At 44.2% G+C, this 67608-nt stretch overlaps 6 protein-coding genes and 1 non-coding gene across 9 annotated transcripts; 1 reads left to right on the forward strand and 6 right to left on the reverse strand.

Annotated features, from left to right (window-relative positions):
• Positions 1-10144: 10144 nt before the first annotated feature.
• LOC124473986 (cytochrome c oxidase subunit 7A-related protein, mitochondrial-like) lies at positions 10145-11862 on the reverse strand. The gene is made up of 3 exons (XM_047029800.1): positions 11683-11862; positions 11084-11218; positions 10145-10959 (listed from the first exon to the last, which is right to left on the reverse strand). The coding sequence occupies exons 1-3, from the start codon at positions 11749-11751 to the stop codon at positions 10819-10821; spliced, it is 345 nt and encodes a 114-aa protein (XP_046885756.1). The 5' UTR covers positions 11752-11862; the 3' UTR covers positions 10145-10818.
• A 172-nt stretch (positions 11863-12034) lies between these two features.
• On the reverse strand, positions 12035-19546 carry LOC124473975 (potassium voltage-gated channel subfamily G member 3-like). Of its 2 annotated transcripts, none has more exons than XM_047029780.1 (2): positions 18637-19546; positions 12035-16014 (listed from the first exon to the last, which is right to left on the reverse strand). In XM_047029780.1, the coding sequence occupies exons 1-2, from the start codon at positions 19254-19256 to the stop codon at positions 15369-15371; spliced, it is 1266 nt and encodes a 421-aa protein (XP_046885736.1). In that variant the 5' UTR covers positions 19257-19546; the 3' UTR covers positions 12035-15368. The 2 variants fall into 2 exon arrangements, with proteins under 2 accessions (XP_046885736.1, XP_046885738.1); XM_047029782.1 differs by having other exon boundaries at positions 18607-19546.
• Positions 19547-35133: 15587 nt separating this feature from the next.
• Positions 35134-37778, reverse strand: LOC124473978 (hydroxycarboxylic acid receptor 2-like). The gene is made up of 2 exons (XM_047029789.1): positions 37514-37778; positions 35134-37047 (listed from the first exon to the last, which is right to left on the reverse strand). Exon 2 carries the CDS (start codon positions 36964-36966, stop codon positions 35953-35955), a length of 1014 nt encoding a protein of 337 aa, XP_046885745.1. The 5' UTR covers positions 36967-37047; positions 37514-37778; the 3' UTR covers positions 35134-35952.
• A 3157-nt stretch (positions 37779-40935) lies between these two features.
• LOC124473977 (hydroxycarboxylic acid receptor 2-like) lies at positions 40936-44232 on the reverse strand. The gene is made up of 2 exons (XM_047029788.1): positions 44099-44232; positions 40936-42476 (listed from the first exon to the last, which is right to left on the reverse strand). The coding sequence occupies exon 2, from the start codon at positions 42393-42395 to the stop codon at positions 41376-41378; it is 1020 nt and encodes a 339-aa protein (XP_046885744.1). The 5' UTR covers positions 42396-42476; positions 44099-44232; the 3' UTR covers positions 40936-41375.
• Positions 44233-44384: 152 nt separating this feature from the next.
• On the reverse strand, positions 44385-47231 carry LOC124473979 (hydroxycarboxylic acid receptor 2-like). Its single transcript, XM_047029791.1, has 2 exons — positions 47053-47231; positions 44385-46179 (listed from the first exon to the last, which is right to left on the reverse strand). Exon 2 carries the CDS (start codon positions 46132-46134, stop codon positions 45121-45123), a length of 1014 nt encoding a protein of 337 aa, XP_046885747.1. The 5' UTR covers positions 46135-46179; positions 47053-47231; the 3' UTR covers positions 44385-45120.
• A 405-nt stretch (positions 47232-47636) lies between these two features.
• On the reverse strand, positions 47637-54114 carry haao (3-hydroxyanthranilate 3,4-dioxygenase). Of its 2 annotated transcripts, none has more exons than XM_047029794.1 (10): positions 53860-54114; positions 50987-51065; positions 50228-50311; positions 49929-50035; positions 49576-49665; positions 49427-49470; positions 49095-49240; positions 48840-48908; positions 48493-48575; positions 47637-48250 (listed from the first exon to the last, which is right to left on the reverse strand). In XM_047029794.1, the coding sequence occupies exons 2-10, from the start codon at positions 51041-51043 to the stop codon at positions 48178-48180; spliced, it is 753 nt and encodes a 250-aa protein (XP_046885750.1). In that variant the 5' UTR covers positions 51044-51065; positions 53860-54114; the 3' UTR covers positions 47637-48177. The 2 variants fall into 2 exon arrangements, with proteins under 2 accessions (XP_046885750.1, XP_046885749.1); XM_047029793.1 differs by lacking the exon at positions 53860-54114 and adding an exon at positions 51278-51495.
• On the forward strand, positions 52617-52710 carry trnai-uau. The gene is made up of 2 exons: positions 52617-52654; positions 52675-52710. It is a non-coding gene; the product is annotated as a tRNA-Ile (tRNA).
• Positions 54115-67608: the final 13494 nt, after the last annotated feature.

A 67608-nucleotide genomic window follows, 5' to 3' on the forward strand; every position in this document is an offset into this window, starting at 1 on the left:
TAAATTGATGAACTTTGGTCTGGTTTGGGACTAAACACAATAAGTAAGAAGAAAGGACGACATGAAATGCAGGTATTCCCATTTCTGTACTGTATGTGTTTTTACAAGATGCTGGTTTTAATGTGGTGTTGTTATTATTATTATGGTCTGCTTGTCATGCCCACTGAGCACTCTAAATTGAATTGTCATAGTGAGAGTCAGAGGAAATCTATTTGTGTGTGTATGTGTGTGAGCGGTCTGTGTGTGTGTGTGTGAGGTTGTATTGCGCTAACCAATTGAGTTCCTTATCTGTGGGGGGGAAGTGACCTTTTCCATGGCAACGAGCACACACAGTAACATAACGGATGAAAACAATAATTTGAGAATTTATGTTCATTTCACAGATGTTATTCCCCTCTTACCAGAGCGTGTGTTTCTGCAGTGACACAACAGCTCTCCGGTGCTGAACTAATACTGGTGATGGGAGGAATGGTCATGGCTCATGTTGACCTCATTTAAGGTATACCCCAGGAGAGTCATAACTTCTACAGTAATCTGGAACCTTCTTGTGTCGCAGAAATTGTACAAATCTGTGCAAATCATTGGGGGTGGGAAGGTAATGTCTCACGGTAACGGCCAACACTCAAAACACTACAGATAAGGAAGAGACACAAATATAGATATAGGACTGGGTAGAACAGGAAAGGGACGAGAAAGATAACAAAGACAAACAGAAACTAGAGAGAAGAAAGGAGAAGCCAGTGGGGGGAGGAATGAGGAGATAAACAGAAACTCCGTAACAACGAAAGACCGTTACCATCACCTCAGAGTAGGAACTCTGTTTCTGTTGGGGCTGCCTTTCAGTCCCTATAGGTAGATTAAATCTCTGTCAATATTGTCCTTTATTATCCTCTCAATTATTCATACCTCCCTGCCATGAAAAAGCATGAGGAGATCCCACTACCGCCATCCCAGCTTGCGGATTCATTCATAATTGTGTTGTTTTTGATGTTTTGGACCCAGATAAGGGAATGAAAATAAAGCATCATACCGTATTACCTACTGGCTATGCTGAATGAAGTGATCACAGCATTGACATTGATTGTGCTCTAGTCAGTCTGCATTGCATTGTTTGATTCAAGATCACTTGGTATACATAGAAATGACCTTGGTCTGTTTGTTTCTCTCCCAGCACAGCTTTTTCATACACAGTGACTTAGAGTGGGACTTGATTATAATCAATTTTCTTTGTCTGATGCCCCTCTATCTTTCCTGCCAAGCCATTATATATATATAAAAAAAAAACGCTTTCTGAAATATAAATAAGCCTGTATGAAAAGAAGTGGAAAAATGTGTCCCTGATATTTCTTCTTGCTTTGAAAGAACACTTCTTCGTGAAGTCAATGCTTGCACATGGCCAGGGTGGAAGCATTTGAAGAATGCACGCAGTGAAAGCCACGTTCCCCTCCCTCAGCCTCCCCTCCCTCAGCCTCCCCTCCCTCAGCCTCCCCTCCCTCAGCCTTTGTCGAGATGGAAGCAGCCTTCCATCCATGTGTTCATTGTCAATCCTCCATCATCTTCTAACTATATTGACACTTCGCGGTGAGGGTCAGATTGCAGATTGAATCTTTTCTCCAGAACTGCAACAACCCTCTCTTAGGTGACAGCCCCTCCCATCCACCTTCACTGGCGGCTGAAACAGGGTCACGACCCTCAGGATACGGAGGGGGCCGTCTAAACGGTGCAAAGCAGAAGCTAGGCTAATGATGGCGTTTCACTGTCTCTGATCCATCCAGTAGGAACGCAAGACACACGTTGACGTTCAGAGGAGAGATGGGCGAGAGAGATACACGGGGATGGAGAGAGAGAGAATGACAGGTGTGCTCTGCGCCATCCATCTGTCTTTTTTCCGCACCTCTCAAATCCTCTCATCTCCATTTTCTCACTCTCGGGTTTGTTCACTGTTTGAGCCGTGCATGCCATCATCATCATCATCATCTGCGTCGGTTTGGTGAATAATTTTGACACTAAGAGGGGTGGGATGTGTTGTGTGTGTGTGTGTGTGCCAGAATGCTTGCTTGTCTGATTACAGGCAACGAGCATTTAAAATGTATATCAAATTGATTGTGAACCTTTGGCTAGATATTTGATTGACAGCTCTGTGTCACTTACTGTATTCTGCATGTTGTGAAATGTTAAATACGAGTACTTAGAAATGTCAACGCACCACAGCTGTGTCATCCACCCACCAACTACATCTTGTTGTGATTGCATGTCTGGCTACAGGGCAGTCATGATAAAAGAGCTTGAGTTTGACATTTCCCAGGCAAATGCTGAGTCTGTATAGAGGTTATCACCTGTCCACTGTGCCCCCGTAAATAAGACGTTGCAGCTCTGTTTGAGTGCAGCCAGATAGACAGTGAAAAGATGACATTTAATAGGACAATAGAGAGATGGGTCTGCTGCCCTGATTGGTCCTCTGGGTTTGTAGCCAACTGTTTTAGAGACTGCTGTGCACCCACAGCTCCCACTGATGAGAGTTTCATTGTTTGGGTAAATGTCAGGCGGATATACTGCACCTATCTTTGTGACAGCACCTACTTTGGTAATATGCACTTGTAGGCTCAGATCAGCTGGAGATACACACCTCTCTCACAACCCACAGCCTTGCTCTTTAGCTCTCTCTTTCTTTCTCTCTTTCTCTCTTTCTCTCTTTCTCTCTTTTTCTCTTTCTCTCTTTCTCTCTTTCTTTCCTTCTCTCATTCTTTCCTTTTCTCTTTTTCTCTTTCTCTCTTTCTTTCTTTCTTTCTTTCTTTCTTTCTTTCTTTCTTTCTTTCTTTCTTTCTTTCTTTCTTTCTTTCTTTCTCTCTCTCTCTCTCTCTCTCTCTCTCTCTCTCTCTCTCTCTCTCTCTCTCTCTCTCTCTCTCTCTCTCTCTCTCTCTCTCTCTGTCCCTCTCTCTCTCTGTCTCGCTCGCTCGCTCTCTCTCTCTCACTCTCCCCCTCTTTCCGTATATATCACCTCCTCATTCTATTACTTCCTGTTATTTTCTCTCCCTCTCCTATCTCACCCTACAGCTCACACTTCTTTTTGTTCTCCTGACTGATTTCCTCTTGCCTCTTATTCCCTCTTTCTCTTCAAGTATACAGATTCCAAATCATTGGCTAGAGCTGTGTGCTGTACATGCCACAGTCTTATTTCAACCTCCCTCCCTCCTCTCTTTCGCTCTCTCTCATCATCGTAACCTTGATTATCATAGCATAAGACGCAGCAATATGATTAAAATTACAGTTGCAGCCTTGAAGTTTGAATGAGCTATGATCAGAGTGAGCCATAGCAATTACTGTCCTCTTACTAAACTACAGTTCATATGCACCAATATTAGACTTTAAATTACAGTCTTAGGTTCACAGGCTTGTTAGATATTTTTATTGATTACTTTGTTTGTTGTTATTGTTACAAGCATGCCGTAAAGCTTCACAGAATAGATCAAATGTATCGTTTCCCTATCAGGGTCCAGAGTACATTACTAACATAAAACCTTGTCCCCTCCCTCAACTCCTTCTCCTTGGTAACAACAGCATGTTGTGATGTTGGGAGTTTCTGCCACTGTGAGTGGTAGAACCAGCCCATGCCTGTCCTCTGTGATCTGTGCTGCACTGCTTAACCAGGCCTGTTGGGAAGCGGTGAGACCTGGGGAATGAGCCTGTAGCCCCAGGTGGCATGCGGGTTTGAAGGGCCAGGGAATAGGATTGGCTGGAGCTCAGTAATCCAGTTAGGGAGGTTTTTAGTTCGGTTCCCTGTGGAGACCTCCATCCCCAGTCACTCTGTTACACCTTAATGCTGTGCGACTGTGTTTACAGCTGGCTGGGATTGAATGCGTTCTTAAACACAAACACAACAGAGAACACACACACACACACACATGATTTAAGAAGAGTGGGCACACACGCACACACCTCACTCTCTTTCTCTCTCTCTGCTAGTCTGCCAGTAAGTGGTCAGATAGAGGGCAGGCAGCAGCAGAGAGGGTCACTGGGGTCAGTGGTGGATAACAGTGTGCTGATGAGACTGCACAGGCACTTTTAGATGAACACTTACAGGCCATACAGGGCTCAGATCGCCCTGATGGACTAGAGGCCATAGGATCAGTCATGGTTCGCCAGAGAGATACAAGCCCTGATAGGTCCTCTGAAACTAATACTTGGTGTCCACAGAAAAGACCTGTCAAATCGATACTCAGAAAAGATGTAGAAAACCTGTGTTAGCAGAAGCTCTGACCTGGAAATAGGAAACACTTTTTCACAGTTAATATCCAAAGGGAGGAAGGAAGGCAAAGGATTTGATGACCCAGAAATGTCACATCACAGAGAACTCAATGATTGAATCTGTGTGTGTGTGTGCGCGTGCATGTGCGTGCATGTGTGTGCATGTGCTATGCATGTTTATGTGTGTGTGCGTGCGTCTATCTATGTGCCTGGCACAAAAATGCATCCATGCCACAGGGAATATCTGCGGAGCTCTGCTGGTGCCATGCCACTTGTGGCTTGATTTGGGGATGGCAGGGTACCATCCTATTTTCCGGAAAGTGTGTGCAATGAAATGTCCAGATGGCTTGCCGTCGCCTCCTGACCATGCTGAAGGGTTCCAGCCCACATGGCTGGGAGCACCAGGCTACAGGAGAAGATCTTCCTTTAGACCGGCTGTGCAGCACACAGGGATGGTGTTGTTCACACATTCTATTTCCTGTCCTGTCTTTCAGTCCCACTCTCATTGGCAGCTCCACTGTGTTAGACCGCGAATAAAACTTGTGAGCTGTGTTAACCTGCCTGCCCAGCGATGTTCCAAGTAAAACAAGTATACAAGTATAGAGGGCGGCATTGCATAGACAGTTCTTTGTTTATTCTGTGTGTCATACACACTAATCCTCAGGGCTCTTGGGAGCTTAGAACATTTCCAACCTGTAATAATCTTTTGATTAAACGTAATTAATGAGGATTGTGTTACTAATCCTGTTTTCATATGGTTTGAGGATTGGGTAAGCTCAGTGCAGCATTTGTGAGGAACAGAGCACAATATGGATAATGAGAGGAGAGGGGAAGAGTAACCTTTATTATGACTAAACTTGATAGAAGAGTGGAGATGGTGAGCAATATAAGGGAAAAGGGGAGATTTTCCCTGGACAATTAAAGCCATTCTATTCAAACGTGAGTCTAGAGACCTGGGCCAACTAAGAGAGGACTCAATAAAAGGAGCGTGCTGCTTGTGCTTGAATGAGCGGGAGGGTCTCTGTGTTATTTTTAATTTCCAAGCCTTTTCCCTTCTCTCTGGCAATAATGGGCTTGAATACATGAATATATTAACACTGAGAGGACACTGAGCCAAGAACACTTCTTCTCTCCATCCACAGCTCTGAGGGAATAGCAAATGCTAGCCTTAGCCATGGCTCCAGGCTAAAGCGTAAACATTATGAAAGCTGTCATTTAAGTTTGGCAAAGAAACAACAGCGCCTAACAGATTGATAGCCGTACTGAAGTGACTCACTGCAGTTGAACGTCTCCATAGAAAAACGGGTGACATTTCAACAGCATTCTGATTGACAGGATATTGTACCCTTTTTGAAAGCCTTCGATGAGATCAAGAAGGCTTTGATCCGAAACAAAAAATAATCAATGCCTAACCAAATGATGCTGATGAACCTTCGTTTCGGATCTACTTCTATTTGCTTAACCCAGGCTTTCACATGCCAAAATGAAGAGCATCGAAGCTCAGAAGCCTGGCCTGTGACTGACAGCGTTTGACTGAGCGATGTGACGCTTATGTGACAAGCTCACTGCTCAGGGTTCCCCTTGGCTGCCTCTCACCAAGAACACTGACAAATGTACAGCAAGGAGGAGGGCCAGACATCAGACATAAATACAGACACACTAACTGATGGAAACTTTGCCTAGCTAGCAGCACCGCTCCTTCCAGTGGGGATTACCAGTCACTTCACCAGGGGCCTCCTTTAGTTAGGTGTCCCTCTACTGCTCACTGGCTCTCTGCCTCACTGCTTCCTATAGCCAGAATACAAGCCTCAGTGGAGAGGGTGTTTATTATTTAGTTGAGAGCACAGAATCCAGGGAGGACACTGAGGATTCCCATCCTGCCTCTAAAAGCTGTCAGAGCTAATTGACTGTACAGTACTTGCATGCAATTACAATTAATTAATTATGTATGGCTTAAAGGCTTAAAAGGAGTGTGTGGCAACAAAAGAAAACAGTAATAAAACAGCCACACGTCTTGTGTCAGACATCTCCCCAAATAGACAGCATACTGTTGCATAAGCTCATGTTTCTGTGCTCCTGAAAGAAGCAAGCTCCCCTGTCCTGAATCCACCACTGTCGCGTTCAGCAGACAGCAGCTTTTTTTCCACCCAGTATGAAGAGAGCAAGAGAGGACAGGCCAGAGATCAACTCAGGTGAAATGGGAAGGAAGGGCCTTGACAGGTGGCTGGAGAGTAAATGTATGAGCTTGGTTACCAAAGGCTACACTAGGTTACTAAGTGTTGCACAAACAAAGAGAACAGAGGGCCAGATAAGCTAATGCCTGATAACTATCCGACCAATGAAGCAATCCTTATACATAGCCAAGACACCTGTTTGCAGGAGAAAGTAATAATCGAGACATTCAGTGAGTTTACTTTAGTTACCAGACAGAGTCTGAATTATTGAAGTAAACAGTGTTCCTGAAAAGGGTGTGACAAATACGAGGCAGCTGGTGTGTGTCAGAAATTAAATGGAGCATCGACTAACATGGCGAATACTTTGAGTGGGAAGGAGAGGGACAAAACAGGGAGGCTGCCAGGGCCACCGTTCTCTTAGTGCTCCAAGGACAGGAGTTGTCAATGTGATCACCACCTCCTTGCTGTACTGGGGAGTAGGTATTACATTCACACTATCACACTTGCCCCTGACGCTGGAACTGGCTTAACTCTTGCCCAGTAACAAGGCATGCCATGGGAACACTGTCTGTGTGTGGGTGCAAGTGTGTGTGTGATAGAAAGAGCGAGGGAGAGAGAGAAAGTGACAGATAACTGACAAAAATTTAAAAAGACACTACTTCTGAGCAATGTGCTTTTAAAGGCATGATTACCAATTCAAGTCAGCTCCTTTGAGTCTGTGAGTAATTGTCTAACAGTCTCCAGTATTGACATTCACATGAAGGACACCACCTTATTTCCTTCCTTTGACCACCCACACCATCAGTGCAATCCTTAACTATTCATATTGCTTAGTGGGTAAATAGGATTCAGGCACTAGCAGGTCCCACTGGGTATCCTTCAAAGCCACCAACGAATGAGTGGGTTTCCAGTCATTAATGCAGTCTGTAGTCTGGTCCACCTTTCCCTCTCTTCTCTCCTTCTCCTCTCTTACTTCCCCCTCTTCTGCCACCTCCACAACTCTCCAGGTGGTTTTTGGACGTATTAGTGTTTGATGGCCAGGTCGGCCATAACATCTGTTGTAAATTCTAGGCAAATGAACGTGCTTGTCTGCAAAGAAGAAGAATTCAGGAATTAATGAGATTGGGAAGTCATTGGTCCTCATCAGGTGCTGGATGTTACTCCCCACTCTCACCCTTGTCAGATGAACACACACACAGACACACAAACAAACCAAACAAAATCTTCAGGTAGACGACCTAGATACACAAAAACGGTGGCCTCCAAATTATAAGCCACCTCTGCTACCTTCTCTCAAAAGCCAGGCAAGCTTTTTAGCACCCCGTCTGAAAAAAATCAGGCAGCTTGAATGACTAACTGACTGACCACCCCAGTATAGAACAGGATCTCAGTGGTACTGATAAAAACACCTCTTTGCTGCAGTCCACCTGTTACCAGCTCACATGGCATCTGGACATGCTGCAGTGACTCAGCTGGATGGCAAGCCTGCACCACCCAATCATTTGCTTTGATAAACCTGTCAGGTGGAAGGGGGCTCCATATTCACACGGTGTGTTAGCTACAGGACAGGGGCTTTGCAGGCTCATTGAGCATTATTGATTGAAGAAGGGGTGGAGGAAGTCAGTGAGCAGGTGGCAAATGCCTGTGTTGTTACCTTCCTGCAATGGGATTGTGTTAAGTGAATTGTCACAGAGTTGATCTTTCTCCCCGTTGGGAATGACATGCACTGACACCTTTTCATTGTGTATTTTTGTGTGGACGTTTCACTGCACCTGCCTACAGCAGGCCATTGTAGCTACGTGCTCTGTTCTACACATCTTTCCCCTCCTAGGAGCGTGGGAGGTTTGAGAAGTGCATCTCATCTGCCAATGGAGAGTTTAAGTGCGCCAGTACAGAGACAAAGGGTGTCGTTTTTTCAGGAGGGGTGGTAATAAACGTCATAGACGATGATTCATTCTTCAGTCCCCCCACCCCCAGCCTTTCTTCTTGCCATTGTCACCAAACCGGTATGTCACCGTCATCCAGAATGTGGGGATGTAGGTTGTTCCTAAACTCCACTGGTGGTTTTGCCCTGTGCATTATTATACATGCACAGTTATACATTCATTCATCCCGATCTTTCATAAGATAGTCTGTGTAACGTGTCAATTTCAGCTCCCATTTTTTGTTACCAATTTTCAAAAGAATAATTTTTTGTCCCGAACCTCACTGCCACTTCCTGTGGCCAAGACACACACTTTGTTTACTTCATGCTTCAGTGATGAATCAATAAGTGAACCTTTTTGCCCAAACACCTGGAATTTGTCCTTTTGACGGACACCTATCCTTGCCTTTCAAAGAGATGACCAATAACAAATTCATATACTTTTTTCTTCTTCTGCAGCATTTATGTGGAAAGATTCTGCGGCAAGGTGAAAGAAGGTCCTTTGTTAACAATTTCACCCAAGGTGTGATTCACGTCCGAAAGGCCAGCTGTTGCCATGTGAACCACTGCAGCGTATAGCATGAACATAATTGTGTGTGTGCACCTGTCTGTGTGCCGACGTGTGTGTGCATGTGTATGTGTTGTCAGTGCATGTCATATGTGTACTTTGAACTTGATACCCTTTATGTCTGTGAATGCATCCTCTGCTGTGCAGCGGTTTACAAAATTATACTTCGTAATGAGAATTTCTCAATATGTAATTACTGGTTATGAGTTGATGGTTTCATACAGATAAGATGTGCCTGAGCATAGACAGCAGGAACAAGACTGCGAGAAAAGACTTAAGCCACTCTGTCATCCACAGGGGCCCTTCGCCATGGACACTCTCTCCCCTTCATCTCTGCCTCGGAGATAAACAGCCAGACAGATTGGGCGATCACAACGGCTTTAGTTGTTTGATGACCCAGCAGGCTTCTATCCCTCATGCAGACTGAGGCGGTGATGCTACCTCCTCGTCTCTCAACGAAACATGAGATTCACGACCGCCATTTCTTCAACTGCAAAATCACACAGAGACAGAGGGATTGGATTTGGATTGGTGTCCACTCTATTACCAGCAGGTTACTAAGAGCTGAGACAAGTGAGGGATGACTGTGTGGTGAGAGGCTGGGTTAACACATCTTTCAATGTAGTACACTGTCACTGAGAGTAACACCCTTGGTCAAAACACCACACACTGAGCTGAGATCTTTCAACTGGCTTCCAGTTGCCACCAGGATCAGGCACACATCCCTCACATTTGCATCTGCTATGGGCAACAGGACAGCCCCCGCATACCTTCGGGGAATCACCCAGCCATATGTACCAGCTCAGGAGCTTTGCTCTGCGACATCAAGTCGTCTGGTAGCCCCTGTGCAAAGAAAGGTCGGTGCACCCCCATCATGCTGTGATTCTCCTTCCATGCTCCAGTGGTGGAATGACCTGTTCTTAAGTAAGCACTGTTCACTGAGGAAGCATTGATCACTGTGCCTTGCAGCTGAGATGTGGTTACTTTGCAATGTGTCTTGTAAATACTGACCGTTCCTTAAGGTGAAATACTGTAGAACTAAGCACTTCTGATTATTGATCTTCTGCTGTACTTTGTATGATGTTTATTATTTCTGTTTTGTGATGCAGCAAGCATAATGTAGCAAACATAATTAAACAGGGCATTTTCATGTTATTAATTTAAGGCAGTTTCAAACTCATGTAGAGTATGTATAGTCATGTGGAGACCTAATTATTCAGAGAATTACTAGACTTGTCACAATATTCCCTTTATTTTTCAAGGAAAAACTTGAAACCTGTCATATACATACTATAGATTCTCTTTTTACAGAACACTGGCTGTTAGTGTAGTTTATTACCAACTAGTAGAATACATATATATATACGACTCCTCAGGGCCAACAACTGGGGATGTTAAGCTGTTAATTTAACATAGGGCAATGTTACAGAATACTATGATGACTAATTTGTCACAAACATTAATGTTCTTTCCATCATTAGTCTTGGAAGTGCCTTGTTTATTTTGTCCAAAGATCAGTCTACTATTTTCAGACAGTTACTGAAGGGCTGAGGTTTACATAAACTGCAAGATGATGACGTTTGTGACTGAAATATGACATTATTGTTGATAGGCCTGTGCAAACACAACCCACAACCTCACCAGAATCTAGTAAGATGAGGGCCAGTGAAAAAAAATCACCAAAAGATTAATCATACATTTACGCAACCAAATGCATACATTCACCTATGTGATAAATAAGAAAAACATTTTTAGGGAGGGTTTGAGGATCCTTACAAGACAATTCCTTTTGTCAAATTTGTGAGCGTAATCATCACTGTCCATGCCATTGCTCCTAATATCAGTTCTGCTGAATCCTGTTGATCTTATGATGAGGAAATGGGCAGCCCAAGGTGGTGGGCCCAAGTTTACTTGTTGGCAGGCTGGGCAGCGATGTAGAGGGCCATCAGGCAGTACAAAGTACCCCCAATGGTCAGGCCCATGGTGGTCCTATACAGCATCTTGTCCATTAAGCCCCTTTTCAGGTGGACCGGGATACCATCAGACCTCTACAATATGGAAGAGGAACAAAATAATGCTTAATATTGGTTAATGGGCACAGATTAGTTCTGTTAATTATTTCACGAATAAACACAGCAATCCTGATGCGTTACTAACTGACGTTACAAGTACCTGGAAGAGTTTCTGCATGTCTGGGACTTTGTTGTTTCCCATGTACTCTACTGTGGGGGCTACCTCTGACACCACTTTGGTTGGGGTGGCAAATATGAGTGGTGGGGCTTCCGTGGGCACCGTCAGCTTAAGCCCCTAAAACATAGTAAAAAGTTTCCTATTTAATACGAAATTCACACGACGAAATTCAACATCAGCTATCTAGATGTCACCATGCAAATAGCTAGCTACACATACTTTGCGGCTACTGACAGTAGTACTGTGGCAATAGTCTGTCAACCCGTTCAAAGCTCCCCAATGCAATACTTGTGCTAAGCTATCTAGGGTACCTAGATACTAGCAAACGTTATAGCTACTTTTTAGTTAGGTCTACATATAACTTACGCATCTACTGATACCAGTAGCTGTTTACGCGATATTCGTTTAGAGACACCCTTGGCCTTTATCTCGGTGGTGGTATTACTGGTACTAATTGTTAGTTAGCTTATGTGCTAGTGTTAGCTTGGTTAGCTAACGCACTAGCTACATTACAACTACAACCACGAGTGAAGGTCACTCCGGATTGTACTTCCCCCGGTTAAAAACAATTATTTTCTCACCTGAGGGGCATATGCTGTCGGTGCCGCTCCGACTAATTTTTGTGTTACACCGCTTATCTTATAGTACATTATATATAGAAAGATAGTACTTAGGTGAACCAAAATATTCAATTGTACGAAAGGTTGCTTGTAGCTTCCGGGGCTCTAGTAGCTATCTTGCGATGAACGTGACTGATTTTTAAGGACCCCAATAAGGACATTAGGTGTCTCGTATATGCCTTACTTAAAAAATGGATCAATAGATATTTCAAATAAGGCAGGTTTATTGTAGGACTTTCTAGATACACTGTTATTCATGTAGTATATAATTTTAACAGAGACCAGGAATTAAAACAAGGAAAATGGGATTACACTTTATATTTATTACAACCATATTAACAGTTATATCAGAAAACATGGGATCTATACAAAATAGCCAGTTTCTTAAAAAAAACAACTATAAACGATTTGGACAGACACATTTCTGCATAACAGTTATTTCTTAAAAAGATCAATGTTGCACTGTTACATTCAAGCAGCAGTAAAGGGTATCTGAGTGTGAATTTAGGAGGAGGGACCGAATGGCAGTCGGCTTTAAAGTCAGAGAGATACAAGTCAACCCATCAGATGTACGACTATTAGAATGTTAGGCCACATCATAATGTGTCATTATAATTAGTGAACAAGGCATACTACAGTTAAAGTCTAGACCACATCCTGTAGGCTATTTGAAAAACGTGATTGAATGTTTAGTTTGGCTGTGTGAGAGCCTGTAGGTGGATTTTTCATTATTGGTGACCTTTTGTTCTCATATTTTTTATTAAACCTGAGCTGTTTTGATAGACAGGTGGGATTTTTTCTCCTGTTTACTTACAATATGGAGCCTTATTCTGGACCTTAACACTGCGTTACCTTCCGAAACCCTAATAATGTGTGTGTGCGCGTGCTTGTATATGTGTGTTAGCAGAAAGCTGCACATATGCTGAGAGAGAGAGATATACCACTGGTGTTATTGCATGCAGCTCAAACATCCAGAGGTGTAAGGTCCAAGGTCTTACCCAAGCCCAACAAACTGCAGAAAAGGCATATTATAACTATCACATCACCTTTCTGATGTTAAAATGGATAAGGAACCAGGGAGCTTGCACAGATGAAATGTAGGGACAGAAGACTCAGATCTGGAAACTAGACCGTCTTGTTTGCTATTTCTCATCCAATTCCTGTTTCATATGACATCATGACTCATTATTGATGTGTAGAACTAAACAAGGGGTTACATGTGTGAGTGAAAATTGGAGAGAGAAGGTGAGAGGAAGTACTTTTCACAGCTAAGACACATTATGTGTTGCGACAGTTTCCCCCCGTGCTCAGGGGTGAACATGAATACTGAATTTGTTTACTTCAGGTATATAGTGCACTTAATCTAGTTTGTACATAATCATCAATGGAGGCTCATTTTTGGATACATTTAAAATATTTGATGTTGCTCTTAAAAAAAATGTGTGGTGAAATGGTAAAGAGTGGAGGGAATGTTGAGGTGACAAGATCTTAATCTGTTTTCCATTTCCATTGGAAATTAACCAAATCCATCGTCAGGACATGCGAAATTCCTCCAACGGTGCTGTTTTCACTGCATCATGTTATGTAACAAAGGTATACATTTTGTACAAAACCTGATTTACATTTTGTCGTATTTTTCCTCACTCGAGCTAATTACACAGAGTGGTAGCTCACGAAGTAATGAGCTCAATCAATCTCATTAATATTTAATAGAAGTAAAGCCCCATTTGGAATGCTTTGAGTGTTTGGAATGTGGAGATCAGACAAAGCAGATGGGACTGTGGAGCCAATGAAAAAAATACCATTCTCCTGAGGAAAAATCACAGGACCTGCTGTGTCAACGCAACCAATATCCATACCAGATCATATATGTCCATCATTTCACAATGCCTAGTGGAATAGACCCACTTGGAAATAGTTTCTTTGTGGAATAAATCATAAGTAGAATATACCTTAGAAATGAAATAATATTCAAAATCAGGGGATTCAAATATTCATGCCCTTTGGCAATGACTGACTTTCTTCTGACCATATTCAGTGTACTTCAAAACTGATTGTAAATTAATTTGCTTCGAAATAGTTAATAGTAAAATAGTTCTGAATATGAAGTCAACAGACAGTTTTAATACATATGTAACCTCACAGATGCAGGCTGTGAGCTGAATAACTGTTTGCAGAATGTCTGAGGGAGAGAAACAGTGGCTTGCTGGAGATAAGAGAGATTTCATCCCAGAGCGGACTAATGTGAGGAGACGTGATTCTTCCACCATGGAAAATACAGTGGGCACAGAAGCTGTTTCAGATGCGCCCAAATACCTACTGGCAGTGAGAGGAGAGGCGCCCAAATACCTACTGGCAGTGAGAAGAGAGGCGAGGAGGCTGAATGCGTCACACCGGCCACCCAAAAGTGGTGTCGACAGTGTACCAAGGAGGAGCGGGTGGCTCAGACAACAACATTGCGAGGAGTACCTGTACCGTGGCAACGGCTGTGCTTTGTACTGTGCCTGTCTGCCCCTCATGTCTCAGCTAAGGCAGACAGAGGGGTTCAATAAGGTTGCAGCACAAGCCAGTGCGGTTCCACTCCCCCAGTCAGAAGACCCGTAGCGCTCCGGAGGTTGTGGTCGGAGAGACAAGGCCTCCAGCAGCGCTGCGTGGTGTTAGCCAAACCACCCACCTCTCTATGACACGCTCTCGCTCTCTGGCGAGGTGTTCCACATTACAGACATGCCTATACAGCTGACAGACCCACACAGCTCTCTCCTCCTCTCATCCACAGTCTCTCCCACCCCCACTCTGCCTGGAACATTACCTTTCAAAGGCACCCTGCGTTTAATATGCAGGTGGAATGGGAAATATATTTAGACATTTTGACCATGTTTGAGTCGTTAATGGGCTCATTCAAATTCAAAGCATTGGGACTGGAGAAATCAGACAGAAATGATGGACTCACCCATCAAAGCTTGAACATACGGAACCGAAGAATGAGATTAAAGGGTAACTACAGTGTATAGTGCACTGAAATGCTTTGGTTCGTTGTACTTTGCGGTCCTTTCTTCAACGGTCCATGTGAACAATAAAAAACAAGGTAGCTAGGATAGAGCAGAGACCTAGGAAGCCGCAGAGCAGTCTAACATTCGCACACCACCAGGTTGCCAGACGTGTGGGATTATAAAGACAGTGGACCCCAAAGCCTATTTTTCAGTGGCACATCACCATGTGAAAACTAAATTGAAATGCCACGCGGTGAGGCTGGCACAGGTTAGATATAATCCACAGTATTTGAAGGCCTCAGAAGGTCTGATGTCGCACCAACTGACCTCCCACAGTTACACCACAGTCACACCCTCTTATGGATATCTTCACTCTGCATCGTTGTCATCATTGCAGCCCTGGAAGCCATCCCAGCTGCCATTAGCTTCTGTAAACCCTGTACCTTGAGTCAGTGTTGAAGGCGACTAAGGAGATTGTACGGAGTGAAACCCACATCATATATGTTCTTACAAAATCCACCTTATATGTGTACATGAATAACAAGAGTACGAGTCTAAGATAGTAAAAGAGGCCACATTTCCAATGGATGTTCCAAGGGATGGATGGATCCAGCGGGGTTGCGTATGATTGGGCAGATGGTCAATGGCCCTGGAACTTCAGTTGAGGAACTCTGCAGAGAGGCTCCTGGTGCAGCGAGCGGAGCGGAACTTCAGCTCATTGTAGCACTGGACGAAGCTGTGGTAGATGAAGGTGATGGGCAGTGCCAGCAGCACAATGCCGCTTACCACGCACAGGCCACCCAGCACGCGCCCGGGCACAGTGATGGGGTACATGTCTCCATATCCCACGGTAGTCATGGAGATAATAACCCACCAGCAGGCTGCCGGGATGCTGGCGTAGTCCTCGTTGCCCGACTCCAGGTCCAGGCCGTGCTCCAGCAGCTGGGCCAGAGCACTGAAGATGGCCATGGCCACGGCGATGAACACCAGGAGCATCACCATCTCACGGTAGCAGCGCCGCAGCGTCAAGCCCAGCGTCTGAAGGCCCAGGAAGTGGCGCGCCAGCTTGATGACCCAGAAGATGCGCATCATGCGCAGAACGCGTAACGTCACACCGGCCCGCTGCAGCTGCGAGTTTTCGCCTGTCAGGCCCGTCATGGTAACGGAGATGTAGTAGGGCGTGATGGCAAGGAGGTCGATGATGTTCAGGGGCCGCCGCACAAACTCACACTTGTCCCGTGACACCATGAAACGGACAATGCACTCTGCGGTGAACCAGCCAATGCACACGGCCTCGATGATCCTGCAGAAGGGAGAGACCAAGTAGAGTTACCACCAGCTACAGTGATAGACTGGGGTTCCACTAGAGCAGGACTGCTATATATGGCAGTTCCACTGCCCAACCCTGACCCTGTAGAGCTTTCATCCTGTACATTAATTATATAACCCAAATCCAGCAAACTTGGTTATAATAATTAGCTGGTCGTCAAGATCAGTCATGTTTGTCACATAAGGGGTTGGAGTGAAAACCTAGGAGGGTAAATCTTCAAGAGCAGGGTTGGACAGCCCTGACTTACATACTCAAACATCAACTATATGCCGTGACTACAGCTGTTTTGAAGCAGTGGAAGAGGAAAGTTCTGTTGGGTGAGAAGCTGTCAATCACCCGGACAACTTGATTACAGTGGTGAAACCTTGATTGATTGATCCATTAGAAGCTTTAAGTTTAAACATATCTTTCATTGAGCTTCCCTCTTTAACTGCTGGTGAGCTTTGGTATTATAGCACAACAACAGAACGTATGCACAATAGAAAATAATCAGTTTGCTGTCTAGTGAGAAACCATGGTCTGAGTCCTGGTCAGAGTAGGGTTATTTACACGGACCAACCCTTTAAGATTCAGAGACACCCTGCGAGCACACACTGCCTTACATCGTTGTCTTTGCCAGATTGATGATTGGGAAGTATACATACTATCTATTATAAACGCTGCAAAGCCTGAGCGTGTGCATTGCTAGGCCTTCAGGTTGAGAAAGACTAGCAACTCTGTGATCCAGGTGTCTGAGAGAAAGGTTAGGATTTATAGAGACAATACTGACAATGACAGTTTTTTTGTCTTGTCTGACAGGTGACAGAACAGACTGATCTGGCTGAGACCTAGTCTCAAACGAGGCTTTTGGGTTTAAAGAAGGTCAGGCTAATGTGAAGGATCACAACAGAAAGTGAGTGAAGAGATTCTAGTCAGCCATTCAAATGCCAGGTACAGTTCTCAGATAAGCACATTCTTCATAATCGCTTATACATATTTGTAACCTGCAAAATTTAGAATACATATATGTATATATTTCTATATAAATGATAGAAATACTTAAACTACTGAATCATGTTGATCATCTATGCAGCAGTGCTATAGGTTTAGTACATACACATGATTGTATTTTGTTCTGAATAAGAATACATGCACGGGATTTCTATATCATCAATTATGTTCTTCTAATGACTCATGACTGAAATGTGCTGGAAGTTTTTAAAAGTTTGGAGTGTACATATACATCATTGTGAAAAGAATTGCCAAAGACTGTAACACACTATTGCCATCTACGTGATAATAATGTGGATTTCAGTAAGGTTTTAGTACACCCTTGTGAAAACCAGAAAATAAAAATAGAAGACACTGGCATTTGCAACATTTTGTGAAACTTATTTTCACATGGAAAGTCCATCCTTATGGAACAACCTTGCATCAATAATATCTATAGAACTATAACCTACCTGAAACACCTTCGGAGTTTACCTGAACACACACACACACACATGCACACTCACACACTGTGCTAATCCCCAAATGTACCTCTTGTTCCTTTATCTCTCCTTCACACACACATACACACACACATGCTCTTGGGTGCCCTTCAGGTACCAATACCTTGAGAGGGGTCCGCGTGGCAGTCATGGATACAAGACAGACAGACACACAGATTAAAGAGCAGATTAATGCCAGACAAGAGGGATGGGAAACATATCTTTAGACGAATGGACAAGTATTGGCCCATACAAACGGTAGTTGATTTGGGTTAATAAAGTCCCCTACCCCCAACCCAGAACATTTATAAAATGGCAATTTCAAATGGAATAGTGTATGACAAAATGAAGTAATCATTTAAACGTGTAACGTACAATGATATCTGACATGGTCAACATAAAAGTTGCTTCTTTCTGACAATCGCAATCGCAGCTCTAGTTCAGCACCGTGGAGAGCGACCAAGCCCTACGCCTTTTTGACAGTACGAATTGGCATATTTTAGTTCACCAGTCACTCAGAAGAAACAACCAAAGTATTGTTTTAAATTGTAAAGGTTATAAAATTCAATAACATGACAATATACATGTATTTGTGTGAATCTTAATTGTCTGACAGCCACAATTCTGTCCTACTTTGGCTGCTCCTCGGCGTTTAAAGCTATATGGAGCTTTAGTGCTGAAAGATAAAATACAAACAATTGTAGACAAAACATGACAGTTGCACAATGGAAAATCATTCATTACTTTGCGTTTTGAGACATTATTTTGTGCGTTGTAAGCACGTGATTACAAATTGCTATTGAATCCTTACACAATTAAAACATTGACTATAGTTTTCCTCATTAAGATGCGTAGGACATCATCATCCAGCAGCCGAGTTGACGTTTTGGGGAGCTTTATGGACACTAATAAATAAAATGAATAGCTGACATGCCCAACATTGTCCCTGTCATTTGAAAAAAGGGGATAGAGGAGGAAACACATAGCATATGCTATGGTTGTCAACCGGCCCAACATCATCGCACTTAGGCCATCAACATGTATTACATGAAATAGGAAGAAATAAGAAGAAAGTAATGTAGGACATAGATACCCGGATGGATGCTCTAATGAGTCTGTGTACCTTTGCTCCTCCACGCTGCTCTCAGCGGATTTCCAGTCTGGTAAGGTACTTGCACAAAGCATCACCATGGACACTATGACAAATATAACGGACACTGAGGCCAAAATTTGTGCTGCTACCGAAGAAGTTGGCTCTTCAAAAGTCCTTCTCATTCTTTCAAGCCACTTTGACTGCTCACTGTCAGCGCCCTCGCGGTTCTCCAAACAATCTCCCCTTAACCCTCCCTCGTGTTTTATGGTGTCTTCCTCAGAAAAATGCGTATACGTGTCAGACATCCGATCATCTAACCTTCGCTGACAGCAGAACTCCAGGTGAGAGCTCTCCAGTCCCCAGTAAATCATTTCATTGTAGAATGACAACTCGCACATCTGTGGTACGAATCTAAGTTTGCCGTACTTCACGTACAACATAATAAAACCAAAAGCCTCGGAGTGCCTATCGAAGAAAAACTCATTTCTCTCTCGGTCATAGTCGTCGCACACTTCCAAAACTTCTTTCTCCGACGCACATTTGTGCAAGCGACTCACTCTACTCAGAGGGAAATCCTTTATCACGTCTTTAGAGAACGCGTATTTTGTACCACCCACATTGAGGATACAAATGCTCTTTCCAAACTTCATCTTCCAGCTGTTTGTAGGTGTTACTGTACCGAAAAAAGGCACTCTGCGTCTGAGATGAAGCGGAATGAGACGGTTCTCGTTCCTTGGAAACAGTTTACAAACATTAGGCTTTACGTTATCCCTCTTGAAGTCCACTTTGGCGTATCAACAGATGGCCAACGCGAATGGACACTGACAGTTGTAGTTTTGTCATTGTCCCCTCTAATAGTTCTAGCCGACCGAGGTGCCCTGAAGTCTATTGACAAAGCGCGCACCCTGTGCGCGACATCGCAGTGAAGCCCGCGAGCGCAGTTCTCCAAGCTAACAAGTCTTCCCCAGCAAATCCCAGCAATGATGTCACACGCATCTCTCTCTCTCTCTCTCTCTCTCTCTCTCTCTCTCTCTCTCTCTCTCTCTCTCTCTCTCTCTCTCTCTCTCTCTCTCTCTCTCTCTCTCTCTCTCTCTCTCTCTCTCTCTTTCTTTCCATCTCTCTCTTTTTCCATCTTCCTCTCTCCGTCCATCTCAGTTAAAGTCCACATTATTGCGTGATGATAAATTATAAATCTTGTTATAATTGATTAGCCTTCATTTCCTTCTCTAGACCAGGAATACAGTAGAACGTATTGTATTATTGACTACCACCCTCTTAATCTTAGACTTCAAAGCATACATTGTACTATCTTTTCAACACAAACAGTTACTTAATCTCAAAATCAACATTTGTATTATGATGTCAACAACCCATTTCCAATTTTAATTGCATCATAAAGACCTGGTCCAGTGTTTGAGGGGCAGCTTTCATATTGCAGACTTACTTTTCAGGTGTAGCAGATGTGGGCCCTCTGTGTTCCCTCACCTCACAGCTAGAGGGAGCCTTTGAGGCAGCATTCAATCAGCCCAAGGGCCAGAGGTAATCAGAGCAGATGAGGGATGCAAGGGCTGCATTATTGGTACTCACAACCCATAACTCAGACACAGTACCCGCCTCTACAGGCCTGTCAAATGCTGATTCAGTTTCCTCTACCTCCAGTAGGACATCTGGCCATGCCAGAACCATCTGGACATCATGGACCCGTATGATGTTGGTCCTCTTTGGAGGGGTGGAGACTGTCAGGTAGCTGGATGAGTAGGACCAGTCAAGGCTCTACTGAGCAGGTGAGTGACAGGCTGCCTCTACTGACCTCACTGGTATGACTCTCACACCACCTGCACACACGCCCATGTTCCACTCTCAGAGAACAATCTCTATGGATGCATAAAGGTATCAAATGAATGACTCACACATTGAATATTGATCAAGCTGTGGAACGGTTGATCAAATATTATCATAAGCCTTGGGCCAATGAGGATTTATTAAAGTGCTGATACTGCAGAATGAAGTAGGTTGGTTCAAACATTGCAGAAGGATATGAGACATAGAATAGCTTATGTAAGTCAAATATTACCATTGTTGTAATCAAAATATATCTGAACAGAATCCCTGAACATAAATCTTGAACATAAATCCTAAACAGAAAATGTCCACACATAATTATCAGAAGAAAGTTTCTAGGCTTGGTTACACAATCTCTGAATGCCAGCCAGGAGTGAATTGATGTCTCCCTAACCCTTACTTTAACCCTTTCCCTGAATCTTAACCCAATCCTAACCATTAACTAGCCTTAACTCCGAACCCCAACCCTCATGAATGTAACTCAAACCCCATCTCTCTTTGTAACCCTAAACCTTCTAAACTTTTTCCTTGTTTTGTTATTCTTGTTATTCACACAAGAACATTTAAACAAGAACACTAATGTGTGTGTGTGAGTGAGTGAGTGAGTGAGTGAGTGAGTGAGTGATTGTATGAGTGAATGAGTGAGAGAGACAGCTTGGATGTGTGTGAATAAGCAGTAAACAATTGAAAAGTGACATGACACCATGGCTCCTGCCCTCCTCCAATGACGGCTTCACCTCTCTATTGACTACTGCCGGCCCTGACATGCTTATTTCACGCTGACTCCTCTGGACCCACCCTTCTTCAGAACATCCGGCAGTTCCAACTAATTCAATGCAGCCATTCACAGACCAGGACAAGAATGGGCGATTCTGCAGAGGTCAAGGCTAGTGGGCTCTTCATGATGCATTCACGTCTGTAAAATGAATGCAACACTCATTGGTGTGTCTTGTCTTTTCTGAAACCTTACTTTTAGAGGGAAGTGAAAAGGGCGTAGCAGATCTTTGTGCATATTATCTTATTGGATTAAAAAGATACTGCATTTCGAGATGGATTATTGAATAAAAAAAACCACCCAAAAGGTCTCTGTGAATGTTGCCATTTTGCATTACTTATTCCAAGTCATTATATTGTGTTTAGTGACAATAAGGTAAATAATTAACCGGCAACAACATTTTAGAACACCTATTGATTATTTTCAATGTAGTTCCTTTGCAAAATCAATATGGTTTTAACAATCAAACCGTTCAACAGAGTTCTTGGCAAATCTATTCAAATTCCAGGCATCAATTATTAATCCCTGCGTTGTCTTTTCATTGTTGTAAATATCATTCTTCTCAAGATTCATAAAGAAAGGATACTCCCTATGACATTCTCTCAGGCAAAATGTAATTTTCTTGATTGATAAGAGCTGTAATGTCTTTTTGTTCTGCTTCTTGGTGGATTTCATCATCAAAACCAACATGCCTTGTGTAAATCTTTCTTTTCAATGTTTTAACGTCAATCTATTCCTGTGGTTGTTTTGTGTGTGTCGGAGGAGCTGAATGTGGATGTCTGTTTTCAGCAGTAGCCAGTGTGTTTACCCTACAACTATGTGCTGTTTGTGCTGTTACCATGGTTAACAGACATATTTTGTTAGGCTGAGATGCAAGACTATTGTTGTGCCTGTGGTCAATGCCATTGCTCAGACATGTGACACAGTGGCCTGTGGTTGGCTAAGAGGCAGCAGCAATGGCGGTGGAAGCGGACAAATGGCACGAACACTAATTAGTCTCATACAGATAGCCATGAGGGCTCATCACAACTCTAATTACATTCTCAAGTCTGCCGGCTGGCTCGTCTGACTCCTACCCCTCACCCCCTCCACCCTCTTGTGACAGCGATGATTGACATCTTAGTAATACCCACTTGCTTCGTGGTCCACACAAGGGGGATTTTGATTAGGGCAGATCTGGCAACCTAATAGAGAAAGGGGGTGGGAGCTTGGGGGACAGGGGGAGTATCAGGATCTTGTTCAGGATAACCCCTGGGAGGTGTCTGTCAAGGCCCCCCTCCTAACATTAATTTGATTTGTGTGAGATTGGAGTCTTCATCTAAACACCTAAACATGTGTTCAGCCTCTCCAATCCTCACAAATGGCTTTTGAATCAAGGGCAAGTCACTCTTTCATAGGGCTGACTTATTTCAGGCAATGACCCCCCCCCTTCCCCCACCACCCATATAATTCAAGGCTGGGGGTGCTGACCTGAGATAAGCTCAAAGGTGAACGCCACATCTGCACCCAAGTCCATCCTCTCAGTAGCCAGCCCCACCCCCACTCAGATTCATTCCCTTGGTCCCCTACTCTTTGATTGTGCTCCCTAACTCACACACAAACACACACACATATTTCATCCTCATTTCTATCCTTTCAAGTGCCAATGGCGGATTCTCTTTCATTCTCCATCTGCCTCCTTTGGTGTGTGTGTGTGTGTGTGTGTGTGGGGGGGGGGGGGGTAGTATCAGTCCCCATAGCCTCCCAGAGCTGCAGGGAGATCCTCTACCCTGCCGCTAACTCTACTAAACCAGCATGCCCTAATGCTGCCTTCTGAATGTGGGTACTGTCGTTAGATGGTTTAGACTCTGCTTCACTGCTGAGCCTTGGCCGATTAGAGTGGCATTAACGGATGAAGGATCGGGCTGTTGGATTGAGACGGTCAGTGGGACCGAAGTAGGTGGCGTAAGACGGATTGATGTGGAGCCAAGAGGGCAGCAGGGAGAGAGAGAGAGACAGAGAGGAAGATGAACATCTGAAGATAAAAAGAGTGAGGCAGAGAGGATAATATATATATACAGTATATATATATACAGTGCCCTCCAAAAGTATTGGAACAGTGAGGCCAATTCCTTTATTTTTGCTGTAGACTGAAAACATTTGGGCTTGACATCAAACGATGAATGTGAAACCAGAGATCAACGTTTCAGCTTTTATTTCCAGGTATTTACATCAGGATCTGATGCACAAATTAGAAAATATCACCTTTTTGTTCGAACCCACCCATTTGTCACGTGAGCAAAAGTATTGGAACATGTGACTGACAGGTGTGTTTTGTTGCCCAGGTGTGTCCTATTACATACATTATTCAATCAATAAATACCACTGAATGTCTACACTCAGGTTCAGATTGGGTAAGATAGGTTTTGTCTATGCAGACTGTATTCAGAGGTGAAAACAACATGAAAACCAGAGCGCTGTCTTTGGGTGAAAAACAAGCAATTGTGAGTCTTAGAGAAGATGGAAAATCAATCAGAGCCATTGCAGAAACATTGGCCATAGCCAGTACAACCATTTGGAATGTCCTGAAGAAGAAGAAAACTACTGGTGTACTAAGTAACAGACGTCGAACAGGTAGACCAAGGAAAACATCAGCAGTTGATGACAGAAACATTGTGAGAGCTGTAAAGAAAGACCCTAAAACAACTGTTAGTGAGATCAGCAACAACCTCCAGATGGCAGGAGTGAAGGTATCACTATCTACTGTTCGCAGAAGACTTCATGAACAAAAGTACAAGGGCTACACCAGAAGATGCAAACCACTCATTAGCAAGAAGAATAGGAAGGCCAGGCTGGAAATTGCCAAAAAGTACAGAGATGAACCTCAAAAATTCTGGGACAAAGTTTTATGGACTGATGAGACAAAGATTAACTTTTACCAAAGTGATGGAAAGGCTAAAGTTTGGAGAAAGAAAGGAACTGCTCATGATCCCAAACACACAAGCTCATCTGTGAAACACGGTGGAGGTAATGTCATGGCTTGGGCTTGCATGGCTTCTTCTGGGACGGGCTCATTAATCTTCATTGAGGATGTAACACATGATGGCAGCAGCAAAATGACCTCGGAAGTCTACAGAAACATTTTGTCTGCCAATTTAAGGAAAGATGCAACCAAACTGATTGGCAGAGCCTTCATCATGCAGCAAGATAACGACCCAAAACACACTGCCAAAACAACAAAGGAGTTCATCAGGGGCAAGAAATGGAAGGTATTAGACTGGCCAAGTCAATCTCCAGACTTAAACCCTATAGAGCATGCATTTTACCTGCTTAAGAGGAGACTGAAGGGAGGAACCCCACAAAACAAACAACAACTGAAAGAGGCTGCAGTGAAAGCCTGGGAAAGCATCAAAAAGGAAGAATGCAAAAGTTTGGTGACGTCAATGGGTCACAGACTTGCTGCAGTTATTGAAAGCAAAGGATTTGCAACTAAATATTAAGTCTTATTAACTTAAATATGTTTTAAGTATATCTGTTCCAATACTTTTGCTCACATGACAAATGGGTGGATTCAAACAAAATGTGATATTTTCTTAGTTGTGCATCAGATCCTGATGTAAATACCTGGAAATAAAAGCTGAAACGTTGATCTCTGGTCTCACGTTCATTATTTGATGTCAAGCCCAAATGTTTTCAGTCTACAGCAAAAATAAAGGAATTCGCCTCACTGTTCCAATACTTTTGGAGGGCACTGTATATATATATATATATAAGAGAGCATAAGATAAGATATATCTGAACAGAAAGAGGAAGTCGAGGATGCGCCAACTCACCCAACACGTGGTTTAACCGTCTGTTGCCCTCTAAAACTCCCTCTGCACTGTATCTCCCTTATGCCCTCAGTATCATTAGTATTTTGTATGTTTTTGTCATCTTTTAGTCAACTCATAAACACTGCCTTTCTGTCATACCCTCAACCAGAAGGAGTTGACTGGAGTTCCTAATAAAAATCCTCTGTGTTGTAGTTATTATTCACTCATCATCGTTGGTTTACCAGTCTCTAGAAGTCGGACTCCTTTGTAGGATTGGTGCCTGCGGCCCAGACATAATTGGTTGTGTGAGTGGGTTTCTCACTCTCATATCTCAGTCTCTTTGAAAGGGGTTTCTCTGATGCACAGATCGAGTTCCAGTGAGTGGAAAACATGTTTCGACAACAGAAACTCACAGAGGGTTGCCACATACACAGGGCATTGATGTACGGGAATAAATGAAGAAGTAGATCGTTTGGTTGCAAAGCTAGGAGTGTGTGTGTGTGCGTGTATGTGTGGTGGTTTGGTGTTGAGGTGTAGAGTGATGCATGGCTGATTTGTCCCTCTAGCTTTAATGGTGTCTTTGGATTTACAGGTGCTGGGGCATCACTTTAGCAAACACTGGACAGGGGACAGTCAAGTATGAAACGACTGCTGCAGTGGCAGAAGTGATGCATGGACCAACATGTACCTCACCACGAACATTGACTCCCCGACTTATCTGCCCTTAATGACCACTCTTCTGGCTCAAGCTGAATGGAATTGACAGGAAACGGTAGCCTTTGAGACATGTTCTAAACAGTTCTCCTTTCTGCCCTGTCTCAACCGTGTGGTTTGTTTTATAAGACCTCAGTGTTCTCTGATGAAAATCTTGAACATAACTGTCACATTGGACAGCAGTTCGTGTCACAGACACTCTCACGCCATCTCCACGTTTCTGTCTTGTGCCTTCTCTCGTTTTCCCTTTTTCTTGATAGTTGAATAACAATTAACTTGCTATAACAACAATATACAGCAACAGAACTATAATAATAATAATACTAACAATATACAGTAACAGGTTTACTTTATTTGTAACATCTAGCTGGGCAATGTGAACATAAGCTATAATTAAAATTTAAAAGTTACATGTGATACACACATAGGCAAGCACACACCCCAGGTTTACATAGAAAGTACACACATACTTCCCTTTAACAATCATAGAATTGACTAAACAAGAACGTTTTTAATCTAGTTTTAAATGTCGAGACAGTATCAGCTTCCTTAATTGAGATGGGTAATTTGTTCCAAAGAAGAGGTGCTCTATATGAGAACGCCCTACCTCCAGCAGTTTTTTTCTTAACTTTGGGTATTACCAGATAGCCGGCATTTTGAGATCTTAGAGTCCTTGCGGGGCAATAGGGTGCAAGGAGACCGGAGAGGTACAGTGGTTCCAATCCATGCAGGGATTTGTAAGTTAGTAGTAGAACTTTGAAATCAGCTCTGGCTTGGATAGGGAGCCAGTGTAAAGAGATAAGAGTCGATGTTATATGATCAAACTTTCTAGTTTTAGTCAATAGTCTAGCAGCAGCATTTTGCACCCGCTGTAAGTTTTTTAGGTAGGTAATTGGGAGGCCAGAGAACAACACATTGCAGTAGTCCAATCGGGACGTAACAAAAGCATGTATTAGTTTTTCAGCATCATCCTTTGAGAGGAATTTTCGTATTTTGGCAATATTACATAGATGGAAAAATGCTGTTCTGGTGATTTGCTTAATATGGTACTCAAACGAAAGGTCTGGGTCCATTGTGACTCCCAGATTTTTTACCAGCTGGCTTTGAGATACTTTGACGCCGTCTAAGTCTAAGGTTAGATGGGATAAATTATTTCGGTGTTTTTTCGGGCCAAAAATTTGAACCTCGGTTTTATCCGAATTAAGAAGAAGAAAATTTGCAGTCATCCAAGTTTTCAACCCGGAAACACAGGTTTCCATAGCATGTGGAAATTCTCCCGGCTTTATAGATATGTATAGCTGAGTATCATCTGCATAGCAGTGAAAATCTACCCCAAAACTTCTAATTATGTTTCCTAAAGGCAACATATAGAGTGAAAATAACAGAGGGCCTAAAACTGAACCCACAGAAGGTACAGAAGACCTTCATCTGGTTAGATCTTCATCTGGATATTTTAGTTGCTTTGGTATATATGTGAGCAAATGCTTATGACAGTTATATATGAAACAGCTGGCTTCTACTGGGACTGCTACTGTTAGTTTACCATGATCCCAAGTCAAAACTGATAAGAAATCTGCATGCGAGATCCATCCTTCTCGCACCCTTCTCATCACTCTCTTATTGATTGACGTTGGGTGATGACTGGGAAGTGACTTATGGACTTTAAATGACCTCTCTTCCTGACTGAGCATGTGCAGAGCCTCCTGATCCACATGACATGTTAGGGAGACTGCTCGGACAGTAGGTGCTAACTGACTTTAAATGTCATTCCGGCGGAGGGAGAAAATCAGACAATAACACTTCTTAACGAGCTTGGTCTTTGTGTCCCTGTCAAACTACAGTGTGAGTCATTTAGACACTCTGGGACCGAACAGTTGGTGGCGGCGCTGCCCGTGTTACCTCAGGCAGTGCCACGTGGCATGCCAGACTGGCAGCTCCAGGAGGTCCTAGGGCAGAGGAAAGAGCATGTGAATGCGTTTGACACACCTCCTTAACGTGATACATTTACATTAGATTCATGCAGCAGATGCTTTTATCCAAAGCCATATAAAAATAGCGCATTTTGAAAGAACAGCAGAAAATCAAGGATCAGAAGTGCATAGTTCTAACAGTAAGAATACAATAATAATGCCTCAACCACAGTGCAACAATAATATCTCAGTATTACAGAATACAATTGAGCAAAATACACTATTGATAGGGTTATCAACTTAATTGTCATACTTGTTGTTCCTGAGGTATTGATAAATACGTTTTAGGCTGACTCACAAAGAACATTTTTATATAACATAATGTCACAATTTTATGGTAATATAATAATGTAGCAATACTTCAACAATATATTAAAGTAATAAACACGTTGTCTTTAAATCCATGTTATAGAAGAAGTCATTTCATACATCATTTCATGAAGATCTTTATGTTGTGATTAGGACAGGAAGGCTCGATTGTGACCTGTCACACACAGGTACCTGAGAGGACCTTTCAGTTAGCAAAAAATAGAAAAAAGAGCTGTTATCAAGCCCAAGGGAAACATTAACTTGACTCTGACTGGCTTATCATCCAGTATTTACTGTGCCTCACAAGAATGACTTAGTGCATGTTTACTAAACACAGATAGCAGTGAATCAGTTGCAGACTGCATGCGAACTCAGTGTTGTTTATCATACGCAAAATAATATCAATAGGCGGCTGTGTGTTAATGCATCATAGTTCACCAGAGAGGTAGAGGATGGAACGAGGGAGGAAGAAGTGTCACCAGAACTGTGTGGACACGGGAGAGGAAGTGAAGAGTGATGAGTGATGAGAAAAGAGGAAGTGGTTTCACAACATATCGGTCACATCTCAACTTTTTGCACCATGTGGAAGAATTTAGTAAAGAAAAACAGTATGTTGTCTTGTTCTTGTTTGTCATTGCACTTGAAGTGGTGGCAGAGTACCTTACAAATCAAGTTTTTTAATTAGAAGAAAATGTCTGCAGCGACATCATTGTATTGATACTTGAGAGATGTTCAAACTTCTCTACTTTCTGATCTCTATGGTATTAATACTGCATTAGCCAGCGTAGCTGTTCACATATAATGATCAGGTGCAGTGTATATCACTCTAACCCTCATTCTAGATAGAGAGTCGGACTGCATTTCAGTGTTTTGACATGTGATTAACTGTGTGGATGTCTGTTGGGGCAGGCTTTAGCTGCAAGTCTCATCCATTAGAAAATACCAGAATTTGCCCTTTGACACCGGCTGCTCAGCACCCCCCCCTCTCCGATGCTCTCCACTCCACTTCAAGGCGCCCTGATCTAAATCTTTTCCCTGCTTGCATCAAGCCACTCTCTAATTATCTTTTCTCTCGTATTTCTTAAGTAAATTCCAATTACCAGGAAAAGCATTGCATGTGGGTAGGTTTTGCCCCCATGGACTGAAGGTTACATGTAATTGCTGTTGCTCACTGACCTGAACTTTCACATTTTGTGTCTTGTTTTATGATAATGTGCCATCTGTCTGGAAGGAGTGCATGCACACACACACACACACACACACATACATGCACACACACGCACACAACCACATACAGCTCTGATTGATCAATTATTTCATCACCAAGAGCAAAAAGAAGACAAAAAGGTAAGAAACTTCAAAGACAAGAGGATCACTTTGCTCTCTGAAGATTGATTGCCTTACCTTTAGGCGATTGTCCTGGAGCTTTGCCATATCGGCTTGTGTAGAATACCAAACTACAGTTGTGTAGAGAGAACCTCCAGACAAAAGCATTGAGTTATATCTGGCTTTGGCAAACTCCATTAACGGAGGTGGGAGATTAGGTTCCAGTGGTGTACAAAGTATTTTCAGTGACCATACTAAGAAACTACAGGGGCTGAGCTAGCTGAGGTGGATGAAATGAAAGCCATTTGCACTTGACACACACTCCCGGAGTTGTGTATCTACCCAGCAAAAACACAGCACACGTGCACTCTTAACATTCCAAATATCCACACACACGCTGTGGTTGGAGGTCAGGAGATGTGGAAGCATAGCGAGGGAGCTTAGAGAACATGTGTCTTTCCACACTGAACCCCTGTGGTCTGTATATACACAGACATACTTTCACGCACACTTTCGTCCCTGTTGGCATTGTGTTTCGTGTGTCCCTAGGCTGTCGCAGTATCTCCCCAGTGACAGGCATCCTCAGGAAAGCCCTCCAGTAAGACCTCTTAACCTGCGCCGATTCCCATGCTGTGGTTTTCTCTCCCCTGGCCCAGTCTGTGGGGTTTGGAGAGCAGGGGGTGTCTGATGCAGCTCTTATCAGCATGACCATGCATGAGGGATTAACAGACCAACCGAAAAAACCTCCAGCCTATCACAACCTATCAGGTGATATGCGTGTGATAGATACCTTGTCTGGGCCATGGTCAGAATGTATTGTTTGTCAATGAATGTGTGTGTGTGTGTGTTTACTGTGTGTGAGTGTGTGTTTAGTTGATACCTGCAGGTTGGTCTGGCCAAAGCAGTCCACCTGAGGACTGAGATTGAGAGATAGACTGGGCATCTATGGTTTCTCTCCTTTCACTTGGCTGAGACAGCCCTCAGAGAACGCTGGAGAGACTGCAGCTAATTCACCAGCTGTCCTGTTCTGTCCCTCTCCAAACACCCCATGCTGAACACAAATATTGATTGATGGATCTAGCCCACATTTGCCCATTCGCCGATGAGCATGACTAAAAAGAAACGTTTTTTACATGAATAATCTCCAAAGAGTGCTGATTCCTAACATTCTCCCCTTTTAGTCCTCTTTGTCTCTGTCTCTAGCAGTGACTGCTGGGTAATGGTTTAACCACTAGCCTGAGAGTCTAGATAAATATGCTGTGCTCGATTCCTTCATCAAAGGTCTTCATTAACAGCTACTCTCCCCCTTGCTTATCTCAATTGGAGTAAAGGAAGTGGCGTGGAATCATTCCCATGCTCAGTGCCTGATCAGCCTTTACATACTTAGTATCATAGATCCTATCCTGGCTCATCCCAGACTGCCTAAACCTGGACAAGTCTCTACTTTATCTGTCTCTCTTTCTTTCTCTCTTCCTATCTCTTTGTCTCTTCCTCTCCTCCTCACTCTTTTTATCTTCAGATGTTTTTCTTCCTCTCTGTCTCTGTGTCTCTGTGTGTCTCTCTCTCTCTCTTCTCTCTCTCTCTCTCTCTCTCTCTCTCTCTCTCTCTCTCTAGCTCTCTCTCTCTAGCTCTCTCTCTCTCTCTCTCTCTCTCTCTCTCTCTCTCTCTCTCTCTCTCTCTAGCTCTCTCGCTCTCTCTCTCTCTCTGTCTCTCTGTCTCTCTTCCCTCCACTATCCTGCTCTTCTACCTCCATGAACATGATGTAAGGATGCTGTAACTATGGAACACACATCACAGGCCTTTCACAGTTGAGCCTCACAAAACCAATTTCCAGACAACACATTACTACTATCACACACAGGGATGGGAAAATGGGCTTGAGTTAAATCACTTTCCCCTGTCTGTATTTACCTCAATACTGGGGTATCTGTTCCTGCACTGTACTCAGGGCTATTATGAATGCCTCTGAAGGCTTGTCAGTGTACCTTTGTGGAATGTGTCTGATAAGAAAGCCATCTTCCCATCTCTCACCACTTTGCTCAAGAATGAGCTTGCTGATAATGAACAGTGGGGGTGCAGCCAGCTTGCTGTCCTCCACTACCTTACCAACACATTCCATTTGCCAATCTCACTCTGGCTATGTGTGTTCTACACCTAGCCCAATATGAAGCAGGCAAACACATGCATATACTCACGTGCGTGGACATACAAACGCAGCATACTGTCCATCAATTATTGTCTATTATTAGAATGCAGACTGAACCCTTTTTCTCACTGCATTGATCATCTTTTGTTTTGAGAAACTGACTTTTCCGTTTTTCCACTTGCCACTCGTTTCTCCACTGTCAATCACTCTCCCTGTGCTTCTCCCTCTGTCTGCCTCTACTGACTTCAATGGGCTCTGTGCTCTGATTGTGACTCACTCACACAACAATAACAACAACAAAAACTCCCCTCCCCTCCCATGCGCTAACTTTGGGGTCACCTTGAGAGCATTCATGAAGAATGAGAACTATCATATCAGTTCGATTGGTCATTTACAGTCGGTGATTCCCTAAACTGAGCCAAGTTTGTCAGTGGCGTGTTTAGTCAACCATGCAGGCAGGCGACGGGGCTCCGCTCCTGGGCCTCTGCTGTCCCATGCATCGCTGGCTGGCAGAGTGATGACGGGAAGCAGCCCACAGTTATTTTTACACGGCGTGTTGTGTGGCAGTGAGAGGAGATAATTGGTAGCACTGCGTCTGATGAATCCTCTGTGTCCTGGATGGCGAGAGAGCAGCACCCACGGGCCACGCTCCGCGTGGGACACGGTCACACACACACACATACACAGAGCAAACACGCAAACAAACACCCGGAAAAACACGTCCACACACAGAAGCGCTCGCAGCTCCCCCAATTATCACCGTTCAGTTTACACCCTGTCCTAATTCTGACACGCAAACGCACACACCCTCACACAGATGCTGACGCATGGCACACACACACACACACGGCACACACTCACATACCACCCTCCGACACTCACCGCCATCCAATCTGTACTATTTCAAAATGTCATGGTGGTAGTCCTGCTGGTGTATGTATTGTAAGGTGTCCAAGGTTATGTCTCTCATTACAGTAAGATGTCCATGTCAGATCTGTCTGAGTGTGTCTGTAAATCCTGCCAGCTCCCCAAGGACCGTCCCCAGTTAAATACACCCCAGAGAGCCCGGCTGATAGAATGTCCCCAATTATAATCAATCTCAGGCTATGGACTGTTGACAATACCCCAGACTCATTGCACTGTGAACACTGGCCTTTAACGAGAATATTAAAACTGTCTGCCCTTTGACCTCCATGAGTAACCACAGTAAAGATGATGTTCAAACTTACTTAGCAGTTTGGATGAAAGGCTCTCAGGGATGATGAATGATTTTGTCTGATGCCTGCCTGCGTCTACACAAACGCACTCACTGACTCACTCACTCACTTACTCACTTACTCACTAACTCACTCACTCACAAACTCACTCACTCACAAACTCACTTGACCTGACACCCTGCTGCAGTGTTAGCAACCATTCTGAGAGCATACAGGGTTGTTTTTGAGGTGAGGCAGGGATCCTTGTTAGTGCTCAGACGTCCCTCTAGGTCAGAGGCAGCCCTAGTTGCCTCGTTAAAGTAGCTCAGCTCAGAGATGCTAATCCGAATGCTCTGAGAATGCCACCCATCCAAGAAGACATGACACACGGTATAGCTTCAGGCTGCATTGTTGTTCTTCTGATATCACCCTCTGCATGCTATTACCGTAACAGCCATTCGTTTGTGTGTGTTTGTTTGTGTCAATGTGTGTCTGAGGTACATTTTATAAACCTTTCAAATGCTTGGTTTCTGAGTTTCAAAATGTTCCAGATGGAGTGAGATTCTAATGTGACAGAGCAGAACCACAGACCAGAAACCATCAACTTTGAGATACCCTCTACCACCCAGCAGGAAACAAAACCCACTGTAAATCATAGAATGGTTGATACAAACATGTTTTTGCCTTCTGTTTGGCACCACTAAAATGATGCCACCTCTGCAGGCCCACATCTGGTCATGACTGTATTGTTGAATTGATGTAGTACAATATAGGCATACATAGAGATTTGGTCAATTTTAGTGTCCAATGCTTTTAGTCCAAATGCTGCAGTTTTGCGTGTCTTTGATGCTACACTTCACCGTGTACACTGTAAATGTGCAAAGAATGCCTCAAACTATCATCAAAAGAAGAGCAAAGCATGCTGTTTGAATTTGTACAAGAATGACAAATGAGATATTCCATCCCTTTGTTACCCACCTCCACCTAACTTCATCCAACCCTCACTAGTTAGCCATGCAGCAGGCAGTAGGTGCCGGTTCAATGTAGCTGTGCCCTGATGAAGTGTAAGTGGGTTCTGGCTGGGTGGGTGGAGGGCCAAGTGAGGGCCAGTCAGGAGGAGACGCAGAGTAGGGCAGGAAGTGATGACAGCACTGTAGGCCTACCTCACTAAACATGACTCTCTGATTAGAGCTCTGTGTGGGACACAGAGAGAGTCTGTGCATTTTCATTATATGTCACTCTATTTCTGTCTGCCTAGCATGATGCTATCTCAGAATTCCCCCCAGAAGAGAATTGATGAAGTTGTTAGATTATGGGATTTTCCCCAGTTCATAGATTGCTCATGAATATTTTGTCTACATCTACTGACATCATGCGTAATGACTGGTTCAGGTTGGAAAGCTGGGACAAAATGCCTCTCTCTACAAACCTGAAGACAAACACATGCATCCACAACCTATCTTTTGTTTCCAGTTAAACCCGGGGAGAGTCTGATCTTTTCGGATGGCAGACTATGTTTATTTGAGACACTTTACTGAGGAGCTTAGTAACATTGACAGCCTTTCACTGTATACTTAGACTTTAAATGCTGTAACATTCTTTGACATCGACGTTGGTTTGACGTGAAACACCATTTAACAACCTGAAATGTATTCTGCAAACCTTTATGGTGTTTGCAGTGTATGTAAATTAAGCCATATGGCGTCAGAGTTTCTGAGGCTGAAGTATTCTGAGGCGAAAGTCATGGTCTCAGTGGGTTACTGATGTGACACCTCTCCTTATTGATCTGGAGCTGTGCTACCTCGTGCAATAGAAGAGGCATGTAGCACAAGTGTGTGTGACTTGTTCGGCACTCGGCTAGACATGCTAATCAGCATTCACCGAGACTGCTTCCCCTCCAGGAAGAACGCTGACACGCTGTATGGCTTTAGGCTGAGCTGCTGTAAGACAGATATTGCCTTCTGCATGTTGTCGTCAGCCATTGGTTTGTGTCTGTGCATGTGTCTGTCTGCCTGTGTATGTGGGTGTGTGTGTGAGGGAGAAAAGATTGAGGTGGAGAGAGAGACAGAGAGGGTGGAGGAATTGAGACTTTGATGTGAGTGGTATCATCCACAGGCTGTGTAAATCTCTTCTTCTAAGGCCAAGACCAGCTGAACATGAACCATGAGAGGAGACTGTCAGCAATCATCCTGTCTTAAGAGTGCTTTTTAGAAGTCACCGACATCCACTCAAAAATAGGTCCTGATTTTACCAACAATAATAAACGAAATGTGTTGCTACTGTTGCAGTGTGTTTAGACAAGCTTATTTTTGAATCGAGTGTCAACCAGAACTCAAATGATGGTTGCAAGAGGGTTATTAGGGAGGGCTGATCTGCAAGGGTATTGTTCTCAAAAAGGTTTGGAAACCATTGTTTTGAGCCATGAAAATGATTATAAAATGGATAATGCAAGACAAAGTATGGTGTGTGTTTTATTCATTTATATTTACATTAACGTGTATTTTAAAAACACAATCTCAAGCACTTAAACTATTACAGATATTTCTTAATCCATGAAAAAAAGAAAATAGTTATATGATCATAATATCAAGAAAAGTATAAAACTGTGAATAAAGACACATTTATAGATATTATATCTTCTTTCTGAAATGAATGTGGATTCATTTCAATGAAATAAAACCTTTCGATACCAGGATTCTCTGGTATTTCATAATAACAAAGAATTTCAGTGCCCATTCTAACCCTGTATTAATCTGTGTATCTGACAATAAAAGACTTGAACTTGATAATGTGGTATTCCATAAAACAACAAAAGGCTTCAAAACACAGCTGCAGCGACACATACCTTGTCACGTTTAAGCAAAAAAAAACATTTGTCATAGCGCAGTCCCATCCATATACACAGAGCCAACGCAAGGGGGATACGAGGCCTTGTGCGAACTTAACATGCGAGGCCCTGCTTATTGACATACACCGTGACCATCTCCTTCTTCCACCTCACACTCTCACAGGGACTCTCACAGTAACGCCCTGTGGACTAACGTAAATCATGAATGAAAAAATGTATAAGATTGAATTTCATTTTAGAGCACATCGAGTCAAGAACAGGAATAAAAAAACATTGAAAGTAGAAAAGAAAAAATTTCAAACCAGGCAGGCCCAAGGCCCCCAGTGGCGTGAGGCCCTGTGCGGTTGCACAGTTGGCACAACGCCTGCTCTCCTAGTTAGTCCCAATCAGATGGATTCCCTCTCTGTTGTCTCTGCTCCTACATTCCCCTCACCCATCGCTGGTCATGCTGCCTCTTCGGCTCAGCCTCATATCCACCAGGCCCAGGCGGTTGATGGAGCTCTTCAGGCTGTTGCGGAACATGGAGCTTGAGAAGCAGTAAATGATAGGGTCCAGGGCACTGTTCATGTAGGTGAACCCAATAGACAGGCTAAAAAGCTGAGCAGCCAAATGGTTGGACGCACAGTCAGCACCGACCGCCTTTAAAGCCATCCCCGCCAGTCCCGTGGCGATTCCCGGCATGAAGCAGGTGACAAATACGAGTACTATCACGAGAACCACACGCACAGCCCTTCGCACCTTCTGCTCCCGGTCCATCTGCCGTTGGCGGAGGATGCAGGAAATCCTGGCCGAGCAGAAAAGCAGGAGCAGCAAGGGGAAGAAGAACTCCCCGATGAACACCACGTAGTGCAGGATGATTGCTGGAGGAATGACCTTGTAGTGGTTGAAGCTCCGACACAGGAACTTGTCTTTGTGCTTCTGGAGTAGGTTAGTGGCCAGCAGTGGGATTCTGAGGGAGATCACAACTATCCAGATCCCCACCGCCACCCACTTTGCCTGAGTGGATGTCATATGGTTGATGCGGTGGTGTGGGTGAACCACCTTAAAGTAGCGATCCATCGCTACGGCCGTCATGAAGGCGATGCTACCTGAGCGGTTGACTGCTAGCATGAAGAGGTTGACGCGACACCAGGTGTCACCAAAGACCCAGTTTTCCCCACGGAAAAGGTTGTCGATGCGGAAAGGCACACTGATGAGAAGCAGGAAGTCTGCCAGGACCAGGTTGAACAGGAACAGTGTATTGGGCCTCCAGACCTTCAGACGGCAACTGAAGATCCACAAAGCTATCAGATTGCCAGGCAGGCCCACTAGCATTTCTATGATCAGAACTGGAGGCAGAACCTTCACCACCAAGTTCTGGGGGGTAATGCAGGATCTGTTGTCTGCTCCTGTAGACTTATTTATCACTGCAGTCACAGCAGCCATTGTAGCCATTGCAGCCATTGTACGATGGACTTCTATCCTCCGGCTTTCAGAGAATGAATGCTTTCTCTTGCGCTGTTCACCTCCTCCTTTTTATGATGCCTTAATTGTCACAGATTACATGCAAAGGGTTAGGATAAGGGTTGGCCTGTTATGAAATTATTTACAGTTTTTGTGTTAAATTCTAAATGATTCCAGGTTACACTCTTTAGAAGTTCCTTTATTAGTAAGGTTGCATAAAAACGAACTACAGCAATTCAGTCTGAGAAAACACATACCTCCTGTATTGCATATTGTGTTAGTAAGCCCATAAGCTTCAGTTAAACACGCTCCCAGAACTTTCCTTGTAAAACCTGCCTGCTTATGTGTAGAGATTACATGAAATGTGATATATTGTATTTTTACGTATATAAGCTTAACCTCTCAAATTCAATTATATTCACAGGTTTGATGTCACCCAGGTTCTACCCTTGCATATAAGACTCAAAACTGATCTGATGCAAGGAACATTTCATAACATCTAAACAGGCTAATTTTATGAATCTGGAAATATATATATTTTACTCACCATTTGAGTTGATGTGCTTACTTTAATGTGAAGATTGCTCTAATAAAGGTGACCTTTTCTAATAAGTGTCTCAAGATGTCAAGAGACCTTTGCCAATGCTGTCTACTAGTTTGTGTCCACTCTCTTCGGGCTTCAATGTTGGCTATGGGCAGAGTGTCTTACAACAGTAAGTTTAAAGCCTGGCTTCTTCTTTTTAGGGCAGGCGGGGTGAGAGTGACGCCATCAAAGGAAGCAGCATGTTAGTCAATTCTGGAATACTTGGCAAATCAAACCACTATTTCACACGTCATCCGTATCTGAACCCCCATGAACCATCCGTAGGCATGTTATTGCTTGTTCAGAGCAATTGTGAGGAGGAAAATCAAGGTGAAAAAAACTAAGACAGAAACAGTGAGCCGTGAAGTTTCAGACATCATGTCTTCCTCTGTTATTTCACATAGGAAGTTGAGTCATAAAAGAAGCATAACATAAGTTAGACTGCCGAGTCATGTAAATTCAGTAGGCCTCCACTCAATATGCTTGATGTTCAAGAGATCTCAAATTAAAGAGTAGCTTTAACAACATATGCATGCTAGAGTCATTTGCCAGACGTCTTACTGAAAACGCATATCCATATGCATGCAATCAGTCACAAGCAGCTTACCTGTTTACCTGCGTGTGCAAGACCCCATTGAGCAGTCGACACATTGCTCTCTACAGCTGATAACCTAGACTGGCTTCATGTTTAGCTCAGGATCTAAACACACACACACTCACACACACGCACATACACATACACACACACACACACATACACGTACACTTACACGCACACACACACACAAACACACACACACACACACAGATACACATACAGATACACACACATACACACACACACACATATATACACACACACATACACACACACACAGATACACATACAGATAAACACACACAGATACAGATACAGATACACATGCACATAGGCAAAACACAGATTGGCAAAGTATCACGTTGTTCACATCACGTACACTACCAGACAAAAGTTTGGACATATTGAATGGGAAAATGTATATATATGTATACATACATACATACATACATACTTACATACATACATAGTGTTTTTTGTAAAAGTGAAAAAATAAAAAATATTTTTTTTTAAATGTCCGTACCACCCTTCTATACTTTGTATACATTTGAACAAGTACACATCAAAATGCTATATAATTCAGTGGTTTAAATGCACTAATTCTTCAATCTGCAGAAACATCTTTTTCATAATAGCATATTCTCAAGTTGCTGCATTACAGTAAATGCAATCTCTTTTCAAACGTTACCTACATTACCAAACAGAAATGTTCTAATTTCACTTCCTATAGTTTTAAATTAACATAACTCTTAACTGTATCACTTTACACCCACGTCTGCAGAGTTATGTTCCATGTTTCATAGAAAGCTGTCCGAATCGGAGGCAGGTCAAAAGAATTGAGTGTCAACCAGAACTCTAATGATGGTTGCAAAAGAGTTACGTATTAGGATGGGCTGGTCTGCAGGGGTATTATTCTGAAAAAGGTTGGAAACCATTGTTCTGAGCCATGAAAATGATTTTACGTAAAATGGAAACTTGCAAGGCACAGTATGGTGTGTTTTATTCATTTATATATTCACATTGGCATTTATTTTACAGTTTTTTTTTTATTTGCTTTGGTACTATTTTCACAAGTATGTGATAAAACCTCACAACTGCTAGTACAAAACTCAAAGCAGATAATCAAAAAGTCAGTTTTTTCAAACATGTAATCACCTGTTCAATTGACAAAGTACAATGCAAAAAAATTACACTGTCACTTTTTCACCACACCTAATCAGTGTGTCATCAAAGAAATACCTTTCATATGAAGTCATTGTCTTTCACAATGCAATGCTCACGATACTTTTGATATGCTTCTCATCTAATTTGCGTAAATACATTTGACCAACACTTAATCCAACTGATCTTAATGGTTATTCACTGAACCATTTGGTAAACCTATATATTTTAATTTCAGCAATAAACAGTCTATCGATTTTGAGAACTACAGAAATAAAATGTATTTTGTACAAACATAAATTAACCACACATGATGAATACTGGTTATTGCTAATTGATTTCAGATTGGGTAACTACAATTGGTCATTACATAAAAACACAATCTCAAAGCACTTTCGTAAACTATTACAGATATTTCTTACTGTAATCCATAAAATAAAAAATAAAAAGTAATAATATCATAATATCAAGCAAAGTATAAAACATTGTGAAAAAGGCACTTTTCAATATGTTCTTCCTGAAAGAAATGTAGATTCATTTTCAATGAAATAAAACATTTTGATAACAGGATTCTCGGGTATTTCACAACAATGTGGTATTCCACAAAACAACAAAAGGCTTCAAAACACAGCTGCAGCGACACATACCTTGTCACGTTTAAGCAAAAAAAACAGCTTTTGTCATAGCACAGTCCCATCCATATACACAGAGCCGTCGCAGGGGGCGTGCGAGGCCCTGTGGGACATTATGGTAACATGCGAGGCCCTGCTCATTGACATACACAGTGACCATCTCCTTCTTCCTCCTCGCACTCTCACAGGGCGTGCACTAACACCCTGTGGCATAACGTAAATCATGAATGTAAAAATATATACGATTTTTTGACAAGCGGTAATTTCATTTTAGAGCACATCGAGTCAAAAACAGGAATAAAAAATTATTGAAAGTAGAAAAAAAACTACAAAAACTGTGCTTGCAAACCAGAGAGGTGCGAGGCCCCCAGTGGCGTGAAGCCCTGTGCGGTCGCACAGTTGGCACAACCCAACGGTTCTGCATATACAGCTATTGTTAGATGATTTTTGTATCAGATGGCAGGGCCAAGGAATGCAACACAATGGAAAAGGGCTAACTTTGTTTATTAGACGAGCTCGGATCACGAAACCAATCCACGACAGATAGGCTAACATGAGTGGGCAACCGGTTTCCCAAGACGTGCTTATATACGTTAACTGGACATGTTTACATTAACATTTACATTTATGCATTTAGCAGACGCTTTTATCCAAAGCGACTTCCAAGAGAGAGCTTTACAAAAGAGCATGGGTCAGATCATAGATCATAACAACGAGGTAGTCCCAAACATTACAAGCAGCCAAAACATGAAGCATACATTGTGAAAAAACTAAACAAGTGCCAAAAGGGAAGACCCATAAGAGCATGCAGTTATACAAGTTACAAATTAAAACAACATGAACCACAAAAAGTGCAGGACTGTACCTGTAGAAGAACAATCAACAGTAAAATATTTCACAGCGAGTACAAGACTTAACTTCGTTATAACTAACCTACAAGAGCAACAAGTCACTCAATAAGAGTCATTGTGATCCTGGAGGAAACTAACATCGGGTCCAGCCAAGCATTCCTAAGTGCCGTTGTACTCCCGGAACAAGTGCGTCTTGGGCCTTTTCTTGAAGGTGTTCAAACATAAAATGCACAGAATTGCTCCTTACAGGGTCTCAGTGATCAGTACATTGATACAGTAGAACAGACAAACAGGTGAATATATCTTAACTCATATAAGCCCTATTTGTGCATGTTTACTTCTTACTGTCTCCTAAGAGTCTGGACCGGGTGCGTTCCATGTCTATACTCGCTCAGTGAGGGTCCTCACTGTATGACCTCTTGACCTCACGAAGACCCAAGCTTCATGTACATAGAAAATCTGCCCTATGGAGTACGTTTCCTAGTAAAAAAAAAACCTGTTGCACAGTTGTCACAACGCCTGCTCTCCTTGTTAGTCCCAATCAGATGGATTCCCTCTCTGTTGTCTCCGGTCCTAAATTCCCCTCACCCATTGCTGATCACGCTGCCTCTTCGGCTCAGCCTCATATCCACCAGGCCCAGGCGGTTGATAGAGCTCCTCAGGCTGTTGCGGAACATGGAGCTTGAGAAGCAGTAAATGATAGGGTCCAGGGCACTGTTCATGTAGGTGAACCCAATACATAACATAAAAACCTCAGCAGTCAATTGTTTGGTTGCACAGTCAGCACTGACCGCCCTTACAGCCATCCCCGCCAGTCCTGTGGCGATTCCCGGCATGAAGCAGATGACAAATACGAGTACTATCACAAGCACCACGTGCACAGCCCTTCGCACCTTCTTCTTCCGGTCCAGCTGGCGTTGACGGAGGATCCAGGCAATCCTGGCCGAGCAGAAAAGCAGGAGCAGCAAGGGGAAGACAAACTCCCCGATGTACACCACGTAGTGCACGATGATTGCTGGAGGAATAGCCTCGTGGGGGTTGAAGCTCCGACACAGGAATTGGTCTTGGTACTTATAGAGCAGTTTAGTGGCCAGCAGTGGGATTCTGAGGGAGATCACAACTATCCAGATCCCCACCGCCACCCACTTTGCCTGAGTGGATGTCATATGGTTGATGCGTTGGTGTGGGTGAACCACCTTAAAGTAGCGATCCATCGCTACGGCTGTCATGAAGGCGATGCTACCTGAGCGGTTGACTGCTAGCATGAAGAGGTTGATGCGACACCAGGTGTCACCAAAGACCCAGTTTTCACTACGGATATGGTTGTCGATGCGGAAAGGCACACTGATGAGAAGCAGGAAGTCTGCCAGGACCAGGTTGAACAGGAACAGTGTATTGGGCCTCCAGACCTTCAGACGGCAAATGAAGATCCACAAAGCTATCAGATTGCCAGGCAGGCCCACTAGCATCTCTATGATCAGAACTGGAGGCAGAACCCTAACCAACAAGTTCTGGGTGTTAGGACAGTTTGAGGATCTGTTGTCTGCTCCTGTAGAGTCATTTATCACTGCAGTCACAGCAGCCATTGTAGCCATTGCAGCCATTGTGTGATGGAAGTCTGTACTCCGGCTTTCTGAAAATGAATGCTTTCTCTTGCGCTGTCCACCTCCTCCTTTTTATGATGCCTTAAGTGTCACAGATTACATGCAAAGGGTTAGGGGTAGGGTTAGGGTTGGCCTGTTTTGAAATTATTTACAGTTTTTGTGTTAAATTCTAAATGATTCCAGGTTACACTCTTTATAAGTTCCTCTATTAGTAAGGTTGTGTAAAAGCATACTACAGCAATTCAGTCTGAGAAAAAACATACCTCCTGTATTTCATATTGTGTTAGTAAGCCCATAAGCCCGAGTTAAACACACTCCCAGAACTTTTCTAATAAAACCTGCCTGCTTATGTGTAGAGATGACATGAAATGTGATATATTGTAGTTTCACGTACATAAACGTAACCTCTCAAATTAAATTATATTCACAGGTTTGATGTCACACATATCACCCAGGTTTTACCCTTGCATATTAGACTCAAAGCTGACCTGATCCGAGTAACATTTCATAATTTAAAATAATCGGTAACACTTGGTCCGTTTTTAACTAGTAGCTTTTCAGGAAGTAACAGGTAGTACTACATTAACACCGAATTTAATACTATTAACTAATATGGAACCAAGACTAATTAAGCACATTCTTCTGTGGTGTGATGAACTTAAAACTAATTTTCCATTCCACTTTACAGGTTTTTTAACACCAAATTTAACACAGAATTTAATAATATTAACTAAGATTAACTTAGCAGTAAGTAATAAATAATTTACTACAAAGGTAGTTCCTTGGTATGTATTTGATTATTACTAAATACATATGTCCCCATTGAGAACTACTTGTGAACTATGACCAATTAGGAAAGAATGACCAATTAATTACTCATCACAAAAGTAACATGTCTAAAAATAACAATTAGTTTTTTTTACTCTTAATACTGTCTTAACATTTCAGAAGTTTGTGCCTCAAATGGGTTCTTTGTGGAAATCAGTTTATGAATATTATAATTCCCCAAATTCGTTAACTACAGGTTGAAATTGTGACTACTCTTACCAAAGGATGGACGTATGTTCTCTGTTTGTTTCAAACTTAACCATGGAATAATACAAATAATGATAATTTGTTTAACATTTATAATAATAAGAAAGTGATGCTGAGATGCTCATGATTGAGAATTTTGTGAAATTAGGCTATTAGAGAAAATCTGCAGACTTCTCTGCTTGAGACTGGGGGTGGGGGGGGGGGCGTATCGCTTGAAGGAGCTGAATCTCCGCCCCCTCGAATTTATTGAATTGAGAAACAAAAGCAACACTAGCTAAATCAATTGCAGGTATCAGAACAGACCTACCGGCTGTCTCTGAATGTTTTATGTATTAATTACTTTGTCTCTGCATCCTACTAGCGGAGTAACAGGCTCCGCCAATACAAAACCTGAGCTGAAATCGGAAGAGAAACTGTTCAACAGTCTAACTCCACATTTTTGTGCGACAAAAGTTTTCGCGCTTTGCACATCAGGAACTCATTTCACACGTATATAATCTACTGAGAAGCAAATCATGGAATTTTTCTTACAGGATCTTTAATGTAGTAGGCTACCACCTATTACTTCCTGCATAGCTACTCGTTAACAACAGACCATTATTGTCAAGTGTTACCAACAAATCTAAACAGGCTCATTTAATTAATCTGGAAATATATATTTTACTCACCATTTGAGTTGATGTGCTTAGTTCAAGGTGAAGATTGCTCTAATGAAGGTGACCTTTCTAATAAGTGTCTCAAGATGTCAAGAGACCTTTGCTAATGCTGTCTACTAGTTTGTGTCTACTCTCCTTAGGCTTCAATGTTGGCTATGGGCAGAGTGTTTTACAACAGTAAGTTTAAAGTCTGGCTCCTTATTTTTAGGGCAGGCGGGGTGCGAGGTACGTCATCATGGTTTTGAGCCATGAAAATGATAATAAAATGGAAACTTGCATTGCACAGTATGGTGTGTTTCATTTATTTATACATTCACATTGGCATGTATTTTAAAAACACAATCTCAAAGCACTTAAACTATTACAGATATGTTTTAATCCATAAAATAAAAAGAAATATGATCATACTATCAAGCAAAGTATAAAACATTGTGAAAAAAGGCAATTTTCAATGTCTTCTTTCTGAAAGGAATGTGGACTCATTCCAATGAAATAAAACTTTTCGATAACAGGATTCTCTGGTATGTCACAACAATGTGGTATTCCACAAAACGACAAAAGGCTTCAAAACACAGCTGCAGCGACACATACCTTGCCACGCCCCCCCAAAAACTGCATTTGTCATAGCGCAAACCACCCATATACACAGAGCCGTCGCAGGGGGGGTGCAGGGCCCTGCTTATTGACATACACAGTGACCATCTCCTTCTTCCTCCTCGCACTCTCACAGGGCGTGCACTAACGCCCTGTGGCTTAACGTAAATCCTGAATGAAAAAATATACAAGATTTTTTGACAAACGTTAATTTCATTTAGAGCACATCGAGTCAAAAACAGGAGTAAAAAAAATATTGAAAGTAGAAAAAAAACTTGCTCGCAAACCAGGCAGGCGCGAGGCCCCCAGTAGCCCGAGACCCTGCGGTCGCACTGGCACAACCCATGCGACGGTTCTGCATATACAGCTATGGAGTATGTCTCCTAGTTAGTCCCAATCAGATGGATTCCCTATCTGTTGTCTCTGCTCCTAAATTCCCCTCACCCATCGCTGGTCATGCTGCCTTTTCGGCTCAACCTCATATCCACCAGGCCTAGGCGGTTGATGGAGCTCTTCAGGCTGTTGCGGAACATGGAGCTTGAGAAGCAGTAAATGATAGGGTCCAGGGCACTGTTCATGTAGGTGAACCCAATAGACAGGCTAAAAAGCTCGGCAGCCAAATGCTTGGACGCACAGTCAGCATCGACCGCCTTTAAAGCCATCACAGCCAATCCTGTGGCGATTCCCGGCATGAAGCAGGTGACAAATACGAGTACTATCACGAGCACCACGCGCACGGACCTTCGCACTTTTTTCTCCCGGTCCAGCTGGCGTTGGCGGAGGATGCAAGCAATCCTGGCCGAGCAGAAAAGCAGGAGCAGCATGGGGAAGAAGAACTCCCCGATGAACACCACGTAGTGCAGGATGATCGCTGGAGGAAAGACATCGTAGTGGTTGAAGCTCCGACAAAAGAAATTGCCTTTGTGCTCCTGGAGTAGGTTAGTGGCCAGCAGTGGGATTCTGAGGGAGATCACAACTATCCAGATCCCCACCGCCACCCACTTTGCCTGAGTGGATGTCATATGGTTGATGCGGTGGTGTGGGTGAACCACCTTAAAGTAGCGATCCATCGCTACGGCCGTCATGAAGGCGATGCTACCTGAGCGGTTGACTGCTAGCATGAAGAGGTTGACGCGACACCAGGTGTCACCAAAGACCCAGTTTTCCCCACGGAAAAGGTTGTCGATGCGGAAAGGCACACTGATGAGAAGCAGGAAGTCTGCCAGGACCAGGTTGAACAGGAACAGTGTATTGGGCCTCCAGACCTTCAGACGGCAACTGAAGATCCACAAAGCTATCAGATTGCCAGGCAGGCCCACTAGCATCTCTATGATAAGAACTGGAGGCAGAACTTTCACCACCAAGTTCTGGCGGGTAATGCAGGATCTGTTGTCTGCTCCTGTAGAGTTATTTATCACTGCAGTCACAGCAGCCATGGTAGCCATTGCAGCCATTGTATGATGTCTCTTGCGCTGTTCACCTCCTCCTTTTTATGATGCCTTAATTGTCACAAATTACATACAAAGGGTTAGGGGTAGGGTTAGGGTTGGCCTGTTTTGAAATTATTTTCAGTTTTTGTGTTAAATTCTAAATGATTACAGGTTACACTCTTTAGAAGTTCCTCTATTAGTAAGGTCGCATAAAAACGAATTACAGCAATTCAGTCTGAGAAAACACATATACCTGCCTGCTTATGTGTAGAGATTACATGAAATGTGAGAAATTGTATTTTCACATACATATGATTAACCTCTTGTCATACCCTCTGCCCCCTAGTGGCGGGTTGTTGTTTGTGTTTCCCGGTTGTGGGTGTGGCCATGGTCTCCAGTCCCAATTACCCACCCACTCTGCCTCAGTCTCCACACCTGTCTCCCATCAACTCATCAGCCCTGCAGTTTATCAACCCTGGTTTTCACATCATTCATCTCCGATAATAGTTTCGTCGACCCTTGGTGTTATACTCCCGGTCACAGTAAGACCAGTATGTTTTGTGTGACATTTCTTTACTGACTTTTTGCATGTGCCTCCAGGATCACCAACCTTGCCTCCCAGCCAGACCCCGCACTGCTTACCCTGCCGTCCTGTCTGCTTTCCATCACCATCATTTCCCTCTGCACTTACCCCAACATTAAACCCCTCTGGACCATCCCTCCGTTTTCTCGTGTCTGTGTTGTGCACTTGGGTCCACAATCACCCGTAACACCTCTCTAATTCAATTATATTCACAGGTTTAATGTCACACATATCACCCAGGTTCTACCCTTGCATATTAAACTCAAAGCTGGCCTGATGCAAGTAACAATTAATAACTATAAGTAAAATAAAAACAGACTCATTAATAAATCTGGAAATATATATACATTTTTACTCACCATTTAAGTTGCACATGTGCTTAGTTCAATGTGATGATTGTTCTAATGAAGGTGACCTTTTCTAATAAGTGTCTCAAGATGTCAAGATTCCTTTGCCAATGCTGTCTACTAGTTTGTGTCTACTCTCTTTGGGCTTCAATGTTGGTTATGGGCAGAGTGTCTTACAACAGTTAGTTTAAAGCCTGGCTTCTTTTTAGGGCAAGCGAGGTGAGAGTGACTTCATCAAAGGAAGCAGCATGTTAGTCAATTCTGGAAGATTTGGCAAACCAAACCACTTATTTCACACTTCATCTGTATCGGAAATCCAATGAACCATCCGTAGGCACGTCATTGGGCAATTGTGCAAGAGGAAAATCAAGATGAAAAAAACAAAGACTGAAACAGTGAGCCGTGAAGTTTCAGACATCATGTCAGACATCATGACTAGTCGGAACATGAAGGGATGTCTCACTTACAGTATATTCCCTCAAAGTGTAACAACACGTTACCAGAGTGTGAGTTCCAAGGTATCCACGTTGCCTTCTGTAGAATCACTACCAGTCATAAAGCCACAAAAGGTTGGTTAAAAACCACCAAAGAGATGTCACATCATGAAATACACATATTTTATTGATCTTATAGGCTAGGAGTTCCTAGGTGGGTGAGGCTAATGGTATCAAATGAATGTCACAAAAACACACTAATGACACAAAACCATAGCCATGGATGTAAGCGCAGGATGTATAATGTGTGAAATCCAACTTCCTAATTTCATCACCAACAGCCTTGTGGATGTACAATATCTGCTAAGTATACAATAAACATCTAATTATGACATACAAACAGTATATATTATTTGTTAATATTTCCAGCAACATAGAAATTATTGGAATTTAGCGTATATTAGTTTAGTGTTTACATGTAGTTTAGTCACTGCATCAAATGTGGATATTGTACACTTGTTTTTGTATTTTGTAAGGTCCGTTTTTACAAACACTTGTGTTCTGCAATAATTGTAGTCATGTGGAAACGTATTCCCTTTTTATTTGACTCTCCCATCATGCAGTGTGTAGTCATTCTCAGGGTTATCTTGGTTGCATGTGGAACCCTAAATTAATCGTACGTGTGGTGTGCAGGTTTCAGTGGTCATGGTCGTTTTCTTTCAGGGTTCTGAATCACCAACAGAGAAACCGTCCCCTCCCCCCTCGTCCACTGACACCTACAGGAAGCAAGCACAAACCAGCAGTGGTGCATTTCTTTAGAATCACAGATCATTTCAAAACTGAAGATTCACCTCATTTCAACATTTATACTGAAGTTGTGTTGGTGTCCATGTTGCAGCTGTGTTGAAATTCCTTTTGTGACATTCTTTACTAGAGTACCCTCTGAGCACCGCCATGCCCTGCTTTATTCCCATCTCTTTCTCTTTATTTGTGTGGTCATCCTTCTTTTCCCACTCACTGGCTCAGTCCTGGGATGAGCAGACTGTCTCCTGCAGAAAGAGGGTACTCCTGTTTGTCCATAGTTACATGAGAGGAGCCTTCCTGAGAGAGCAAGATAGAGAGAGAAGGAGAGTGAGAGAGAGAGAAAGAAAGAGATAGAGGGGGGGAAAGAAGAAAAGGAGGGAGAGAACAGAGAGACGGCAGAAGATAAGTGTATGTGTGTGTGTACAAACGATCATAGCAAGGGAGCAACGATACACATCATCAAAAAGAGACAAAGTGCATCAACCAGTCAGTGTATAGTGAGTGGAAGACAACGGTGATGGAAATTGCGAGGTAGAGTGGAGTGGTGAGCAGAAGACCTACCAGCTGCCATAGCCACACATCACTCTCTCTTCTGCTCATCTCAGTCTGGCCAGGACCGTATAGCATAGTCTATCACAGACAGACACAACCACTAACATCATCATTTGTCATTAATCATATTACTATCAACATCTTTGTCATCATCATAATCGTTGCAATTATACATTTTTTATTGTCTTTTCTGTTTATTTAATACATCGCTATGATTGTCGGATGATCTAACATGGTTGGTTAGGTTAAATCATGTGAGGCCACCTCCGTCTCAAACTGGGCACCGAACATGTCGATGGGACGGCCCGTGGTCAGGGAGGGGCGCTGTTTGTCCACCCAGTCCTTGAAGCAGAAGGGGGTCATCACATTCATGGTGTTCAGCTGGAAAGGAGGCTGTCTGAAGACTTCAGCTATACAGACATAGACAGCCATTAACACTTGTAGACAGTATTAACATTAAGTTACCCTCAGTAGCACTTCATGTGTGAATAGGGCAAACCTGTGAACGCTTGTGGTCCTGTGCAGCGGTGTGTGGATGACTTAAATAAGAACTACTGTATTGTATTGCTATAGCACAGAACACATTAATGATTCACCTGGATTTGGCTTTCCTGTCCTGTGTTGTTCAGAGGACATAAACCTGAGAAAAATACATTAAGTTCAGGTTAAATTATCTCTCTCTTTCTTTCTCGATACTGTAGATACAATACTGTATTTATAAGCAGAGAGACACAACATGTCTCACTCTTTAATAACAGGCACCAGCTGGGTCCCCAGGTTTTCGCAGTAGAACCACCGCTCAAATAAGATGTCTGTCGAGTTCTCCACGTAGTACCTAGAAGCACAACCACACAGGACATACCAGGTTCATCCTCCACCTTGTGGATACATTTTCCAGAGCCTGACACAATCAGGCTTTCTCTACCCACATTTCTCGCTAAAACTCTCATTCTGTCCTCTCTCCCCCTCTTCCCTCTCTTCATCTCCCTTGAAGGAAAGACAAGAAAAATGTGGAAAAAATGAAAGGTGCCATGAGTGTATGTGTGAGTGAAGAAGTATAATGAGTCACATCAAGCTGGCTCTGGAGGAAGGAGGTACCTCAGGCAGTCAGTCTCCGTCAGAAGCCTCCTTCTCTCAACCACTAAGCCCACGGTGTTGGCCTGTCTCTGGGGGGAGTGGGGGATCCTGGCTGGCAACAGAAACATCTAAACACCACATGGAGACCCATGTCAACATTTGAAATATCAAACATCAGTACACTCTTTACAGAGGTTGCTTCAAGGTTTGCACTTGGTAAAGTCTGATTTATATTAAGTAGATGGAAAATAGAAAGTCCTTGTAGTTTTTCTCAGTGGTGCAGCAGATGTAGTTTGGGGTACATTTATAAGGTTGCTCACCTCTCCTTCACGGATATGAATATCCTTGTGTTTGCCATTCTCTACCACCTTCAGACACATGTCCCCTTTCACCTGAAAAAAGAGCTTCACAAGAAAAGGAAAACATGATTAAACATGACGAGTATCAGCAGCAATTTCATATCTTCTAAATTCAGCTCAGTTAACCTGTACATTTTCACAAATTCACTGCTCCAGTTGTTCCCTCAGTTAATTAGTGGCCCACAGGGTCACGCAACAAACATACTTATGCTCACCTCTAGTGGTCAGATTGTGTATTTTAACTGGAAAAAATACAGGTTCACAATACTACCCTATCTCAACAACAGATGATAACTTTTCAACATAATGTACATTTTGAAAATATGAAAGTATAGTCAAAATAGGTTATAATACAATCATGATTTGTGTTGACATACAGTTAGCAATGTTTTGAGCTCAGAGCTGGAAGATCTGAGGGAGATACCAGGCAGATGACCTCTTATCTTTGCATACAGTCAACTGAGTAAAGACGGTAGCTAGAGTACATAGGGATGACCTTGAGGTGATTTTGTAACAGTATTGTGTCATTTGCCCCCATGATGGTAGGAGAAGAGTCTGATTTGATTTGAAAGGGTCAAACATTAAAGCTAAGAAAGGTGTGGCCAGTGTTGAATTGCGTTAAAATGCACTTGATACTGTGAGATTAACATAGCTAGGCTGGGTTAAGAAGTTTTTATTTTCAGATAGACACAAACATTTTCTACAGTGGTTTTTTCTCACCTCCTCTCCTTCCTCGACGTGGTAGTCCTTTCTAGTATTGGGACCACCAACAAACATGATGTTCAACTGGTGAAAATGCCTGTGAGAAACAGAAAACTCTTCATGTGCATTGTTCTCCTATCCTATGATGAGATTGGATTGGCACATCATGTTACATTGCTTTGTCACCCGCTGCTGAATGGTCATAAAGAACCCAACTATATTACAAAGTTTTTGCAGTACAACATGGCTGGGTGAGTAAAAACTGGTAATGACACTCATGAAGAGAAACTAGCTCACACAACTACTCACATGAGTTTGTTACACACAGGTGGAATAAAGGCATTCTCATTTTCTGCTATCCATCTCTTTACGTTAACAAAAAGAGGGTCCCCACTCATTATTGAAAACTGAAGTGAAACTGAAGTGAAGTCTCTGCTTTGGATAGTCGATGATGTTTCCTGTCTCAGAGGTTTTACTTTGATTGTTTGACAGTCCAAAATGCAGAAGTGAATGTGATAAGAGGGGAGGAGCGTTGCGGGAAGGTGAAAGGTTGCTTACATTTAGACAATAAGTAGCCTTAACTAGATCTGTGGCCAGTCACTCAAATATGTAAGAAGCCGGGAGGGTAAAGTCACAGAGCATGGTGAAAATGAAAATTCAGTAATATCATATAAAATGTGTATAAAATGAGTGTCATTTGTCCATTTCACATTGGCAAAGTTAATTATACTGTTATTCCGTGAAGTAACACTGCAATCAAGCCCCAGGGGGTTGATTCTGCATTCTCTCACACTGCTTAGTTCAATGTGCCCATCACTTCCCCTTTCATTTGTTATCCCAAAGTCAAGATCCTGCTGGGGGCTCTGTCTAGACATTTAATTGATACAAGTTAGCACTTGTTTATTTGCCCCCTCAGATGGAAAGCTCTTAAAGCTCTCTTACATTAGTCTAAATGTCACTTGTCACATCTATCTCCTGTCATTTCCTGAATGAGTTTAATTAAGGGTCCCTGGACTGCTTGCCTTCAGCCAGGTCCTGGAGTGACTGGGACATATTTATTTGATTTCTCAGTTTGGGGTTGAATACGAGCCCCTCATATGCTTGGTTGTTTAGTGTAAATAGGGTCTCATAAGGCTTATCATTCTACCCAAACTAAGAAATGTAAAGCAAGAAAACACAGAAAACTGGTAATCAATATGTCAGACTGTATTATTGACAAGAAAAAGCGTGAGAAAAGCAATGGTAAGCAATTCCGAAACACACAATCACCTTATGTCCTCAATGACCACCAAATTGTAAGCATAACAGAGCAAACAAATGGAACTCAATAAATGTGGAGAAAATGTAAAGAATGGTTCAAAGTCACTGGCTTTTTCCAGCGTAATATAGCTAGAGTAACTAGCTAGCTAGCTAGCTACTAGCTAGCTATCTTGTGGAAAACCTAGGAAGCTAATCCTGCCCTAAACCTGGCCAAATGACAACCTAGAACGCTTTTTTATATGTATAGACATATGGTTCGGAATGTGTTGAGGCTAAATGTGCAAAAATATTTTGTATTGAATGAAAAAAGTAACATAAAATGGTTTGAAACGCTGTTCCTTTGTGACTACAATATTTAAAAACCGTCCTGGTGATACGTAGTACTGGAGCTCCAGTGGCGCAATCGGTTAGCGCGCGGTACTTATATGTCAGTACATTGCAGAGCAATGCCGAGGTTGTGAGTTCGAGCCTCACCTGGAGCAGTTGTTTTGATACTTCCATAGACAGTACATTGCTTGTAAAATGAATTAAAATTATTATACAACGTACAAGCTAAATAGTCGTCAACACCCAGGCTTTAGATGTTACTGAACTTAAACCTGCAGTTTATCAGAAAACATGGCACTATTAATGTTTCTCTCTTAACTTACTCATGTTAAAGAATGAGTACTACTGCTTTTTAAATTATGTGTCGAATTTATTCATCTTGGCTCCAAAAGATCCCATAATCAATTCAATCAACATAATGAATTTACATCCCACTTTTATTACGTACGAGACACCATACTATAATGTAGTTTGCTTTACATATCAACAGGAGGCAGCATATCTCTATCCTCAAATACCAAATCTCCATTATATTGAATCACATACCACTAGAGGTTACTCTTGCCCATGATATAATTTCTCTGTAATGTAATCAATGACAGTTCAATTTCTTCAAGAATATGACTGGCTGCTACAGTTTTTTGAATATAAACACAGTTTGACTGATGTACAACTCCCTTCCAACATTGTGTTCTGTGTGTGTGCGTGTGTGTGTGTGTGTGCATCAGCGTTTGAGTGGGAATTATGTAAACGTAAAACCAAGAACATTAATTGAATTGTGAAAATGTTTACTCACTATATACATCAATAAACAATATATGTTTGTAATCTGCTAATAGGCTTGTAGTGTACGTGGGAATAAGCCATTGAAGATGAGCAACAAGTGAGAAAAAAAACCAGTATGGCGAGACTAACCACAGTGAGAGAAGACAGTTGTTCACCCCAACCATACACACACATGCACACATACACACACCACAGGGTCTACACCACCCCAAATTAAATGACTAATATTCATATAATTGACCATTACAAGGGAAAGAACACAGCTGATTGAAAAACCATGGTGTGTGCAGAAGGATCTGACCCCCTCGATTTAGATCCCTCGCTGGAACACTGGACGCCAGATGCAATTAGCATGAGATCAGTGGAAACCAGGGTCACACGAGAGGAAGGTTCTGAATCTATAGCACTGCAGAGTACAGAACAACCTCCCAAATAATACTCTCAACGCTGTCCCATCAACTCTCTTGGCGAACGCCTCTCCTAAATCTTTTGTAAAGACACTGGCAAACAGCATTTACCTATTGGCGTTTCAGGCCTTTCTGTGTCAACCTGTCGTAAGTCCAACGGTGTTGATTGATGACGGTTTCTTGGTAACACAAAGTTTGAGTAGTAGGTGTTGCCTGCAGACTACAGAGCGATGGGGATTTCTTTGTCGGCAGGTTTGAGACACTAACCCCAGTCCAACAAGTTTGGGTGGTGCGGTTGTGAAGTATCTGCTTGTTGTCCATGTAGGTCCTTTATGAATGAGGACATATGAATGTGTATACACACATAAACACACACAAACACAAACATACACAAACACACACACCAACAGACACGCACGCGCACAGACACATTGTGGGTTTCTCATCATCAGCTTGTCTGTGCTTGTGGAGAGGAGTGTTTAGTATTCCAGCGTGTCTGACAGACAGGCCCCGATGAAGCCAGGCCAAACACACCACTGTCACCACAACACACTTGTCTGTCCAAACATTTACAGGAATGCCTTGTTCCCTCTCCTGTTTTCTTTTCTTACACCTTCTCACACCACCCTCGTGTCAAACGAGTCCCGAGCCGGGCTCAGTGGCGTCTGACTGCAGCAGAGCTGATTTCTCTGTGGCGAACGGATCCTGAATGACTGTTTGTTTTCTGAGTCTGCTGGTTCCCTTCCAGAAGACACTCAGCTGTCATGTCGGAACAATGCGTGTTACTTTAGGCTGTGCTGTTTGATCAGGTGTTGGCTCAGGTTGCGCAACTTTTCGGCTGACATACCCACCTTTAGAAGTCGCATGCATGTTGAAATCGGCTTGGTCCCTCAGTAAACAGGGCTTGATTTACTGTGGTCGACTGCTTGTGTCAGAGTCTTACAACTGGTACCCTACTGTACACTGACTCATTTAGTTCGACATGGAGAAGTCTAGAGAGGTGAATGAGAGGCCGAGTGTGGTGTGAGACTGGAGAATAAACAGAGCATATAGGTTGAGAAAAGAGGGAGGGAGGGAGGGAGGAGAGATGGTGGTAGGGCCTGTTTTCCTCTATCTCCTCGTCCATCTGCCCTGGAGTGAACAAACTGTCAGTCAGGGGGAAAATAATCAGTGTTTCTGAAAGCGTACTCAGTCATGCTTAACCCTCACACGACTGAGATTCTGAAACCGTGCCCCATAGTAGGACGGTCTGGATCATGTTCAGAGAGGTTTGTGTGGTAGAGTGAAAAGGAAAATAGCATTTGCAGTTATGGATTTGGAGTCATGGAGTCATGAACTATTGAGCAATATTTCTTTGTTTATCATTCATTCTTGAAATAATCACATCCAAATATTATATTTTGAATGAATGTAGTGAACATATGTTCCTCTCAAAAACAAGTTCATTACCAGTTTACAGCCCTATAAATGGACAGGCCTACACGGCTGCAACGGCCTAATTGTCAAAAGGTCCTGTCACAAATCTGTCTTACAGAGCGTTTTAGTGTTTTGAAAGGCCTCTCGCAACTGGTTGCCAAGATCTTTAGATCTCACCCTATCCTCGTGACTAAAAACAGAGCTATGTATCATGATCTATTATTCCCACGTGTCTTTGGTTAGCTCTGAGCGCTAGCTAGCTTGGCTGGGACCAATGACAGCTCACAGGGGATAGCTGTTATATAGTGGCCTGTAGGCTGTACTCATTATGTTTGAAGGTATAATTATTATCATTATTGTGATTTTTTTCCACAGCTCTCACCCTGCGGCCCGGTGATGATGGAGTGCCTGTCAGGGTGCCAAAGGGAAGTGATGTCATCATGTTTGGCAGGTGAACAGCAGACTTGAGGTCAGAGGTTGGTATTGTTACTCTTTTATTTCTTTTTTTGCCGGTGTAATTTGAGGACAGGGAGGGTCGAGTGGGTTGCTGGAAAGTTGTAAAATGGCATTTATGTCCTGGATGAGGATGTTCTCTGGCTGTTTTTAGTGAAAACAACTGGTTTTCTTCTCTGGAATTCTCAATTGTGTTGTTCACTATTAAAACATCATAACTGTGTAAAAGTTCATGATCATCTTCATTAATGCTAGGTTTGTAGATGTATTTCAGAATCGCCATGAGACATCTAAACCCTAACGCATTCTCAAGCACTCTTTTCGTTGGCTTTCTCTAATCCTAGTGGACTGGACATTCTATTAGCCAGGAAGCACGTAGCTGCAGTGAGCTAGCGAGCACTCCCCGATGGTGTGGCTCCTTGGTCTGGAAATAGGAGGATCCTCTGGGTGTGCTCATCTGGAGCGGCAGGAAGGCGGTGGAATCTTCCAGATCACTCAAGAGGAACTGTCCTGAACACAGTGTTAAGATAGAGGAGCCAAGTAAACCCAGGACGCTGGGGGGTGGAGAAGGAGGGAGATGGTGAGAGAGGGAGGTGGAGAGGGAGAGGGAGGGTGCAAATGAGAGCGAGAGAGAGGAAGGGGTTGAGGGATGGGTGAGGGGGAAGGGAGGGAGGGGTAGAAGCAGGGACGGCTAAGGGAGGGGGAGAGGGAAGAAGGGGCTCCAGATCATGTAAGGCCTACTGGCTAACACTCACCCCTGCTCCTCTTATACCCTAGTTAAACATCCCTCCATCCAGCGCCACTTCTCCTCTCTGCCAGCTCTCATAACACACCATCACACACATCCCTCTTTCTCTTACTCTCTCTCTCTCTCTCTCTCTCTCTCTCTCTCTCTCTCTCTCTCTCTCTCTCTCAGATTCATGGCACGTCAGAGTTCAGATAATAAGACTGTGTATGTGTGTGTACCTGTGCATTTGTGTATGTGTGCAAGTATGTAAATACCAACATTTTATAACCGCAAAAAAGGTTTGCTCTCCACAAAACCCTCTCTTGGTTGTCCTTTGTGTAGCCGTGTAGTTGTGAAAATGAGTGGTTTGTGCCGCAGTGGAGCCAGACTATTTATCAATACTTTTGGAATACTGTGTGATTTATTAGCTAGGTCAGGGATAGTGTGGGCCAAGGGCCCTGGGAGTGAGGAGTCTGGGAGTGAGAAGTCTGGGTCTGAAAGTGAAGAGTCTGGGAGTGAAGAGTTGGGGCCTGAGAATGAGGAGTCTGGTAGGGATGAATCCGGGCCTGTTGGCCTGTGGGTGAGGAGTCTGGGAGCGAAGGTACTGGGCCTGGGGGCCTGGGAGACCACATCCTCTGGTTGCTCCTGCCTGGCCTGAAAGCTGACAGGAATAACAGAGGCTCATTTGAGGCTGAGCTGGGCCTAGTTTCTGTGCATGTGAGGCGTCTGGCTGAGGATGGGTGTCTGTTTTAGTCTATTTCCCAAAGCTGGATTTGATATGCGTGTGAGTGAATACCAGGGTTTTAGTCAAGATAGACCTGAGCTCCTATGAGAAGTCCCATTTGAAGTTTATACAAATCCCCTAATGATGCCAAGAATCGACTGTATCTATTCTCACGCACATGTGTTCGGCTGTGTATGTCATCTGAGATCACACAGAGCAACACTACATCAGTATTGATTATTGGGACGGCAGAGGCAGGCAGCCCAGAATATCGCTCCTCACAGGCACGTATGGGCAGGGCGGGCAGGGGCCGGAGGTTAGGGGCCTGGGGGATGAGAGCTACTAACACGGTCTCCTAGTTCAAAGAGATGGGGCCAGGAGATCCTGGCAGAGGTAGGACCTGGCCCAACCCAGCACTGCAGCAGGCCAGGGAGGAGAACAGACTCCCCTTTCAGAGGGCCGCCTGGGAAAACCCAGGGGGGCCAGGGTCTGAGGAGGGGGACCGCTGCTCGCAGGCAAGTGGACCTACAGGTGCTGCACACCCCCCATCGGCTTCTCCTCCCTCCCTCCCTCCCATCCGCAACAGCATCCCGGCCTTGTTCTCTCAGCATTTACACTCATTACTCACTCCTCACCTCTCTCTCTCTCTCTCTCTCTCTCTCTCTCTCTCTCTCTCTCTCTCTCTCTCTCTCTCTCTCTCTCTCTCTCTCTCTGTCTCTCTCTCTCTCTCCCTCTCTCCCTGTCTCTCTTTCTGTCTTTCTCTCATCAGCATATTCCTCTGGTGCTCTCTCTTTCTCTCTTTCTTATTTTCTCTCTGCCCTTACCTTTCCCCTCCTCTCAGGCTTGGCCAGCCTTGAGACACAGTCGCTTTTTCCATTGGCTACCTTCAGTAACAGCCAGCTAGAGGGTGATATAATGAGCTTGATATAATGGTGTTATTCCATTGGCTGTGTGGCAGTGCTCCACCACTGAGCGCTACAGCCATGCTGCTTTGTGGAACAGGAACCATTCCATAGCCTGTGTTCCGTGTTATTAGCATGTAGCGTGTCCTGGCCGTTGCCGTTGTTGCCCTTGCTGCCTTGCCATCCTGTTCATTTCCGTTTCACATCCAGCTCAACCTCAAACACACTTCCCCGATCCTCAGTTTTTCCCTTTTTCATCTCTCTTTTTCTTCACTCCCACCCTCTCTGGCGTATTCTTCATAACACCTTGCATGTAGGCTGAGGCGACTATAGTAGTGCTTGTTGCCGGCCGTGGCCACAGTGTGTATTGGCACAGTCGCCCAGGTGTCACTCAAGGCCCCATGCTGCTTTATTAATAGTGTTTTATGTTTCTCAGCCGCCTGACATGAATGGCCCATTGAGCCGGGCCAGGCCCACTTCCCCCGGCCCAGCTCGCTCCCACAGCCAGTGAGCAAAGTGGAGGAAGCGCGCTGTGTTCTTTAGCCCTAGCCGCTAAGGTATGTAGTCCTTTCCTCCACCGACCACCTCCACCCCACCCTCCACCACCCCCGGACCCCACTGTCAGCATGCCAACGTCTGATCTGAACAGTGTAAGGGGGTGGGGGCGGGGGGTGTGGGGGTGGGGGGCAGTGGAGTGTGAGGAGAGGGAGAGAAGGGAGAGGCTGACATCACTCCTTCCAGTGCTGGGGGAGTTGTTATTGCTGCCATTCTAGGCCTCAGGGAGCTGGAGCTAGTGTAGACTGGGGGCCTTCACAGAGACTCTGTCATTACACATGCTATACACACACACAACACACACACACACAGTGCACGCACACACACACACACACACACACAGAAACAGAATGCACACACATACTTGCACAAATACACGTGACAGTAAAGACGCACACACACACACACACATAATAAATCTCCCAACACGACACACACACATACAGTACACGCACAATCACACATGTTGCAAGCACACACATACACACCCTGCCCCTCGAGACTTTAATTACAGACCATAGGGATGTGTGGCTGACACTGTTGCATTATCACTCCCAGCATAACCACCAATTATGGCTGAACATCAACTGTAAATCTGCTCTTCTTAATAAGCCACTGTTGGCCTGCAGTTGGCAGCAGCCCGGACCCAGTGCGTGCATGCGTGTGTGTGTCAACAATTAAAGTGCGCCTGTGTATGTGCACGTGTAATATGTCATGTGTTGTGCCTTGTGTTTGTCCATGTTTGTACAGCACGTGTATGGAAACATTCTTTTTTTTGGTTGGTATTTGTGCGTGAGGGTGTGCTTGTGTGAGGATGCTTCTCTCTGCAGTCTCTACAATCCGACTCATTTACATGGGACGTGCTATGTCACGGACACAAGAGGGTACGTGCTTCCACTCGCGAGGCCTCCGCAAGGTCTACATACTGTCCATAAATCTACGGCACACTCATCCCACTGCAAGGGCACGCTTTAAGGCCACATTCACCAAGCTGTTGGTGGCCGTGAGCAGTAATGACTATTGGACATGGATTCAGACGAAGAGAGCAGGTGTCTCCCGGTCTAGGGTGAAATGGGAGTTGTGTCTGGCTTTTCCGTGGAAACTGACTGTCCAAGGTGGTTCATTGCTGTCGGACAGTTGTTCCACTGTACTCAGCTTACCTCCAGTCTGCTGACCTTGGCCCTGTGTGTGTGTGTGTGTGTGTGTGTGTGTGTGTGTGTGTGTGTGTGTGTGTGTGCGTGTGTGTGTGTGTGTGTGTACTCATGGTGGAGATTACCCTGGCTTTAATGGAATAGCTTTAACTCCTGGTCCCTTTTCCTCCCTCACATTCCATTGTCCCCCACCCCTCATCCGTCCAGTCACACACACACGCGCGCACATGGCCTAACGTGACCCATCTCAAGTTGCTCCACCCTGCACTGTCATGCCCAACACATCCACCACCCATCCATCCCCTGCTCCCCCCAGGTCATGGCTCTCCTCCTACCCCACCTTAGGCCCCCTCTCCCTGGCTATGAGCTTTGGCTCTGCCCCTGGCCATCAGAGTGGGCCTTCAGTGTTGTTAAACCAACACATGGCCAGGTCCATTGTTCTAAGCCCTGGTCCAGTGGTCGTCTGTTGGTTTGGCCCCGCCGCTTGATAAGAACAACGTTTGGACAGCGTGTGATCCCCCTTAATCCTAGTGAGCGAGGGTCCGACTGGAGCACTATGTCCCCAGGCGGGAGATTCCTCTGCCACATGCCCCTTCAACTGCCCCCCATCCCCCAACACCCCTCCACCACCACCACCACCACCACCAGTGTCTAGCTAGGGAGACTGGTCGGCTAAGTCATTCAATTGTGTTTCGGACTGAGCGCCTCTGGATTTAAATATTTTTGGACCCATTTCTCAATGAGCTACTTGAATCAACAAGTTGTACCTGCTGGCTACATTCATTCAGCTGGGACTGTTTCTGTACATCACAGGCCAACCCCTGAACTGTCCTGTTTGAGCAGGTCAAAGGAAAGAGTTAAGCTGCTCGGATCCCAGAAATGCACACCACCAATGTGAATTTGGCCAAAACGGGGGAAAGAAAGTCAGAACACGCTGAACGGTTTTGATTTATGAGAGTAGAACCACATTCGATATTCATTTCCGCAGCTGCGGCCAGCTAAAAAAACACATCGCAAATAGAGCGAACTGGGCACCGACAATAGTGCAGTGTATCTCCTGGAGTGTGTGCGTGAGTTACTCTTATTGGAGGAATGTTTCAGGGCTCTTTGGGAAGATTTGCGGCAGATGTTTTCTGATTTGACACATGTATATATGTGTAATCATTGAAAACACCTTTTGGTTACCCAGTGTTGCGTGGGGCTTTTCTTGTGTAATCGAAATGTGCGGTTTTCCAAAGGGAGTGGGTACCCAAGAGTTTATTGGAAGCTAGCAAAACACCTTGGCAGTCAGTTTTCTGAGAAAAGACAGCTTACAGAAAAATTCCCATACATTCTCCCTGCTTTCTAGAAGTGGAGAAAGAGAGCGACAAACGCCCGGGAAGGAGATTGCGAGATAGAGAGATGAAGAGAGGTGGATTAGGAGTGATAATAGCCAGTCAGATGAGAAGATAGATTTGCTTGCACAGAGATCGTGGAGAAAGCCATACATGATTGCATATGGCTTCCTGAAGGGGCTCTTCGCTCTGTGTGGCTGTTTGATTTAAAGTCAGGTGTAGTATACGCCATGCTGGATTCATAATGTAGAGGACCTTGTATTGACATTTCACTGGAGAATCTCACACTCAGCCCCACTAAGCCTGGGGAGCTTCACCTTGAAACCTGGATCCCAGTGCAACCCTGTGATCTTTTAGGAGTGTGGGCTCCAGCTTCTATGTTTGGGAGGTTACTTGTAGGTTGTAGGAGAGCGCCGTAAAACACAGGGAACTCGATATTCATACGAACGTTTTGTATGTGTGTATGTCTATGTGTGTGTGCGTCTCTCTGCACGTGTGTGTGTGTGTGTGTGAGAGAGAGAGAGAAAGAGAGAGAAAGAAAGAGAGAGAGAGAGAGAGAGAGAGAGAGAGAGAGAGAGAGAGAGAAATTGGAGACGGGATGGGGGTTGACAGGCTGGATCTGATTACCGGGTGGAATGGCTGGGAGGGTTTGCGGTGGAGCGTTTTCTCAATAGTACATTCCTGTGTCGAAACAAAGCGCAACTGCTCTGCTGCACGCTGCAAGCTGAGACAGGCTCAACGAGCAGTCAGAGCCCGACATCAGGGCAGAAGATGTAAAAGGCTTTAATGAGCCCCTGAAGATGACTCGCTAACAAAAAGGCTATGTCTCGGTTCTAACATGAGACCCGATTCTCATATGTTTGAGCAATCAGTCCTGCAGATACTTTGACGAGGGGTTGGATGCCGTGACGGCTTTTATCGTTTTTGGGGGGAGCATCTCTGGGTTGGTGTTCACAGGCCTTATAGGTTTCAAATGAGGTTGGAAGGGCCTTTAGCTGAAGTTAGCATGCTATTGGGAGGGTATCTGGGAGAGTGTGTTTTTACCTGCCACGGCTGCCCATCTCCCAACATCTTCAGGTCTCATTGTAGCTGTGGTAAAGTTCTGTAGCCGTCCACTCCCATGCTGAACTGGTATCAACACATTATTTTATCCCCCCCCCCCCCCCCCCGAACCGTTAGAGCAGTTTGTCTAGTATGTTTGTGTTCTCCTATCTGCCATCAGTTATCAACAGTTTATCTCCCTTTTTCCCATGTGCCTTCTCTCTCTATCTTCTTCTCCATCCCCCATCTCACCACACCACACTACAGCACATCTCTCCTCAAGTCCAGGCCTGGGCTTTGACACGAGTCAGTGAACAACACAAGAGTTTCCCATGCTGAAAGCTGATAAGGAGGCCTTCCTCCCCCAACTGTGCCAGCCCTGCCAGTGTGTGTGTGTGTGTGTGTGTGTGTGTGTGTGTGTGTGTGTGTGTGTGTGTGTGAGTGCAGGCACGTGGGGCGGGGCGACGGGGTGAGGCAGTGGCATGGCTTCATCTAGGTCTTTGTTCCCTCCACTGCTCCTGCTGGTAAATACCACTCCCCCCCCCCACACACACACACACCTCCTCCTTGCCTAGTTTGATTTACTACACAGAGGAAATAACATTACGTTTTCTTTTTTTCCCCTTAGTCTTTGTTCGGCGGTGTGTTTACTATTCGCCGTATGGAAAATCCTTCAGGAATGTGGAGGAAGTGGGTGTTTCCTCTTGGTGCTGGCTTCTTAATGGTACTGGGGCGTGGGTACTGGGAAGGGAGGGGGCAGGGGGGCGCCCAGGTCCCTGTTGGCCCTAGGTGTTCAGAACCCTGGAACTACAGTAGGGGCTTTTGGTGAAATAGGCTCCATTAATTATAGTTATGTGCCAAATAACAGTTGGTTTGTTAGATACTTGTACACTTCAGGAAAATCCCTTGTGTTTTTCCTTTTACTGTCCGGATCTCTCTCTTTCTACCCCTCTCTCCCCTCCCTATTTTCCCCCTCCCCCTTCCCCCCTCCCCTCTTTCTCTCTCCCTCTCCCTTTCTATGTGTCAACATGTTAAGACAATTTAGAAGGGGTTGCAAAGCATCATGGTAGTCTGTTATGGCCAGGTGACATTTGAGCCACGTCTACACACCTGTGGGACAGTGATTGGACACCTGCACTGCAGCCTGCCTTTAGTAGTCATTGTGCCCTTTGGGGTGGGAACCATCATCCTGTGAATAACGTCCGCTTTAATGTAATCAAACACAGTTTTTGTCTAGCTCTCTCTCTCTTTCAAATACACACACACACACACCAAATCACACGTCTTGGCAGCAGCCCGTGAACAAAGTTGAATCATCTGGACTAATGAGGGCCTGAACTTTCCAGAGCAGCTCTCTTTCTGACTGCGTCTGCGTCTGCCCCTAACCACGAACGAGCCATAGCTGCCCACAGACATGCCTGCGAGGAAATGCCTGGCCTCTTAGTGCTCATGGAAGGCTGCGTCAGACGGACAGCGTGTGCCTCGGCGGCCCTGCTGTCTGCACAGCAGCGCTCTGCTTCACGGTGGCTCAGCTGGGAGTCATGTACCTGTTCTGCAGACCATCAACTTTTATTCACTAGGTTTCAGGCTTTATGGCCTCCCATTCGCACCCACATTGGCGGCTGGTAGGTGTGTGTGTGTGTGTGTGTGTGGGGGGGGGGGGGGGGGGGGGGGGGGTTACGTCTGAGTGTGTGTGTGTGTGTGTGTCTGTGGGACGTATTCAGCCCGGGCTCTATAACCCTCTCATCGCTCTCTCTGAGCACCATCCACACTGGAGAGCAACTCATTTAGACTGACATTGTCTCTGTCAGTGAACACAGAATGTTTCTGATTAGGGTTGGTCAAATCACAGCCCTTTTACACACAAGTCCAAATGGAGAGATGAAAGGATAACAAACATAAACACAAATCCAGTCAGCATGTAAGCCTGACAGCCATACATCACCACAGATGAAATTTATAGTCTTCTTCTAGTTTTGGGACTGGAACCCATACTTAGCAGGAGGGGGCTCCAAGGCCTGTTAGTTATGGTAGTTGTTTGAAATAAAACAGTGGCTTCTGACATACTGGTCGTGTGTGTGTCCAAACGGCCATGTTGCTTTCGGTAGATTCCACAGAGATAACATGTAATAATGTGTCTTGGATCAATACTGGTCCTGTAACTGAATCAGCACAGAGGGAAAACAGCAAGCAGGTAACATGTCACGCTCTGAGCATACAGTACATGACCTAATGGATGATAACCGTACACAGGCCATATGTATGTGAACAAATTCAATTTAGGGCAAAAGGGATTACAAAACAACCTGTAATCCATTTTGGGTTCCGAACCCAGCAGGGTTCATGTATACAAGGAGCACGGACATCGCCAGTTGATTGGTCCGTAGGCTAGAGGCTGGCAGGGAGAGCTGTCATAGCCCCCTCCAGTGCAGTCTTGGCCTTGTTTCTGACCCCAGTGTTTACGGCTATCAGATGGGCCTGTAACCTGATCCCAGAGGGAGATGGGGAGATACTGCGGGGGCTGTGGAGATGTATGAGAGGGGGGGGATGGAGAGGGGTGTGTCACGTTGTGAGGTGGGGTTGGACCCAAATGCAGGGGAGTACCGAGGCATAGCGAGGAACACAGGTTTAATTCTCAAAAACGGGAAACAGACAGGGTACACTCAGGGACAAAGGACAATGCTAAGACAAAGACTGGACACAAAGCAGGAACCTAAATACACAGAAACAAACAAGACACAGGTGAACACAATGAAACTAACGACAACTGAACGAGACAGGTGACGACAATGACAGGGAAACACTAGGGCAGGGCAAAACCAAAAACAATAGGGGGGCACGGCTGTGGCCGTGACAGGGTGTGTGAGGTGGGTTTCATTGTGTGTGTGTGTGTTACTTGTGCGCATGTATGTGATAATTGGGAGCAGTGGGTGTTGGCGGCTGTAATTGGTACCTTCTCCAGAGCCCCCTGGGAGAAAGAGATAATTGCAGCTGTAAAGCTGAGCAGGCCGACTGGCCGGCTGACTGGCTGGCTGTCGGGCTGACTGACTGTGTGTAGGGCTCCCTGACTGGCCAGGGAGCCTAGGGCACACACATTGTGGCTCAGGAGGCCTTCTATGCCACGCCCCAGCACTCATTGATTCAACACCCCGCCCTTTCGAGTCTCCCTAGCCTACAGCTCTCCAGGTGTACTATGACGACTAATTGATATGCTGGACCCAACCTATATATGGGTTCAATAGGTCAACAGGCGTAGAATGACAAATGCCCTGGTTCTCCGTTTTCCACCTTGAGAAATGAAAGAATTGTCCTCGTTCACAGGGGCCCATTCCTAATGTCCCGGCTGATGTTTGAGTACGTAGAGGAGCTCCCAGTGTCCAGCCATGATGCCCGCAGTGTGTTGCTGGAGCAGGGGAAGTTTGGGCAGTGCCTGTGCTCTAGGCATTGTGTTTCCAGTCTGTCGCTATCGACAATAGCATAAAAGAGTCACAGTGGCAAGAAAGGTCAGAAAGGGAACGAGAGAGGAAACTGGACCAGCTGGAGCTTGCAGTGCAATGCCCACTTTCCGCTCCAAAGACAAATATTTCACTGTTCTGCTCGCCACTTGATATCATAACAAAAACAGCGAACATGGTTTTGGTCACAATGCACACGTGATTTCAAGTAACCTTGGACGTCTGGCCCTTTTCTGTTTCCTCACAGTTGTTGAGTTTTTTCAGGGCCCATTACAGTTCGTGGTCCATTCAGCCTCCTGAGTGTGTGTGTTGGAGTGTTTTGTGTGTGTGTGTGTGTGTGTGTGTTGAAATGAACCCTGTCCATTGTTGACATACGTCACTGTGGTTTAGGGTGTTTCTCCTGTTTGATGAAATAATGAGGTGATAATATCAACGAGAAGCAGATGGAAGCTGGATTCCAAAGCTGGTTTGGACTTATCTATGTTGCTTTTAAAGTTTTCAAAATGGCTGGCTTTAAATTCAAAGCTAAAGTGTCATAATAAATAATCAAATTATGAGTTGTTTTGTTTAATGAGCTAGTTTTTTACTTAACCGTTATTAATTTCAAAATTCATAGTATGGCTGCCAATTTGAAAGAACCCGAAACATGAACTTTCAAAATGTTGTTTTCTTTCGATTTTACAAAGAATTTCCTGAGATGTCGAGATTGCAATGATTTATGCTGATTGTCTTGAGGTGTGTTATTATTGGTGAGGCCCGCCTAAGTGTGTGAACTACATGTCTGGTCATGTCTCTCTTAGTACTGGCAGTTAGACACACTGCTTAAGTCAGTTAGGGGGAGTGCCCCTGATGTGAAGCAGCAACACACACACATACACACCCACACACACACACACACACAAACACACACACTCCATGAACTTCTATAGCTGCCTAACATGTGCAGTTATCCCAGCCATATCCCTGGAGAAATCCCTGTGGAAAACAGCACATCTTGTGGCTGTGGGTTTCAACCCCAGCATTATCCAATCCCAGGCCTCATCAGAAGGTAACGTGCCTACAGATCATCCAATCCCAGGCCTCTTCAGAAGGTCAACAAGTGCCAGCAGATGATCCCGTTCCTGCTGGCGGAGCCCCCTCATTTGAGGAGGAGGAGGAGCAGGGGTGTTGAACCCTAGAGTTATGACGTGAGAATTCCCCCTGTCTACCTGCAGATTGATGGTGCAGGAGGGAGGGGGGCACTCCTGTGGGGTGCAGAGTGAGGGCCTGGGGTACCCTGCTGACACACACACGCATGCACTCACTCGCACACACACACACACACTCATTCACAGTCAGACTAAGGTAGGGGCATGAGTTACTTGCTGTCTCCCCTCAGACGTAGCCAGTCACCCAGAAAACAGTAGCCCTTGGAGGGGCTGTCAATCATGGCTGCTGAAAGGACAAGGGTTCACTGGGTAACACAGTATTAGAGTTTGCCAACACACACACAGACCTGGGTACATACCCAAGGCTGCACTGCAGAGGCCTGCCTCACTGTAGCTAGCAGACATGTTGGGAGGAAACTTGGTGAAAAATACACAACTTGAGACAGAAAGAGATTTCATGTGAGTTGCAGTTTCGTATCTTTCACCGCATGGTCTTCTAGGCCTGTGTTAACTGTTGTCAGGGGAAGTCTGATCAAACCTGATGTAATTAGGTTGAGGTTTAACGACTCCTTGTCAGATCATGTCAGATCTTGCTTGTGTTGTTGCCTTGAGCATAGCTTAAGGGATGTACCAAATTTGGCAACCCCAATTTTTTTTCTACCACCCACCTGAATGTACCTGGGGGCACCAGGTTGGGAGCAAGGCTCCGACAGGTAGTGTTCCACCTCAGGCTATGGGACCAGGAGTCAGGGTGCGGAGACGTGTGACTGCATGTGGAGACACACTTTGCCAACGGTGACAGGATCAGTCAGCGCTAGCCGAGCCCAGAGGGAGGGGGATCAGTCAGCGCTAGCCGAGCCCAGAGAGAGATCTGGAGAGAGCGTCTTAGTTACTCCTGCTCAGACGGCATGTCTCCACATGGACATGCAATGTAACACTGTGCCCTGTGCTAGG

This window comes from Hypomesus transpacificus, chromosome 11, assembly GCF_021917145.1.
Source record: "Hypomesus transpacificus isolate Combined female chromosome 11, fHypTra1, whole genome shotgun sequence".
Classification (NCBI taxonomy): Eukaryota; Metazoa; Chordata; class Actinopteri; order Osmeriformes; family Osmeridae; genus Hypomesus; species Hypomesus transpacificus.

Bases quoted from the DNA above. Each gene is read 5' to 3' on its own strand.
- LOC124473986 (XM_047029800.1), bottom strand. From the start codon at position 11,751: ATGTACTATAAGATAAGCGGTGTAACACAAAAATTAGTCGGAGCGGCA. The intron at 11,219-11,682 runs GTGAGAAAATAA...ACTATGTTTTAG, and splicing joins CGACAGCATATGCCCCTCAG to GGGCTTAAGCTGACGGTGCC. The intron at 10,960-11,083 runs GTACTTGTAACG...TCCATATTGTAG, and splicing joins ACATGCAGAAACTCTTCCAG to AGGTCTGATGGTATCCCGGT.
- LOC124473975 (XM_047029782.1), bottom strand. From the start codon at position 19,256: ATGAAGTTTGGAAAGAGCATTTGTATCCTCAATGTGGGTGGTACAAAA. The intron at 16,015-18,606 runs GTATCTATGTCC...TCCCTTCTGCAG, and splicing joins TCATTAGAGCATCCATCCGG to GATCATCGAGGCCGTGTGCA.
- LOC124473978 (XM_047029789.1), bottom strand. From the start codon at position 36,966: ATGGCTGCAATGGCTACAATGGCTGCTGTGACTGCAGTGATAAATAAG.
- LOC124473977 (XM_047029788.1), bottom strand. From the start codon at position 42,395: ATGGCTGCAATGGCTACAATGGCTGCTGTGACTGCAGTGATAAATGAC.
- LOC124473979 (XM_047029791.1), bottom strand. From the start codon at position 46,134: ATGGCTGCAATGGCTACCATGGCTGCTGTGACTGCAGTGATAAATAAC.
- haao (XM_047029793.1), bottom strand. From the start codon at position 51,366: ATGAGTGGGGACCCTCTTTTTGTTAACGTAAAGAGATGGATAGCAGAA. The intron at 50,312-50,986 runs GTGAGAAAAAAC...TTTCTTGTGAAG, and splicing joins ACGTCGAGGAAGGAGAGGAG to CTCTTTTTTCAGGTGAAAGG. The intron at 50,036-50,227 runs GTGAGCAACCTT...TGTGGTGTTTAG, and splicing joins TTCATATCCGTGAAGGAGAG to ATGTTTCTGTTGCCAGCCAG.